Consider the following 72,089-nt stretch of genomic DNA (forward strand, 5'->3'; position numbering starts at 1 on the left):
TTTTATCTTTGACTGTGAATAACACCATGCAAAAATAATGTCCACAGCCGCTCCAGTGTAAAACAAAGATATCCAAATGGTTTATTTCTCTTCCACAGCGAAGTCTTTCTTTACAGAAGTGGTCCTAAATCTATTTACCTAAATATTCACTACTCACTACTACAAGGTAAGAAAACTGTGTTTCCCAGTCTCCAAAATCACTGCCGACTCGACACATGAAAATTCCTCCACACTGGAAAGCCGAAAATCTTGTTTAGTCTATCTGTTGAGTACCGCTCAGCACGGTTTCAAGATGCATACTGACCTGGCTACACAAATGTTCTAGAAGGTTCGGTCATGACATCACCACAAATGTTCTAGAATATTCGATGTTCTAGAATGTTCGGCTATGACATCACCACAAATGTTCTAGAATGTTCAATGTTCTAGAATGTTCGTCTATGACATCATCACAAATGTTCTAGAATGTTTGACCATGACATCATACTGTGACATCACAAATGTTCTAGAATGTTCCATTATGACAATTATATAATACAATAACCTAAATATATAGCTTTGGCTCCTACAAGTACTGAATTCTGCCATCCGGACACATGCACTTTGAAATATGAATATAGAATATCAGACATAAAATGGTTATGCGATTAAAATGCGATTAATTAGATTAATTAATTACAAATCCTGTAATTAATTAGATACATTTTTTTTATCGCCTGACAGCACTACTTATTTTTCTTTATTTCTATACATTTTACTTAAATATTTTATTATAATATGAATCATTGTTTTATGTAGCTTTTTTAATCATTTTATTCGTTCTTTTTTAATGTCAACATATTATTTATATTATTCAACTCAAACATGTTCCGTTGTGATGTCACAGTATGATGTCGTAATATAACATTCTAGAACATTTGTGATGTCACAGTATGATGTCATAATCAAACATTCTAGAACATTTGTGATGTCACAGTATGATGTCATAATCAAACATTCTAGAACATTTGTGATGTCAGTATGATGTCATATAGACCATTCTAGAACATTTGTGTACAGTATATATTCAACAATTCTTGGAGGGTTCCCCCTCTTGGGGGGGCCCTCCAAGAGAGGAGATGATGTTTGTATTGTGATTGTATGACAAGAGGAGCAGAGAAGAAGGAGACAGAGACGATAGAAATGTGTTTTGAAGATGAGAAGAAGAAGAAGAAGAAGAGTGTAAACTTTCTCAAGTGTGGGCGAAGCAAGAATTTTGGAGGGCAGTAATACGCCACGATGCGTCTACACTGCCGGAAATAAGAAGAAGAAGAAGAAGAAGAGAGGAGATGATGTTTGTATTGTGATTGTATGACAAGAGGAGAAGAAGGAGACAGAGACGATAGAAATGTGTTTTGAAGATGAGAAGAAGAAGAGGAGTGTAAACTTTCTCAAGTGTGGGCGAAGCAAGAATTGTGGAGGGCAGTAATACGCCACGATGCGTCTACACTGCCGGAAATTCAAATAAGAAGAAGAAGAAGATCTCGGAGAGAGGATGGAGGGAGAGTATAGGCCTAGGGAGAGGACGAGGTCTCCCCTGGGAAAGTACGTTTGCTGTGGAACGGTGGCCAAGCCTTGCCCACCGTCTTGCTGTGTCAAAGGGGATGAGAGGAGAGAAGAACAAAAGAAGAAGAAGAAGAAGGAAGAGGAAGAACGGCAAATGTAGCTACGAATTTCCAGAACGACCGATATTCGCGATCAGTGGAAGGGCGAGGGGTCGGAGTACAGTGGGGAGGAGAGTGAGAAAGAAGAGAGGGAGGAGGAGGGGTGGGAAACGGTGGGGAAGAAGAGGAAGAAGCGGATGGAGAGGAACGACAGCGATGGGGATAGCCAGGGCAAGGGTGAGAGTAGGGGGGAGGAGAGAAGGGGATAAGGGGGGAAGAGGAAGAAAGTGGGGGACGATAGCTCAAGTGGGCCGGGAGACAAGGGTGCTGGAAAAGATGTGGCAAAAGAGGAAGTGATCCATATAGTGGTCAGGCTTGAGGGGGAGAGGGGTGAGGGGAAGGTAGGTAGGCTCGAGTGGCCCAAACTCATTGCCGCGCGACTAGGAGAGGTAAAGTACGTGAACGTTTTGTGGGATGGGAATCTGGCCGTAGGGTGTGGTAGTGAGGGGCAGGTGGAGGTGGCTAGGACGATGCGGGGCATTGGGGGGGTGGGTATAAGTAAGGTGGCGAGAGTAGGGGAGAAGAGGGGGGGGGGGATGTAAGGGGGTGATAGCTGGGGTACCGGTCGAGGTTACAGTAGAGCAGCTGGTGGAAGAGCTAATGGAGGACGGGCGTAATGGCATAGTTAAGAGTGCAGAAAGGATGAAGAGGGGAGCGGAGAGGGCAGTGACGGGGACGGTAGTGATTACGTTTGAGGGTGGGGTTGTTCCTAGGGAGGTGTTTGTGGGGCATAGGATGTATAGGGTTAGGGAATTTGTTCATGATCCTCTTAGGTGCTATAGGTGCCAGGAGTTTGGCCATATAGCTACCAGGTGTAGGAAGGGGCTGAGGTGCGCTAGGTGTGGCGGGGAACATGAATATGGGGAGTGTGGAGAGGGAGTGAAGCCGAAGTGCTGTAGTTGTGGTGGGGAGCATAGTGTAGCGTTTAGGGGGTGTGAGGTGATGATGAAGGAGGTCGCGGATCGGAGAGAGAGAAGGGAGGGTAAGTTGACGTATGCTGGGGCGGTTAGCAGGGCAGGACAGGGTAGCCAAGAAAGGGTGCAGGGGGTTGAAGGAGGGCATTTGGCAGTGAGGGTAGAGCAGGTGGAAAGAGAGAGGGGAAGGGAGGAGAAATTAGGTATTGTGGCCTTCGTGGCAGGGGTAGTTACTGGTATGGCAGAGGCTAAGGGTAAAACAGAGATGGTGAAGATGATTGTTAGGATAGCGGTTCAACATCTGGGATTGGAAGGTCTGAACTGGGAGCAGGTGGTTAGGGAATTGGCTGAGGGGGCTGCGAGGGACAAGGCTGCGAGGGACAAAGCAGCCCAGGATAAGATAGCAGGGGGCAAGGTGGGTCCCGCGGAGGGGGGCTCAGACAGGAAGTAGCAGCAGTAGCTGCACTCCAATGGTCAATGTAGTTGATGACGGGGTCCAGTAGAAGAAGAAAAAGAAGGTGAAGAAGGAGAAGAAGGAGAAGAAGAAGAGCCCATAAAAAGATTTGCGGAGGGCAGTAATACGCCACGATGCGTCTACTCTGCCGGAAATTCAAATAAGAAGAAGAAGAAGAAGAAGATCTCAGATATCAGAAGACCAAGTGAAGATATCACTTGTTTCCGGCTACTTGTCTGTAAGCTTGAATATATTCTGTAGATACAATTTAAAATCCCCACATGGAAAAGGAAACAATGTCCTGTACAATCCTTAATGAGCTGCGTCTGGAGGGAAGGCTCTGTGATGTGGTTATTAAAGTCAACAGCACTGAGTTTAATGCCCACAAGGCCCTCCTGTGTGACTGCAGTGACTATTTCAGGTAAGTTTAGCTTGGTTCAGGTTAGCTTGGTTCATGTTAGCTTGGTTCAGGTTAGCTTGGTTAGTAAACAGATACCATACTGTACTTGTACTGTAAACAGATATTATACTGTACTTCTACTGTAAACAGATAATATACTTCTACTGTAAACAGATACTATACTGTACTTTTACTGTAAACAGATACTATACTGTATGTCTACTGTAAAAATATACTATACTGTACTTATACTGTAAAACAATACTATACTGTACTTCTACTGTAAACAGATACTATACTTCTACTGTAAACAGATACTATACTGTATGCCTACTGTAAACAGATACTATACTGTACGTATACTGTAAACATATAATGTATGTCTACTGTAAACATATAATTTACTGTACTTTTTACTGTAAACAGATACTATACTGTATGTCTACTGTAAAAATATACTATACTGTACTTCTACTGTAAAAAATATACTATACTGTACTTCTACTGTGAACATATAATATACTGTGGTGACACTTATCACGCACAATTGGTGCAGACATTCACTGGACTTGAGGAGCGGAGGAATGCTCCTTTAAGCCTGGGGATTCTGGGAACGGTGTGGGTATTTGGTGACGTATATTAGGTCACCTGTCAGCTGTCAGCTGGCTGCTGTCACTTTGAAGTAGTAACGTTAAAACGCCTCTGCACTCTGTTTGATGTATGTAATTTATGTTGGGAAGTAAAGGAAAGACTCGACTACCGTCTCCCGTTTCATCCTTTCTTGCGATCCCACATTGGTGACCCTGACGTGAATATTACATCATGACGGACGGAGAAGTGAACATTGTCTACGCCGCTGCAATTAAGTTACCCGACTTCTGGCATCACAGCCCTCGACCCTGGTTTCAACACATTGAAGCTCAGTTCGAGTTGAGAGGAATAACACAGGATGTTACGAAATATTATCATGTGGTAACAGCATTGGATGCCCAGACGACGGCCCGTGCTATGGGGCTGCTGGAAGCCCCGCCAGCTGCCGGCAAATATGACGCTATCAAGGCATTCCCTTTGCAATTATTTGAACTGTCGGAAATTGAAAAGGCGGATCGTCTATTGTCACTTAACGGCCTCGGCGACGGCAAGCCGTCCGAACTGATGGACAGGATGCTGTCCGTTTTGGGCTCGGCAGATCCCTCTTTTTTGTTTAAGCATGTTTTCATGCGTCAGCTCCCAGCGCCTGTGCGCACCGCCCTGGCCAGCTCTCCCGTCTCCTTCACCAAGGACTACCGCGCGCTGGCTGCCGAAGCGGACATGATTTATCTCGCCAACCGGCAGCAGTTTGTGCATGCGCTGCTTCCAGCCTACCACCCACCTACCCACCTAGTGGACGCTGCGGACGCCGCTGCAGCAGTGACTCCCCGTCGCCAGGGTAACAGTGGATGGTGTTATTTCCATAACCGGTTTGGCGCCAGGGCCAAACAGTGTCGCCCACCGTGCAATTACAGTGACCAGGGAAACGCCAGGGCCAATGCTCATTAACAGCCATTAGCGTTGGCGGAGGCAGCAGGCTGCTATTTATTAAGGACACCTTATTTGGCCGGCGACTACTAGTCGACTCGGGCGCGCAACGCAGCATCCTGCCTGCTACAGCTGTGGACACTATGGCTGGGGGCCACGGTCCCCCCATGGACGCTGCTAATGGCACGCCTATACGTACCTACGGAACCCGGTATGTAGAGGTGTGTTTTGGCGGGCGCCGTTTCGTGTGGGAGTTTGTCATGGCCGCTGTGTCAGTTCCTCTCCTCGGCGCGGACTTCCTGTGTGCGTTCAGGCTGCTAGTGGACATTACAAACTGTCGCTTGATCGATGCTGTCTCCTTCGCTACCTACCCGTGCACGCTGGGAGGGCCAGGGACACTAGGTCTGTCCAACATGCTTGCTGCTGGGGATGTATATCAGCGCCTCCTAGCGGAGTTCCCTATCATCACCACGCCTACATTTTCCTCAGCAGTCGCTAAGCATGGCGTTGAGCACTATATAGCCACTGTCGGTCCCCCGGTCTATGCACGTGCTCGGCGCCTTGACCCAGCTAAGCTCTCCATTGCCAGGGAGGAATTTGCAACCATGGAACGCCTTGGAATTGTGCACCGTTCTGACAGTCCGTGGGCCTCCCCCCTGCATATGGTCACTAAGGCTGATGGTGGGTGGCGTCCCTGTGGCGATTTCCGAGGCCTAAACAACGCCACGACCCCAGACCGGTACCCCGTCCCGCATATACAGGACTTCTCCGCCCACCTGGCGGGGACCACCATCTTTTCCAAGGTGGACTTGGTGCGGGGATACCACCAGGTACCAGTTCACCCACGGGACGTTCCCAAGACGGCGGTCATCACTCCTTTTGGCCTGTTCGAGTTTCTGCGGATGCCCTTTGGCCTCAAGGGGGCAGCACAGACTTTCCAGCGACTGATGGACTCGGTGCTGCGGGATATGGCATTCATGTTCGTATACTTGGACGACATTCTCGTAGCCAGCACGTCTGCAGAGGAGCACCTGACACATCTCAGGCAGTTGTTTGAGCGGCTCAGTGCACATGGGCTCATTGTTAACCCCGCCAAGTGCCAGTTCGGCCGGTCGTCTATTGATTTCCTCGGGCACAGGGTCTCAGCAGAGGGAGCCGTTCCGCTCCCTGCCAGGGTGGACGCCGTTGCCAGCTTTCCACGCCCCCGCACCGTGAAGTCCCTGCAGGAGTTCCTAGGCATGGTGAACTTCTACAACAGGTTAATTCCCCGTGCTGCTCACCTCATGCGCCCCTTGTATGAGGCCCTGCGTGGTAAGGACCCCAAGGCCGAGGTGGACTGGTCCCTGTGTACCGACACCGCTTTTTTGGGCGCTAAAACTGCACTGGCCAATGCCGCATTACTGGCACACCCATTTCCTACCGCCCCTATCGCCCTCACAACTGACGCCTCAGACTACGCAGTGGGGGCAGTGTACGAACAGTGGGTGGGGGGGGCTGGCAACCGCTTGCTTTCTTCAGTCGCCAGCTGCGGGACAATGAAATAAAGTACAGCACCTTTGACCGGGAGCTCCTAGGCCTCTTCCTGGCCATCAGGCACTTCAGATTCCTGCTGGAGGGCCGACGGTTTACTGCCTTTGTGGATCACAAGCCACTCACCTTCGCCATGGCCAAGGCCACCGAGCCGTGGTCAGGGCGCCAGCAGCGCCAACTCTCCGCCATCTCCGAGTTTACCACGGACTTACGGCATGTCGCAGGTAAGGACAACTACGTCGCTGACTGCCTCTCCCGGACGGTGGTGGGGGCCGTCCACTTGGGACTGGACTACGCTGCCATGGCTGCCGACCAGGCCACTGACAAGGACATGCAGGCCTACCGAACAGCCGACACTGGGCTAAGGTTAGAGGATGTGCAGGTTGGTATTGCCAACACCACGCTCCTCTGCGACGTCTCCACCAGTCAGCCCCGTCCGATGGTTCCCGCTGGCTGGCGGCGGCAGGTATTCGAAGCCATCCATGGCCTGTCGCACCCGGGGGTGAAGGCGTCAACTAAGCTGGTCAGTGCTAAATTCGTCTGGCATGGCCTCAGGAAGGACATCGCAGCCTGGGCCGGCTCCTGCGTGGCGTGCCAGCGTGCAAAGATACACGTCACACCAAAGCCCCCTTGGCACCGTTTCTCGTGCCGGAGAGGCGCTTTGACCATGTCAATGTGGACCTGGTGGGTCCCCTGCCCCCCTCCCACGGGTTCACTCACCTCCTCACCATGGTGGACAGAACCACTAGGTGGCCGGAGGTGGTCCCGCTGGCATCGACCACATCCGCCGAGGTGGCCCGGGCGTTCATTGGGTCCTGGGTAGCCCGTTTTTGGCACACCATCTGATCTCACATCTGACCGGGGCCCACAGTTTACGTCCGGGCTCTGGACTGCAGTCGCCGAGGGCCTGGGAGTGAAGCTCCACCGCACCACAGCCTACAACCCACAGGGCAACGGTTTGTGTGAACGGTTTCACCGCTCTATGAAGGCTGCTCTGCGGGCCAGCCTTACGGACTGCAACTGGGTCGACCGGCTTCCCTGGGTCATGCTTGGCCTGCGCTCCGCCCCCAAAGAAGACCTGCAGGCCTCGGCTGCTGAGCTGGTGTACGGACAGCCGCTGCGAGTCCCGGGGGAGTTCCTCCCGGATGCCGAGGCTCCCTGGTCGGTCACCTCATCTCGGACTGTGCTCAGGGATGGCGCCGGTGCTTTCACCCCAGTCCCAACTTCCCAGCACTGCCTCCCGCAGTCCTACATGCCTAGGGATCTGCAGTCAGCCAGGTATGTTTTCATTCGCCATTACAGCCACCGTACTCCTCTGCAGCCCCCTTACGACGGCCCTTTTCGCGTCCTGGAGGCGGGGCCTAAGAACTTCATGGTGGACATTGGAGGAAGGTCAGAGCGGGTATCGGTCGACCGGCTCAAGCCTGCCCATTTGGACCTAGACAGGCCAGTTGAACTGGCCCGGCCCCCACGGCGTGGACGACTCCCTGCCCGGCCCCTGCCAACTGCTTTTCCCTCTAGTCACCTCATATCTCCTGAATCCCCCCCACACGCCCCACACGCCCCAATCCCCACCTCTACCCCTGCACGGGTGATACAGACTCGTTTTGTGCGCCTGATCCGCCCCCCGCCTCGTTGACTGTGGATGATCTTTTGGGGGGTTATTGTGAATTCTGGGGGGGCCTGTGTGGTGACACTTATCACTCACAATTGGTGCAGACATTCACTGGACTTGAGGAGCGGAGGAATGCTCCTTTAAGCCTGGGGATTCTGGGAACGGTGTGGGTATTTGGTGACGTATATTAGGTCACCTGTCAGCTGTCAGCTGGCTGCTGTCACTTTGAAGTAGTAACGTTAAAACGCCTCTGCACTCTGTTTGATGTATGTAATTTATGTTGGGAAGTAAAGGAAAGACTCGACTACCGTCTCCCGTTTCATCCTTTCTTGCGATCCCACAATACTGTACTTATAATGATAAAATATACTATACTGTACTTCTACTGTAAACATATACTATACTGTACATCTACTGTAAAAAAATACCATACTGCACTTCTACTGTAAACAGATACTATACTGTACTTCTACTGTAAACAGATACTATACTGTACTTCTACTATAAAAAGATACTATACTTATACTGTGCTAAGACCCTATACTTCTAGGGCTGTCCCCGACTAAGGATTTGGATAGTCGACTATGATTGGTCAAAATTTGCCGTTAGTAGACTATTAGTCGACTAAAGAAAAAAAAAGTATAATATATATATATATTTTTTTATCATTCCATTTGGGCTATGGGGGGTGCTTAATGTCTGAAGGAGTCGACTGAAGGCTTCTTGTCCTCTGCAAAAGCATGCAATTGGTCCACTGATGGATACATCTTGATATTTGTCTAGTCTAGTGTGTTCATTAGATGGGTGCAATGTTAATTTTGTTGACTAAATTGATGACGAAAGATGTTCGTCAACGAAGGTTTTTTTCATGGCGACAACGAGACGTGATGTCACGTTATTGAAGACCATGTCACGCTAAGGAGACTAAATTGTTTATTAAATATCGTTGACCACAACTGAGGACATGAAAATGTAATTTACAAAAACCAGGACGAAATGTATCTTTATGTATGTTGATATTGTTGACTAAAACAAGACGAGACAAAATAATTATAACTTTTCTTAATGCCATCGTCCCGACTAGAACAGTGTGACGGGGAGCTCCGTTATTAGCATTAGCTGGAGCTATTTGAAAAGCTAGTTTTAGCTGAACGTTACCTTGGCTAAAGTTTGGACTATTCATAATCCAGCTGCAGACCTGCAAGCAAAGTACAGCTAGTTGGCAAAAGAGTATTCCAAGGTAAATCACGTATTCACCAGTAACGTTACAATGTTTGTATCTAGCTCGCGTTAGCTAGTGGCTAACCTAGCTCACGCTAACGTGGTCACTGATTGACCTCTCGCACACAATTAATGACATAATGCAGACAGCCATACCGGTGACAATATTTAACTTTTAGTGCCAAATGATAAGAGTCTGAGGCGGAGTCTCAAAAGAGAATGTTGAATATTTATTTTGCATTAAAAATCACAACAGTGCCTCTGCTACTACCTGACCTAAACGGAGCAGCCTGGATAGGAAGTGCGCAACAACGTATAATGTCCGTGCGGAACCAATGTACCAACAACCATTCCGTGGGTGAACTCATTGAGCTTAGTTGTCAATTAATGATACTAATACTAATCTATACAATCACCTGTTGTTGAATAAATACCATTACTTTCTAGTTATTACTAAAAAACAGTATATATAAAACAGTATCTGTAAAAAAGAAAAGAGAAAAAAGTTTTATAATTTATATAATATAACTATATATATGTTTTTAATGTATGCACTGGTATCGGATCAGTATAACCAGACATAGACCACCTCTAACTCTAACCCCTAACCAGACCTAGACCACCTCTAACTTTAACCCCTAAGTTAGGGTTGTGACTTAGAGGTGGTCTATGTCCGGATAGGGGTTAAGAGTTGGTCTAGCCCTTTACATCCATCTATCTAAATAATAATAATAAATTATAATGAATGCTTAACTACCCCTAAGTTACCCTAACCAGACATAGACCACCTCTAACTCTAACAACTAACCAGACCTCTTCCATGTGGCACTTTAACACTGACCTCAGAATGTGATTTTAATATAATTGTCGGGCGGCGTGGCTCAGGGGTAGAGCGGGTCGTCCAATGATCGAAGGGTTGGTGGTTCAAATCCCGCTCAAGCCCATGTCCATCCCACTGCTGTTGTGTCCTTGGGCAAGACACTTAACCTACTTGCCTCGTATTAATGTGTATGCATGTGAATGAATGTTGGTGGTGGTCTGAGGGGCCGTAGGCGATTATTATTCGCCACGCTTCCGTGAGTCTGCCTCAGGGCAGCTCTGGCTGCAATTGTAGCTTACCACCACCGGTATGACTGTGTATGAACGAATAATGGACACTGTAAGCACTCTGGGGTCTCTGGGGTGTCACGAAGAGCGCTATATAAATCCAATCTATTATTATTATTATAATGTTTTTATGCAAGCAGATTGCAATCAGTGTGTACTACTACTAGTACTACTGTGTGTTCTGTTTACTTAGTTTACAGTATCCTGTCATAGAATAAACCGCTGCCAGACACAGCAGAGAGAGAGAGGATAGACATGACAGAGAGAACAGACACAGCAGAGAGAGGACAGACATGGCAGAGAGAAAGGAAAGACACAGCAAACAGAAGACAGACAGAGTTCAGCGTTGTCTCTCTGGTCAGAAACAACGTCACCACATCCGTAATGCTCTCTTTGATGCATACATTGGACCATGTCTACACCAACATATACTGTAGGAGCAACAATACATTGGACCATGACCAACATATACTGTAGGAGCAACAATACATTGGACCATGTCTACACCAACATATATACTTCCTGTGTATCACTTGTGCCACCGACTCAGATTCCCCTAGAATAAAAAATAAATACACAATTTAAATCAGAAAATGTTCCATGTTGACTATTTCTGACATGTTTTTTTCCGTTAACTAAAAATAGACAAAAATGTCATCCGTTTTCGTCAACTAAATCTAGAAAAAAAAAAAAAGACAACATTTTGACAAAAACTGACTAAGACTAAAATGCTCAGACATTTAGTTGACTAAAACTGACTAAACGAAAAATTAATTAAGATGACTAAATATGATGAAAACAAAAAAGGAGCACTTGACACATGACTAAGACTAAAACAAAATGAAAATAGCTGCCAAAATTAACACTGGATGGGTGAAATCCTCTTTTAGTGCCTCTGTGCCTGTTTTATTAGGCAGTTGGCCTCTGGTATGCGTGCCATTAGCGTTAGCCACACTTCTAAGAGGTTGGCAGTCGACTACGGCTCCTTTCGACCGATTAGTCGACTATTCGACTAATAGGGGTCAGCCCTAATTACTACACAGGACAGAATGTTGCTTACTGTTTACTCATCAGATATCTCTATACTATGCGTCCCATAGAGCCCTCTTCACTCGCTGGAGTGACTCAGAGAAAGCAGTCTACACTATCCCTGGGGTGTCCCCGGGTATGATGCAGCTCATCATAGAGTACTCCTACACACACTTTGTGCTGGTGACAGCAGAGAACGTGGAAGAGCTTCTGGTGGCTGCAGACCAGCTTCTCGTCACTGGCATAGTAGGAGCGTGCTCTGACTTCCTAGAAGGCCAGCTGTCTCTGGAAAACTGTGTTGGCATCTGGAGGTTCGTGGACATCTACTGCTGCCCTGACCTGAGGCGCAAGGCCCATCTCTTCATCGTGTGCCACTTTGAGGAGATGTTGCACGTCTCACAGGAGTTTGTGGAGCTGTCCCCGCAGCAACTGGTGGACATCATTGAGAGGGATGACCTGAACGTGAAGAGCGAGGAGATGGTGTTCGAGGCCGTCCTCCGTTGGATCGACCACTCCCGTGAGGAGCGTAAAACACACATCCCTTTGCTGCTGCCCAAGGTAACTAATTGTATTACGGATACACAAACATGGTTGCTAGTGCCTGAGCCACATTTATTTTTAATTTTATTTTTATTATTTTACTTTTTCTTGTTTATCTGTCTCTTGTCAAGGTCAAGGTCATGTTACTATTATTATTGTTGTCGTCGCTGTTGTCATTGTTATTTTTATTATCATTATTATTATTATTATTATTATTATTATTATTATTATTATTATTATTATTATTATTATTATTATTATTATTATTATTATTATTATTATTATTATTATTATTATTATTATTATTATTATTATTATTATTATTATTATTATTATTATTATTATTATTATTATTATTGTACTGTTATGTTCTGTTTTATGTATGAAAAGAAAAGAAAAAAAAACATTTATAATTTTTTTTTAATAAACTAATTGTATTACTGTGCATTACATTAAAACAACACTAGGTTCCCTAGTACAGTGGTTCTCAAACATTTGGGTCCAAACTGTTCCCTAGCAACAGAAACCGTCTACAACCGCTGTCTGCTTGTTTCTTCCCAGGTTCGCATGGGCTTGATGAGGCCTGACTACTTCAGGAGCAACGTCCAGAACAACCCTGTGGTGAGGGACAGCCACGACTGCAGGCCCCTCATCCTCAGCGTCCTGAAACCCCCTGGCTCCGACAGGCTCCCAAACCCCCTGACCCGCCCACGCCGGCCCCAGGAGGTCCTATTGGCCATCGGAGGCCGGGGTTGCATGGAGGCTTACAACATCCGAGCCGGTGGATGGATGGACGTGAGCGTTGAGGGGGAGAATCTCCTGGCCTACCATGGCACCGCTTATCTCCACGGTCTGGTCTACTGTGTCGGCGGCTGTGATGGCAGAGATTATTTGAACAGTGTGCGCAGGTTCAACCCTGTCGATTGCAGCTGTCTGCAGGCGGCTCCCATGCACTCACGCCGCAGTCACCTCAGCGTGGTCGCGTTGGATGGCTGTATCTACGCCATGGGAGGGATAGGCGGACACAGGGATCTGAACACCGCCGAGCGCTACAAGCCTGAAACCAACCAGTGGACAGTGATCTCACCCATGCTGGAGCACAGGAGCCGTGGCGGGGCAGCAGCCCTCCAGGGCAAGGTGGGTGGAACTGAGGGACACAGGGTGCTAGATGAACACAAGGAACGTTAGATCAGAAATCATAAATGTCTTTATTGCCAAGTAAGCTTGCACATACAAAAGATGTGTCTGGGTCATTTGGTGCATCAACATTAACAGACAATTAAAGTAGAATGAAATCAAATGGAATATATAAACTAAAATATTCTTTCTTATTACAGGTTTACATCTGTGGTGGCTTCAGGTGGGCAGAGGGTAGCCTGCTCACAGCTGAGTGCTACAGCCCAGACACCGACCAGTGGACTCTGATCGCCCCCATGAGCAGCAGGCGTGGCGGAGTGGGAGTGGCTGCGTATGGAGGACAAGTCTATGCGGTAGGTGCACACAGAGACAAATGCTTTATACTAGATATTTCTATAGATGTATCATTTGACTTGCAATGCTTCTGTGATGCCCTCATTTCCCTAAGTGGATTAATACAGTGTCTGCCTGCCTGCCTGCCTGAGCCACATACTAAAATATTCCTCTCATGTGTCCTGTCCTCAGGTGGGAGGGTTTGGCGGTGGAAACATGCGTAGCGCGGAGGCCTACATCCCCTTGTCTGACTCCTTGCACGCCCTGCCCGACATGCTCACCCCCCGCAGCCACTTTGGCATTGCGGTGCTGGACGACCTGCTCTTCGTGGTCGGAGGCAAAAATTACTTCGGCATCACCCTCTCCAACGTGGAGCGCTACGACCAGAGCAGCGACATGTGGACTGTAGCCGAGGACATGAAGATCCTGCGCTGGGGCCTAAGCTGCTGCATAATGCATGGCCTGCCATTTAACATGAGCCAGTACGCTGCTCCACGTGGAGGAGGAGGAGGAGGAGGAGGAGGAGGAGGATCAGGAGGAGGAGGAGGAGGAGGAAGAGGAGGAGAAGGAGGAGGAAGAGGAGGAGCAGGAGGAGCAGGAGGAGCAGGAGGAGGAGGAGGACGAAGATGAGGAAGAGTATGAGCAGGAGGAGGAGGAGGAGGAAGATGAGGAAGAGTAGGAGGAGGAGGAGGCGGAGGAGGAAGAGGAGGAGGAGGAGGAAGATGAGGAAGAGGAGGAGGAGGAGGAAGAGGAGGAGGAGGTAGATGAGGAAGAGGAGGAGGATGAGGAGGAGGAGGAGGAGGAGGAGGAGGAGGAGGAGGAGGAGGAGGAGGAGGAAGAGGAGGCAGAGGCAGCAGGGGATCCATCTAAGAACCTTAAACATTTATTAGACCAAAATAAATCCTTTTTTTTTAACAAATGTTTTTTTTATTATTATTTTTTTTTGACATGACATACAAACATTTACAGTAGAAATCCACTATAAAACACATAAATGCTCTTACTCGTTCTCCCCCCCCCCCCACTGGACCCCCCTTGAATACATCCATTTTTCCGTTTGATACCAAGGATTAATAGTTCATATAATGCTTTATCCTCTCCACCACTTCTGACCAGATGGCTATGCTGGCTTCATTAACACCTAGAATTCGTGCAGTAGATATCTCTAGGTAAATCACATCAAGATAGGTAAGAATCCATACCCTCCGGCACATTTTATCAGATTTATCTAAATAAATCCTAAGAAATTTATAAATTACATTCTTTCTTCTAGTAATTCAGACAATATCGGTTTTTAGTTTGTGTAATGTAATGTAATATCTGTTTTTAGTTTGTGTAATGTAATGTAATATCTGTTTTTAGTTTGTGTAATGTAATGTAATATCTGTTTTTAGTTTGTGTAATGTAATGTAATATCTATTTTTAGTTTGTGTAATGTAATGTAATACAGGCATGTTGGAACTTTAAATCAGCAGGGGGTGCGGCCTATCTGAGATTTCTCTTTTTCAGAACGCAGTGAGAGGAACGTTCGTTGTTTAGAATGGCTTTGAAAATGACGTGAGACGTGAGGCAAACAAGAAGAACATAATAATTGTTTTATTTTGACTTTTCAAGCCTGAAGAAATAAAAAACAACCTCACTTGAACTTCTGAATACCTCACTTGGCTCCATCTCCAAGTCTGTATGACACATTTCTATATATGGGTTAGCTTCAATGTTAGATTGAATGCATCTCCTACAACGACACTGTCGTGCCTAAATTAAGACGTTACACAGCTGATATCAATTGTATTATCAATGCACGGCTAATTAAGTGTTTTATATTACATCGGTCCGCGACCCGATGGTTGGGGACCTCTGCTGCGTTTTGCACAAGTTTATAGACTTTCGGAGTGTGTATATTATTCAATGAGACTGCCAGCCAGCTTTTGCTCGACGGAGAAATACAATTTAAATTGTGACGAGAGAAGATCATCTTCCTCGTCTTCCAGATACAATTGAACACAAACGGTTCCAAAGATATTAATGTTTTGCGGCAAATTTTCACCCTGCAATGGATTTTGGTGCGTCTATGAACACACTATGAATTGAAAATGGGGGACCCTGATGTAAACAAGACAAACGTCTTTCTCTGGTCTGCATCCCCTTAATTGTGTGTATTAAGCCGTACTGTATTGTACCCATTCTGCAATCTGTTAAATAAAGTTTTCATTAATTCATTCTCATCTCCTCTCTCATCTGTCCGTCTCCTCTCTGACACCCGAGACAGCAGGGAGCACTGTCAGCCAGTGCCCACTCCCCTCGCAACTGTAACTGTATTCCACACAGCGAGGAAAATAATACAGTCGGGCAATCTAACAAGAATTAACGTATTTACAAGTGTGTCAGTGTAATGGTGAAGTCAAGTGCTTTGAGCAGGATCAACTTATAACTTATATTGTTACTGTAACGACCCCAGGCCCAGCCCTTTGTGGGCCTGTTATGATCAGAAAGACATTGGACATTCCCTACCTCCTGTCAGTGGTCTCATGGCGCACCATCAGACTGTGCAGTCGTCCATTTTGTCTGTTCTCACAAATGTGCTTAATGTAATTAATTGTTTGAGTAATGTAATTTCATTGTGTGTGTTGTTGACCTTCCCTTACCTTGTGTGATGTGGTTTCCCTGTTTTGGTTTTGTGTTTTGTGAGATTGCTTTAGTGTTTAGTTGGTGTTAATTGTTTCTTTGTTTTAGACTGGCCTGCCAGGTGTTTTCAATCATGATTAGTCTAGGTATTTAAGTGTGTGTCTTTCTCTCCTCGTCGTGGCGTAATTTCCTCCAGTTCCTCGTGTTCCCCTGCTCGTCGTGTCTCCTGTCTTCTCCCTTGCCTTGCTGTTTTGTATTGAGAGTTTGTAAGTAGATTTAGTATTTTGTTTCGTTGAGTTTTATTTTCCGTGTTCACAGTTCAGTTCTATGTTATTAGCACCAGCTCGACTGAGCCGTTTATGTTTCTTTTTGTAATGTGCCGTCGTCATAAGTAAAGTCTTTATATACACATTATCCTGCCGTCTCTGCCTCCCCATTCCTGTCCGCAAACTGAATTCTCATTGCCTTTCCTCACTACCCCACCAATCGTAACAGAATGACGCCACCAACCAAGAACCTTCTGATGACCTTTCTGATGACAAACAGCAGAGAGGTGTAGGATCATTTAACTGAATAATACTTGTGTACATAATTCTGAAGTCTGTGACAAAAAATTGTGTTGTGGAAATAGTTAATTGTAAATTAGTATCACCCAGCTGACAGAAACTGGAGGCGTGGCCACTGTGCATGGGCCTTTTGCTGCAGGTGTCACTCATCAGTAATTAGTGATAGTGATTTAAAGACTTGCTGGCTTAGCATCAGCGAAGCGTCGAGAAACGAAGAGGGACAAAGAAGAGGAGATTTCCTGGAGTTCTCCGCCGAGGGATCCAACGATCCACCCAGTGCTAAGTACACCATAATCCTATATTTCCCTCCCACTCTGCTATTTCCCTACTATCTCGCTTCCTCCCTACAACCTTCTCCCTGCCACTCTTGACACCACAATGTGCCTCATACCTATATCCACAATCTGCTCCTCCAGAACAGATTCAACCCATCCACGCCAGTTTGCTAGCAACCCGGCTAATCTCTCCTACCCTCCTACAGCCACTACCTGTCACAGTACAGGGAGGCTTATGGAATTGTCAATCAGCAGTCAAGAAAGCTGACTTCATTACTGCCTACGCCCATAGTCAAAATCTGCAGCTCCTAGCTCTAACTGAGACCTGGATAACCCCCAATAACTCATCAACACCTGCAGCATTATCTACAAACTATAACTTCACTCACACACCTCGACCCTCCAGACGGGGTGGAGGCACTGGCCTCATGACATCTCCTTCATGGGCTACAAACTTAACACAACTCCCAGAACTGTCACTCTCCTCTCTCGAATATCATGCAGTATCTGTCTCTAATCCTTTCAATCTCACCATTGTTACACTCTATCGCCCTCCAGGTCCCCTCGATCACTTCACAGATGAGCTGGACATGCTTCTAAGACCCTTACCGGAAGATGGTACCCCTCTCCTTTTATTGGGCGACTTCAACCTGCCTGACTCATCTCAGTCGGTCCCAGTGGTCTCCCTCCTACAACAATTTGACCTGACTCCCACTGCCATGCCTCCCACCCACAAAGCAGGCAACTCCTTGTATCTCATATTTTCCCATAACTCCAGCATCATTAACACCACGGTAACTCCCCTACATGTATCTGACCATTCCTTCATATCCTTCTCACTAACTCTCATGCTTAACCGAAAGGTCTTCACCCCAACTCAAACCGTCTCACTCAGACGCAACCTGCCCTCCCTATCCCCCTCCACCCTCTCCTCTGACATAATATCCGCTCTACCTTTGAGTGACACTTTCTCTGCTCTCCCCACAGAGATGGCAACCTCCACCCTCCTCTCAGCCATTGCAACCTCCTTCGACAAGCTCTGTCCCCTCGTTGAGAAACCTGCCTGCTGTTCCCCACCCAGTCCATGGCTGACGGATGCAGTGAGAGAACAAAGACAGGTCCTGAGAGCGGCTGAGAGGAAGTATAGAAAGTCACGCCTCACTGCTGACATCGACACATATCACAACCTCTTGTTAACATTCTCCAAAACCATTACTAATGCCAAAGCTTCTTTCTTTCACCATAGGATCGAGGCTTCTGCCAAGAATCTTCGCAAACTGCATGCTACCATGTCCTCCCTCCTCACTCCCCCCCACCCCCTCCTCCCTCATCTTTTTCTGCCGAAGACTTTGCGATCTTCTTTGAGGAAAAAGTGGAGAACATCCGCAGCCCCTTCTCCCAACCCCCACCCATTCCAAACACTGAATCGAGAACCTCATCCTTCACTCTGTCATCTTTCTCTCCCATTACAGAAGCCGAGACCCTGACACTGGTAACGTTGAACCGTCCGACTACATGCCAGCTGGACCAGCTACCCTCCCCACTCCTCCAGACCATAGCACCGGACATCCTCCCATTCCTAACTGCAACCATCAACTCCTCACTCAACTCGGGGGTGGTCCCCACCTCCCTAAAACAAGCCAGAGTCACGCCCCTCATAAAAAAAACAACCCTGAACCCCACCGTCATAGGCAACTATCGTCCTGTCTCTCTTCTCTCCTTCCTTTCTAAAACACTTGAACGTGCTGTATCCAACCAACTTACAGCTTATCTCTTACAGAATGACCTCCTAGACCCCAATCAGTCTGGCTTCCGGACTGGCCACTCCACAGAAACAGCGCTCATTGCGGTCACAGAGGCACTTCACTTAGCAAAAGAGAAAGGCCTCTCCTCTGTCCTGATTCTCCTAGATCTATCTGCAGCCTTCGACACAGTCAACCATCAGATCCTCCTTGTGGCCCTCGCAGGAATGGGAGTGGCTGGATCTGCGCTGACATGGCTGACATCATACCTCAACGACCGTTCCTACCAAGTGTCGGGTGTCCACCAGGGCTCGGTCCTAGGACCCCTTCTCTTCTCCCTCTACACTAAATCACTGGGTAACATTATCACGTCTCATGGCTTCTCATATCATTGTTATGCCGATGATACTCAACTCTTCCTCTCCTTCCCTCCCTCAGATATCCACATCTCTGAGTGGATCTCGGCCTGTCTGTCCGACATCTCCGCCTGGATGACGACCAACCACCTCAAACTGAACCTAAGCAAAACAGAATTGCTCCACCTGCCGGCCAAATCCTCCCCCCTGACCGACCTCTCCATCACAGTCGAGAATGCAGCTGTGACCGCGTCCCCGACCGCCAAGAACCTTGGTGTTGTCCTCGACGACCAGTTGAACTTCTCTGCTCACATCGCAGCGACAACCAGAACCTGCAGATTCCTCCTGAGCAACGTCAGAAGGATCCGCCGCTTCCTGACAAAAGAAGCCACCCAACTCCTCGTCCAATCAACAGTCATCTCCCGCCTCGACTACTGCAACGCACTGCTAGCTGGCCTCCCGGCCACTGCCACCAAGCCTCTTCAACTCATTCAAAACGCAGCGGCCCGCCTGATCTCAAACCTACCGAAGTCGGCCCATGTCACCCCACTTCTTAGGGACCTGCACTGGCTCCCCATTGCTGCACGTATCCGCTTCAAGGCCCTCGACCTAGCATACCGTGCGGCAAAGGGAACCGCTCCTGCCTACCTCCGGTCAATGGTCTCTAACTACACACCCTCAAGACCCCTACGCTCTGCATCTTCTGGCCGCATCAGACCTACTCCTCTCCAAGCTCCCGGAGGGTCATCGACTGGCCTATTCTCAGTCCTTGCCCCACAATGGTGGAATGAACTACCCACCCCAGTTATGACAGCCGAATCCTGTCCAATCTTTCGCCGTCGACTAAAGACTCACTTCTTCAACCATTATCTGAAAAAAAAAAAAAAAAACGAACCTTACTGTCATGCATTTGTCCTAATAAACTAACCTACACTGTAACACACAACACTTTGATAAACATTGTTACTCAGCTGATAGAGTTGTACCCTTCTTGCTGTCTTGTCGTACAGAACTTGTAAGTCGCTTTGGATAAAAGCGTCAGCTAAATGACTAAATGTAAATGTAAATGTAAGAACCCAGCGGACAGAGAGACATTGAGCATCATAGTTGGCATGCTGAATGGGGATCTTGCTACCTACGCCCCTGCTAAATGGGTGTTCCTACTGCAGCTGATCCAATCCGTCGCGGATGAGAGTCCGGAACAGGTGCCACAGATGACGGTTTTGGCCGGCCAGGTCGCAGACCTCATGGAGGGGTGGTTTTTTCCTGCTTCACCCTCTACAACTCGTAAGGCTCTTATTGCTAGTACTGTTCCTATGGCTAGCGTAGCATGTACAGCTAGCAAGCCTCAGAAGGCTAGCAAGCCTAAGAAGGCTATCGTGACAGGAGCTACTAGTCTTTCCCCGAGAGCTAGCTTAGCCTCTGCAGCTAACCAGGCATCTACAGCTAACCCAGCCCCTACTGTTAGCTTAGCCTCTGCAGCTAGTCAGGCCCTCCCAGCTAGCATTGTTCCTGCAGCTAGCCAGGCCTCCCCAGCTAGCACAGTTCCCACTGCTAGCTTAGGCTATGCAGCTAGCCAGGCTTCGAAAGCTAACCCAGCCCCTACTGTTAGCTTAGCCTCTGCAGTTAGCCAGGCCCCCCCAGCTAGCATTGTTCCTGCAGTTAGCCAGGCCTCCCCAGCTAGCACAGTCCCCACTGCTAGCTTAGGCTCTGCAGCTAGTCTGGCCTCCCCAGCTAGCACAGTCCCCACTGCTAGCTTAGGCTATGCAGCTAGCCAGGCTTCCAAAGCTAACCCAGCCCCCACTGTTAGCTTAGCCTCTGCAGCTAGCCAGGCCCTCCCAGCTAACATTGTCCCTGCAGCTAGCCAGGCCTCCCCAGCTGGCACAGTTCCCACTGCTTACTTAGGCTCGGCAACTAGCCAGGTTCAACCAACTAGCATTTCCCCCACAGTGAGTCCAGGCCTCACAGTTAGCCTAGCTCCCGAGGCTAGTATTGCTAACAAGGCCTCCACAGCTGGTCCAGCTTCAACGCTCAGCTCAGTCTCTACACCTGGTCCGGCTGCTATGCCGGCTGCCACCGCTCCCCTTCCGGCCTCCACACCCAGCCCAGCCTCTTCGCCTGGTCCGGCTGCAACGCCGGTTGTCGCAGCTCCCCTTCCGGCCTCCACGCCACACCTCGTCGCCTCAACTGGTCCGACCTCCACGCCCAGCCCAGCCTCTACACTTGGTCCGGCTGCTATGCCGGTCCTTGGCTCCTCGACTGGTCCTGGCTTCCCCTCTGGTCCAGCCCTACACCGTGATCGGCGCCCTGGTCCTAGCCGTGGTCCTCGCCGTGGTCCTCGCCGTGGTCCTTGCCGTGGTCTTCGCCGTGGTCTTCGCCGTGGTCTGCGCTGGATCCTATTCCGGGGGTTGTCCCCGTCGCACCTCCGTGCTGACTCCCCCGATCCGGTTCCCAGTCCGGCGACAGGAGGGTACCTCGTCCGGGATCCTGCTCCGGGGTCCTTACCCTTGCCCCTTGGCTCCAGATCCCCTGATCGGCTCCCTGTTTCTCTCCCCGCCTCCGCTCTCCGGTCCTCTGTCCCCCCCCCCCCCCCTCCCCCTCGTCGGGCTTCTGTTCCCAGATCAGCCCCCCTCTCCGGGTCTCTGCACCCATCGCCACCCCCCCTCGTCGGGTCTCTGTTCCCAGCTCCAGCCCCCCTTTCCGTGCCTCTGCACCTGTTTTCAGCCCCCCTGACTGCTATGCCCCTCCTGGGTTTTTTTTTCGGACTCCCGGCCCCTGTTCTCCGGGTCCTCGCCCTCACTTCGGTCCGGGGTCTCGGCCTCCAGCCTCGCCCATTCCCGGACGTTGTTATCGAGCGTCTGGAAGCCGCCCGTTCGGGGGGGGGGGGGGGGGGGGGGGTACTGTAATGACCCCAAGCCCAGCCCTTTGTGGGCCTGTTATGATCAGAAAGACATTGGACATTCCCTACCTCCTGTCAGTGGTCTCATGGCGCACCATCAGACTGTGCAGGCATCCATTTTGTATGTTCTCACAAATGTGCTTAATGTAATTAATTGTTTGAGTAATGTAATTACATTGTGTGTGTTGTTGACCTTCCCTTACCTTGTGTGATGTGGTTTCCCTGTTTTGGTTTTGTGTTTGTGAGATTGCTTTAGTGTTTAGTTGGTGTTAATTGTTTCTTTGTTTTAGACTGGCCTGCCAGGTGTTTTCAATCATGATTAGTCTAGGTATTTAAGTGTGTGTCTTTCTCTCCTTGTCGTGGCGTCATTTCCTCCAGTTCCTCTGTGTTCCCCTGCTCGTCGTGTTTCCTGTCTTCTCCCTTCCCTTGCTGTTTTGTATTAAGAGTTTGTAAGTAGATTTAGTATTTTGTTTCGTTGAGTTTTATTTTCCGTGTTCACAGTTCAGTTCTATGTTATTAGCGCCAGCTCGACTGAGCCGTTTCTGTTTATTTTTTTAACATGCCGTCGTCATCTAGTAAAGTTTGTATATACACGTTATCCTGCCGTCTCTGCCTCCTCCATTCCTGTCCGCAAACTGAGTTATCATCGCCTTCCCTCACTACCCCACCAATCGTAACAGTTACAGTAAATAAAAATACCGTTTTTACTTTTGTGCAGTAACTGAAGCTGCCACTAGGGGGTGCTGTTTTTAGTTTGTGTAATGTAATGTAATATCTGTTTTGAGTTTGTGTAATGTAATATCTGTTTTTAATTTGTGTAATGTAATGTAATATCTGTTTTTAGTTTGTGTAATGCACATAATATGGGAACCTTTATCCATATGGTTGAGCCTGTTAGGAATTGCACCCCCAACCCAAGCAGATTGCAGGTCACTCTCTCTATATGGAGGTAAAAAAGAAAATATGGTCAAAATAATTGGCATAAAAAGGGCACTTTTTTATGAGGCACAAAAGGGCAGGTGCTAGTGCACCCGTTGGGCTCTATGTGTGCACGTGCCTGCTTGCTGTGCCCTTGAGCAAGGCACCTCAGCTTTAACCGCTCCAGTGTTAGCTGCTCAGGGGCCAGTAGTAGAGTGCCTGACCATAGTGTCTTTATACATGTATCACTGGACATATAAATGCATATTAAATCAAATCAAATTGATTTGTAAATCCCGAAATCACAAGTTAATGTCCCCATGGGCCGGACAAGTCTTCTTTAAACTATTCAAGAAGAAACAACCCAATTAATCAAGAACAAAAAACCCACCATGAAATCCAAAATAAATGTAAAGTAATAAATGCAACACTCCCAGACATACCCCAGCGATGGTAAGGAAAAACCTAGCAATAGGAAAAAAGCACCACAGGCGATGTGGAGGAGAGAAACCTTAGGAGGGCTGTTCAAAGGGGGGATCCCCCTTCTTGGATGTCGGTGATAATAGTGTTGCTATGGATGGGTGGAGAATAAAACAGGCGAATAGTTGGTATGTATGTACATATACGCAGACCAGGCTGCAGAAACAAATTAGTGGGGGGGCATAAAATGTTCTTGGGGGGGCACAATGGTTTTTCAACACAGGTTCCCTTTTATACGTTTCAGCTGGGACAGCGGCGCTGTGGCTTGCTTGGCGCTGCCCACGGTGCTGAACTAAACAGCAGAGAGGCAATTGAAAAATCTAATTTCTCTCTATCTTAAGAACTTTCACTTATACAAAAACAGACTGAACGGATATATATAACAGACCTGCTGGGGCAGGGGACTGAGAGCAGGGGACACAGACAGGCTGGATAAGATGGTCAAGAAGGCCAGTAGCGTGGTTGGCGTGGAGCTGGACTCTAGCGAGGGTGGCGGAGAGGAGGAACCTTGCTAAGGTCCAGGCCATCAGGGAAAACCCCTCCCACCCACTATACACAGACTTGGCTGACAGGAGGAGCATGTTATAGGCTCACACTACCTAAATGCAGCACTGAACGGCACAGGAAGTCCTTCATTCCGACAGCCATCAGACTATACAATGCATCACTGTGCCTCACTGCATCACTGAGCACAGAGTGACAATTACCATCTTCCTGGACTCTTACTTTTTAAACAGCACTGTGCAATATTACACCTACTGTAGACTTCAGTATATTTTTACTGTATCTTTTATTCAATTTTTATTCTATTTCATTTTATTCTATTCTTAGGCCATTTGTTTTGTTATTCTTATTTGTGACTTGTTCTGTCTAAATGTTTAATGTTGAGTGATTTGCAGTGTCAAATTTCCCTCAGGATAATACATTTCTATTCTATTCTATATCTTTGAAAAGTCTCCATTTATTCAACACTTCTGAATTCACTGACAAACTGAACTGAACTGACAAAAATAAGGTGCATAAAAAAGCAAACAAAATTCCTCCACAGGCTACTCACCATCATAAGTAGAGAGGCAAGCAGTGTTTGGGGACAGAGTGAAATCTTCTTAAAACACTGCCCCTCCACTCATTCCTGAACTTTTTTGTTAAGTCCTTCTCAAATGCCAACTGAATTAAATTGGCCTTAGTTGCGTCGATGAAGCATACTAAGGCGATGTTCTGTAAAGACGTTCTTGAGGGTAGAAAACAAATTCTCACAGAGTGCCGTGCTAGCTTCAGTAGTGTTGTTGTTGACATCAGTGCCCACTAGGGCTGTCCCCGACTAAGGATTTGGATAGTTGACTTTGATTGAAAAAAAAAAAAAAAAAGTTTACCAGGGTGGGCACAGCTGACTCAGTGGGCGGGCCCGGCACCCGAATGCCCGCCCATGGCGCCGGGACTGCATATACGTGTAATAAAACACAAATATGTGCATGCAATAAAGGGCCGGACTGGGGAAATAATTCATACCGGGAGATATAGCGCGAAATATAGCCCCAATCAGGCCACTTTTTAAGCGGGGGTCCCCCACCAGGAATTTTTTTGTTAAAAGGACTTCATTTCCCGCATTCTGGTGAATTTTAGTGTATGTGAATCACAAACTAATGAGCCAACAATTGCTTAGTACAATGTACTCTTATGAACCTCAAATAAAACTGTTGTTGCACTAGCAATGCTACTCTCTCCACCTTCAAAAAGAAAAAAGCAAGAGCACAACATATTTTTCTATTTACTATTATAATACAGTTAACCACTCTCTCCACCTATTCAAACAGAGCAAGAGCACAATAACATATTCACTTTACTGATGCACTACCCATCAACAGTTAAAATAGCCCTTTCCACAAACATTAAATAACAGACCTTTCATTACAATACTATAATAACAGTAGCCACTGCCAGAATAGTGACACATGTATCGTGTGTGGTGAGCACACGCATACATGCACAACGAAGACAGAAGATTGCGTTGTCTCAATCATTTTAAAATGAGCTCAAAGTATGAGCTCACTGACTGAAATGTCCAACAAAAAGCATCAATTGTCAAATAATATTGATCACATTAACTAGACTAGATGTTTTTGAGGAAATTAGAAACGGAACAACAACTTAACCATTGTGTCTGATCAGATTTTTTTGATAACTTTGCAGTGATTATGTTTGTAGCAACAATATATGTGGCAAAGGTGTGTAATCTTTGAATTATCTTTGATTTCTCTTTCATAAATTGTTTATTCAACTTCAGCCCCAATCATAACCACCACATATTGTTTTTTGTAATGTCTGATTTAACAACTCCTTTCAGAAAAGTGGGAGTATTTCATTTTTTATCTGAAGTTGAATAAAATATTTATGGAAAAGAAAGTGGGAAATTATTTCAACATAGGCCTATAATCTTTTTATGGCGTTTTTCAATTTAGTCCCCTAATATGGTAAGAGTATAACACTTTAGTTTTCAGACACAAGGGTTAAATTATTTATTTGTTTCTTGGCAGATTTAACATTGGGCTTTTGACAGGGGAGATGATTGGTCTCATTTGCATGGTAACGTTAGCTAGCTAACATCCACATGTTTATTTTTTATCACTGACTAACCTACTGGTTCCTTGACCTTGGTGCAAGAAAACATTTGATAAATGTTGCCGGATTTAAAAGCATCTCCTTTAAGGGCCTTTCTTTTTCTTTGTTGTATCCCTCTCTCCTCCACCCTTTCTCTTTCTTCCACTGTCCATCTTGACATCAACGTTAATTGACTTTCGCTCTACTGTATCTCTCCCGAGTCCCTCACTACCTGGCTCATTGCCTGGCTGTTATTCTGCATCTGAGTGCCATCTGCCATTCCATTCGCCGCCTCTGCTGTCAATCAGTTGTATCGCCTGGTCCCGCCTCCACCAATCACAAGCGGCAGCATGGCTCCATTGTGTGTGTGTGATCCACGTGAGGGAGAGAGAGTCAGATAGTTCTCCAACTCTGTCGCAGAAAGTGAAAACCTGGTTGTTCCCCAACCACCTAGGTTATCTAACTATCGCGCCGCGCCGCCGCCACAACTAGAAACAATGGCCTGGCAAAAAAATTATAATTATAATAAAAAGATATATATATATATAATTTATATATACTTTTTTTTTTTTTTTGTGCAGGCCAGGCCACCGGGACAACTCCCGGTGCTCCCGATGGCCAGTCCGGGCCTGATGCAATAGCAACTGGGGTACATAAGAACATTTTTGAAACATTTAAATATATTACAACTCTGTACATACATGTGATTAGCATTATACTCAGTAGAACAAATGTATATATCTTATACCCAGCTTAATCACTATATTAATATTACTATTGCACTTTACTGTTACATTTGCACTCGGGTTGGATGCCCCACTTATTTTCATTGTAATGTACTTATGCTGTATGATGACAATACATTTCAATGTAATGTCATCTAACTGGTACTATGACCTGAATGATGGTCCTAGAGGTCAGTGATTTGATGCTATTTTGGTGTTTTGGCGATGGTGGCGTAAGAGAGTGCTGTCTTAACGTAAGATAGTGCCGTCTTAACAGGTCGTGGGAAATCTCCCATATAGGCATTGTATTGGGTGGAGACCTGGGCCCTCATTCATCAACGTGTCTTACGCACAGATTTGTGCTTACCCTGTGCGTACGATCATTTCTAAGCAAAGAGTGGGATTCATCAATTTCAACTTGAACTTGACTCTGTGCTTATATTTACGCACAGCTCGGACCACACTTAGCTGACGCCCAGTGGTAGAATATATTATTACAACAAGGAAATGAGCTTCTGTGCATAATAACACTGGCATGTTCTGTATGAACCGTAATTCATTATAGTTCATTGTAAAATAGCAACAGTAGTGTAATTATGGTCAAAACCCTATAAATAGCATTTGGAATAATAGATCTTTCTCTCAGAATGAATGCAGCATGGTTTATATAGCGTTATCGGAATATACAGGGTGTAGGCTACTGACTGACTGCGCTCCGCGTAGCTTGATTGATTGATTGATTGAAAAGTTTATTAACAGATTGCAGAATGGGTACAGTACAGTAGAGCTCAGTACATACAATTGTTAAGGGGATGCAGACCAGAGAAAGACTTTCGTCTTGTTTACATCAGGGTCCCCCATTTTCAATTCATCATAAATCATAAAGCTCAACTCGTTATTATTTTGCGCACAGACCGCCGAAACACTGGAACGTTTTGATTATATTTAAAAGGCTTTACGTTAAACTAAACAAGTGGAATTTCGAAGCTGTAAGCAGAATACAAGTCATATGAATATAGTGTTCTTCCCCCTTTTTACTGTATAAGAAAGAATAGAAAACGCATTGCAATGACACCAGATAGTGGACAGACTATGTATATGATGGGATTCAAGTTCGCGTTTATGTTGATCATAGGCATGCTGTCAGAGTATGATATCTTAATCAAACATTCTAGAACATTTGTCGTCACAGATCATGTCCTAATAGAACATAGGCTATGGCATGGTCCATCGTGATATTGTGTGGACTGTTATTAATGTACCGGTACCACCCATTGTGACAACGGCCTTGTGAGTCCCGCACACAAACATGATGGAATTCAAGTTCATGTATTGAAAGGCAGGCTACATCATACATGCAGTGAGATTCATTGTTCTTGTATATGCTCTCGTATTATTGTTTATATAGGCTACCCAATACTGACATCAAAATAGATTGTAGTATGCCTCTAGAAATCATATGCAGCAGGTAGAAAATTGACGGGAGATCCATCGCGATTTGGAATAAGATTGAGGAGAACTTTAATCCCTGGGTATTAATCAAACAACACGGGAAAAGGCAGTCATATTCCAGCGCGGTCTTTATTAGTGTTTGCGCTGCCCAGGCAGCAATGGTTAATAGATATCATATCCGACATCACCGTTCTCATAACACGCTTCCCTCGGCTTAGTCCATTTTTCCACATTTCATGGGGGTATACCATTACCGTATATGGTTAATCGGGGCGGTTCTGGTATGCAAATACTTAAAACAGTGCACAAGCTCAAACGTAGGATCAAAGTCATATTCATCATGACAGGTGTGCGTAGAACCTGCGTACGCACGTGTGGTGAATCCCGATTTTCCTGTGCGTACACTGATTCTACATTCTGTGCTTACGTGTGAAAATAGAACATGTTCTACGTCCACGTTGATGAATGAGGGCCCTGGTGACTGCATGCGAATGCCCTCGTATGCCCTGTGTATGGGGACATGTCACCCATATAGAAACACACCTCTTCAATCAATATCTGAAATGCAAATAAATAAATAACCTTCTTAATAAATATAATATTTATATAGTAGTGGGTTCTATAGAGACATAATTCCCCATGGTATTGTTTTGATGTGTTGATGGGGCACTGTCACTTTAAGGAGGTTGGTTTTGGGGTTGGGCTGAGAGGAGACGCCCTGTGTGGGGTTTCATATTCTATATTCAATATTCTGGTATGGCAAAAATCAAAGATGGCTGCAATTTCTGTATTTATTTCGAATTATGCTTCATAACTTTTATTCTATTGAACCTAGAATGGTGATGTTGGTGCCTGTACCTAGGTTTTCATGAATGAGTAATTGAATACAAATTAAATAAACATGACTTACTGTTGTAAGTCACAGAAGAAAACACAGAAGAAGACAGCAAATAAGCTGAGAATGCAGCACTTCAAACATCATGCAGAGCTCTATGGGAAAGCTTTTATTGTGCTAGACAATACACGTCAAGTAGAGATATTTCAGTTGATGAGGAGTTAGTTGTGCCAGGTGTAACAAGACATTTTCTCATTCCTGTCAAATAACTTGTTAACAGATGGACAGTTCCCAGATGACAAGGATGTCTACATCACTGCAGGTTATCAAGTCCACCATGTTGGAAACAGTCCACCAATGGATCAATGCAACCATGAGGAAGCTGACACTCGTGTCCTATAATACATCTCCTCCACGCCCTCCAAACATCATCACTTGGGAGGGTGCATACTGGAGATACAGATGTTTGTCGTAATCCTTCTGACTAATTTCCATCACATCAAGCCACTAACAGATACACACCCACTCAGGGACGTGCACAGGACTTTAGAGGGGCAGGTGCTCAAAGGCTGAAAAGGGCACTATACCTGTGTGTGTTTTAACCGAGCGAGCGTAGCGCACAAGCCCGATTTTTAAGGGCCCTTTTCGGGCGGGGGGCCCCCTTTTTATGCTTTTTGGGGGGTTTTGGTGATCAAATATTGAATATTGAACAATAATAATCAGTGCAGGAGCTCACTTATCCTTAAAAGACACTTTTATCACTGACTTAAAAGGCCCATACATCTCCATAAATGTTCAGGGGGGAGAGACTAAGTGTTTACCCTACAGACCCCAAGAAGTGCTGTATATTCTGTATTGTTTAATATAAATGCATTTTTTATTCCAGTCCCGATTTGTATTTGAGATTCCCAAATCCCATCGGACTTGACTTCTTCCTGTCCCTCAGTGAATGTAATACCAGCATTCAACTGTATGCGCCACAGCGGTTTCTATCATCATCATTATCATCATCACCACCCACGCTATGCATAAAATATATAGGTCCGCGGAGAGGCACGCTGAGGAGGCCGTGCAAACTGCAATGGAATATGGGGCATCTCTCTCTCTTTACCTAATATTTTGATTCTATCCTGACATTTTCAGTTGGAAGGGCAGTCTATATGCGTAACGATTTTTTATTTTATTTTATTTTCAAAAAGGGCAATTTTTTTATTAGGCTCAAAAAGGCAGGTGCTCAAGCACCCCTTGCGCTCTATGTGTGCACGTGCCTGTGTGGGAGGAGACTGGAGTATCCAGAGGAAACCCACGCGGACACAGGGAGAACATGTAAACTCCACATAGAAAGGCCCCCTGCTGGGGTTCGAACCCAGGACCTGCTTGCTGTGAGGCAGCAGTGCTAACCACTGTGCCACCGTTCATATCTACCGCATATATATATATATATATATATATATATATATATATACATACTTCTGAATATACCTGCATATAACCCCTCTATATACTTACTTGTACACCTGCATATAACCCATAGCTCTGCATGGTAGCGTGTACAATAATGCTGTATATACCATATATATATTTATTCTCACTGCATATATATCTCCTGTCTGTATTTACCTGCACATAGTCCTTTACTAGATCTATATCTGTACATATCCTACTTACTTACTAGTTATGCTGCTGGCCAGTATGACTACTACCATCATTGTACATATTATACTACATTATCTGTACATATCTGATTAGCACTACACTCAGTAGTATTAATTTGTATATTTTGTACCCAGTTTAACCACCTGTAAGTACCTCAGAGCCTACATATCCGAGGACTTGACATGGACCACACACATTGACAGTGTTGTGAAGAAGGCACGACAACGCCTCTACTTCCTCAGGCGCCTAAGGAAGTTCCAAGTCAGTCAGAAGATCCTTAAGAACTTCTACTCATGTACAATAGAGAGCATCCTGACTGGCAACATCACCTCCTGGTTTGGGAATAGCACTGCACAAGACCGAAGCAGACTACAAAGAGTGACGCGTTCAGCCGAACGCACAATTGGAGGGGGGCTCCCCACCCTCCAGAACATTTACAACAAGCGGTGCAGGGGCAAGGCTAAGATAATCATTAAGGACTCCAGTCACCCGAACAACTGCCTCTTTGAACTGCTGCGGTCAGGCAAGCGATACCGGAGTCTCAAGGCGAGCACAGAAAGACTCAGAAGAAGCTTCTATCCCCAGGCCATCAGGCTGCTCAACGAACAATGAACACTACACAACAACCATCAAACGCACATAGCACACACACCCACACGCACACACTCACTTTAAACAAACACACTGTAGCACCCACTCCCCACACTTTATAGCACACACTCACTTTAAACAAACACACTGTAGCACCCACTCCCCACACTTTATATTTATTGATAAAGGATTGCACTACAACTCGTACATCTTACTGTAAATTGTACCTAAATTGTACCTCATCCCATTTCTGCTTTGCACTATATAGTATTGTATATTAGTAGACTGCATAGTATTGTATATTGTATGGTAACTCAGTTACGTCTATTCTGCATCGAACATTGTACATATGTCTATACTGAACACTGTGACCTCATTTTCTACTTCTAATTTACATGCTATACTACGTTATTGATACTTATCTTGTCTAGCACAGTCTCTGGAGCGTAACAGTCAGAAGCATTTTGTATAAAAGTATTCTGTACTTCTGTATGACAACTATTAAAGAAACTTGAAAACTGTACATTGTATATTGCTGTTTTAAATCAAATCAAATCTAATTTATTTGTAAGGCCTGACAACACATGGGCCGGACATGTCTTCTTTAAACAAGTCAAGAAGAAACATCACAATAAGTCAAGAACAAAACAAAAACACCATAAAGTCCAATTCTTGAAAAAAAAAAAATTTAACCCAGACATACCCCACGCGAAGGTAAGGAAAAACTCACTAAAACCTAGCAATAGAAAAAAATGCACCACAGGCAATGTGGAGGAGAGAAACATTAGAAGGGCCATTCAAGGGGGGATCTCCCTTCTTAGATGTTGGTGATAGTAGTGTTGCAGTAAAACAGGCGAACAGTTGGTAAGCATGCACTCATGTGTAGTTAAACACAGATAAGTGCATGCGATAGCAACTGAACATTTTGAAAGATTAAAGATAGAGCTGATAGCGGATCTATTTGAGGCAAAGGGGCGGCGCAGAGAGGGTTTTACATTTGCACTCTGGTTGGATGGCAAACCTATTTTCGTTGTACTGTACTTGTGCTGTATAATGACAATTGGGTCTCATTCAAGAAGATGGCGCCGCTATGCCCGGTCGCCTGTCTGTTCGCTCCGTCGAGATTGTGCTTACTTTTGTTAATATTTATAGTTTTAAGAGTTTTGTCTGTACCAACAGTAGGTGCATTTAATGTGTATGACCGTCAGTCACTTATAGACATCGGATTACGGGAAACTTACAGATTGGATTACTCCCTGAATCAGCTTTCCGAACTGCAGCAATGGCCTGTTGAGATCCTGAGAACACCAGGACCAGGTCTTGACCCCAGGAACAAAGGAATCATCAGGCGGCGAGGGAAGAGAGCTGGGATCCGTAACAGGCTGAGATCCAGACGACACCGAACGCCACTACCCAGTATATTGCTAGCCAATGTACAATCAATTGACAATAAACTGGATGACATCCGAGCAAGGATTCAATACCAAAGAGACGTTACAGACTGTAACGTTCTCTGCTTCACCGAGACGTGGTTGACGGCGGACGTCCCAGACCACGCCATACAACCGGCCGACCACTTCTTCATCCACCGCAAGGACAGATCAGCATTGTCCGGCAAACAACGTGGAGGAGGTATTGCCTTCATGTTTAACAACAATTGGAACGATCCAGCTAACGTGAAGGAATTAGCGAACCACTGCTGCCCAGACCTGGAATATATAACCATCAAGTGTCGTCCTTTCTTCCTCCCGAGGGAGTTAACGGCGATCATCCTTGTAGGAGTGTACATTCCACCGCACGCCAGCAATAATGTCGCGCTCTCCAGACTCCACGACGAGGTAAATAAAATCCAAGTGGCGAACGTTAACGCCGCCATTATAGTGGTGGGTGATTTCAATAGCGCCAATCTGAGAAAGGTATTACCTGACTTCTATCAGCATGTGACTTGTAACACCAGAGGCGGTAACATCCTAGATCACTGTTACACGCAATTCAAGGGTGGATACAAGGCTCATTCTGCTAGTGGCTTTGGTAAGTCAGATCACGCGTCCATTTTCCTTTCACCAAAGTACAAACAGAGAATCAAAAGCACTCCCGTAGTCTCGCGAGAGGTGCAGAAATGGGATTTGACGTCAGAGGAGACGCTCCAGGCTGCGTTTGACTGCACAGACTGGAGCGTGTTCCAGATAACATTCATGTCTACACGGAGACAGTGCTGGACTATGTTCGTACTTTGGTGGAAGAAACAATCCCCACTACCACAATGAGAGTTTACCCAAATCAAAAACCCTGGGTAGACAAATCCGTCCGTGAAGCTCTGAGAGCGCGCACCAAAGCATACAACGACGGCCTAGTGGCAGGCAACATGAATGACCACAAGGTGGCGCGATACAACGTAAGGAGGACAGTGACAGAGGCCAAACGGCGCTACAAGGATAAAATTGAACTCCAGTTTGAACAGGCTGACTCTAGAGCTATGTGGCAGGGCCTCAAAACGATGACAGACTACAAAGGCGCCTCCCTCAAACTGAACAGTGACATCTCCTTAGCAAATGACCTCAATACCTTCTATGCGAGGTTTGATGCTGGTAATAACAACACCAGCCCACAAGCCACGGCAATGGGGGGGGGGTCTGCTGCTGATGGAGACTCAGTGTTCAGGGTAACAGAGCATGAGGTGAGGCGGACCTTTAAAAAAGTGAATATCAGGAAGGCAGCAGGTCCGGACGGCATCCCCGGCCGCGTCCTAAAAGTCTGTGCAGACCAACTGGCCCCGGTATTCACTGACATATTTAACCTTTCCTTAGAACAGGCTGTCATCCCCACCTGCCTGAAGAAGTCCACTATTATCCCTGTACCCAAAAAATCCAAGCCTGCTTGCCTCAACGACTACCGCCCTGTAGCTCTCACCTCCATAGCCATGAAGTGCTTTGAGAAGCTAGTAAAGGGCTACATCTGCTCCTCCCTCCCCATCAACATGGACCCCCTGCAATTTGCATACCGCCCCAACAGGTCCATGGAGGACGCCATAGCCCATGTGCTGAACACAGCAGCATCACACCTGGACAAGAGGCAGGGGAACTATGTGAGAATGCTATTCATCGACTACAGCTCGGCATTCAATACCATAGTCCCCTCCATACTCATAGCCAAGCTCAGGGACCTGGGCTTGAACTATGACCTCTGCCAGTGGGTCTTGGACTTCCTGACGGGCAGACCCCAGGTGGTGAGAGCAGGCAACTGCACCTCCTCATCCATCACCCTCAACATAGGGGCCCCCCAGGGCTGTGTTCTGAGTCCCCTTCTCTACTCCCTGTACACACACGACTGTGTGGCTCAGCGGAGTAGCAATACAATCATCAAATTTGCTGACGACACAGTGGTGGTGGGCCTGATCTCTGCCAACGACGAGAGGGCCTACCTGGAAAAGGTCAAGGTCCTGACGGGATGGTGCCAGGAAAACAGCCTCTCCCTGAACGTCAGCAAAACAAAGGAGATGATTGTGGACTTCAGGAGGTCGGGGGTCAAGGACTACAGCCCCCTCAGCATCGACGGGGCACCGGTTGAGAGAGTCAACAGCTTTAAGTACCTCAGAGCCTACATATCCGAGGACTTGACATGGACCACACACATTGACAGTGTTGTGAAGAAGGCACGACAATGCCTCTACTTCCTCAGGCGACTAAGGAAGTTCCAAGTCAGTCAGAAGATCCTTAAGAACTTCTACTCATGTACAATAGAGAGCATCTTGACTGGCAACATCACCTCCTGGTTTGGGAATAGCACTGCACAAGACCGAAGCAGACTACAAAGAGTGACACGTTCAGCCGAACGCACAATTGGAGGGGGGCTCCCCACCCTCCAGAACATTTACAACAAGCGTTGCAGGGGCAAGGCTAAGAGAATCATTAAAGACTCCAGTCACCCGAACAACTGCCTCTTTGAACTGCTGCGGTCAGGCAAGCGATACTGGAGTCTCAAGGCGAGCACAGAAAGACTCAGAAGAAGCTTCTATCCCCAGGCCATCAGGCTGCTAAACGAACAACAACAACCATCAAACGCACATAGCACACACATCCACACGCACACACTCACTTTAAACAAACACACTGTAGCACCCACTCCACACACTTTATAGCACACACCCACTTTAAACAAACACACTGTAGCACCCACTCCCCACACTTTATATTTATTGATGAAGGATTGCACTACAACTCGTACACCTTACTGTAAATTGTACCTAAATTGTACCTCATCCCATTTCTGCTTTGCACTATATAGTACTGTACATTAGTACACTGCATAGTATTGTATATTATATGGTAACTCAGTTACGTCTATTCTGCATCGAACATTGTACATATGTCTATACTGAACACTGTGACCTCATTTTCTACTTCTAAATTACATGCTATACTAGGTTATTTGATACTATCTTGTCTAGCACAGTCTCTGGAGCGTAACAGTAAGAAGCATTTTGTATGAAAGTATTCTGTACTTCTGTATGACAACTATTAAAGAAACTTGAAACTTGAAACTTGAAACCAATGACTTACGACAAAAATAGGCTTTCTCTTAGAGCCATTTGAGACCTTTTCGGGCAGATTTTGGGATTCACCAACTGTCCCAATAAAACATATATAATTAATATTATATTATAATATATTGTCTATATTCATGTCTTGCCCGAAAATGTCTCAAATGGCCATAAGAGAAAGCCCTTTTTGTCGTAAGTCCGTTTGTGAATGAGACCCAATATACTTGAATATTATCTAATCTAATCTAACAACTGGTCTATCTAGGCTGGAAATCAGAGCATCAAGACACATTTTTGACACTATCAAGTAACACTTTTGGTAGTTGGTCCATGAACACTCTGTGGGCTCATAGAATTTTTGTTTGAGATGTTACGTACAAATTAGTTTTTATTTAAACGTAGGAGTTACAATGTAGGGTGAGACATTAAACTGAGGTCCGGTTAAAGAACCCAGGGTGTCTATCGTAAAGAGTAGGGGGTTCCCCGACGTTCCTGGCCAAATTCCCAATCAGGTATCTGACATCAAGGCCACCTAATAATCCCTCCGCCCTTAATTGGCTGATATCAATCTCTGTCTCCTGAGCCTTTCAGCCATTGTGTGGTGTGATGTGTCCCTGCATGGTGCCAGTGAATGGCAGCCATTGTGCCTGCGTGCCACAGTGGTGAAGGAGGCAATTTCCACCCAAATCGCGTTGAGTCTGTCTATAAAATGTCTATAAATGCAATGACCTTCTGAATTCTGAATCGGAAAATAGCCCATATTCCAATCCCACTGTCCTAGGAGTTGGTCCATTATTTACTGGTCTCTTCACTGTTTATTCCCAGCTCTAGGATTTGTCTTGTCAAATCTTGTCTTGTCACAGTCTTGTCTCTCCGGCGTTCAGCATTAGGATAGGCTTAGTCGTATTCAGAAATGGACACTGAGCCGTACGGTATTAACATAAACACAAATTCCATTTTAGGGTGTATGTTTACTTTAATAGCAGCGTTGAGTGACAAGGACAAACGACACCAGTGTGTCACATAACATTTGTCACGTTACATCATTTCATCTGTCATGTCACATATCATATAGTAAATCGTTCGTCACACAACAAAAGGGCGTCACGGATCAATACGTGAACAAGGACTTAACCGTTGAGTATGAAATGAGATCAAACAGAGACCAAAGCCAAGGCATGTATGATAAAACATTACTTGATTGTAGTTTTCACTCACTCTAGTAATTATTTTGTCTACAGCTAATTATGTTTGTGTTTATGTAGCCAATGTGTAAATATTAGGGATGTTCGATATTGGCTTTTTTACGGATACCAATATACCGACATTGTCCAACTCTTAATTTCCGATACCGATATCAACCGATACCGATATATGCAGGGTTTCCCCCGCCAAAAAGCGGAATAATTTCAGGTAATTAACATTACATATCTCTTGTTGTGTAATTAACACAACATTATGCATACTTTGACAATAAATAAAATAATAATTTGTTCTTACTTGCTTGCCTGGGTAAATAAAGGTTAAATAAATGTAAAAAAAAGAAAATAATAATAATAACAATAAAAAGATTTATTTATTTTTTTAAACCGATACCGATATTTTCCGATATCACATTTTTATGCCAATATCGGCCGATAATATCGGACATCCCTAGTAAATATATATTTTACTATATCATATTAAAATTGTCTAAGATGTACATTTACTCCCCCCAAGTTTCAAGTTTTGTTTTGTTTGTCACATATAATATACATTACATTATAGTGAAATGTTTGGTTCTGTATGACGCTCCTACGGGTGTCTCACAGTAAATACAATACAAGATTAAAAAGTAAGAGTAAGGACAAACAAAATAAAAAAAATACAAAAACTAAAATGTACAAAATGAAAAATACAAAAATAGAGGTAGTGCAAATCTGTAAGAAACAACAGAAAGAAAAAGAGAAACATACATACATACATACATACATACATACATACATACATACATACATACATACATACATACATACATACATACATACATACATACATACATACATACATACATACATACATACATACATACATACATACATACATACATACATACATACATACATACATACATACATACATACATACATACATACATACATACATACATACATACATACATACATACATACATACATACATACATACATACATATGTAGTGGGCACTTATATGGGCACTTACCTGGACGGGACATAATCCACCTACACTGTCACTTTAAGGACACGGGGCATCCGGGGTATCTAGAGCGGCCATATTAACGCTTGACTTGGTTTGTTGTGGTATCCATGGTTATGCTATTAAATGATGCACACTGATGTGTGGTCAAAGAAACTTCACTCTCTTTGGTCGTGATTTCCCGTCTCCTACATTGGTGAACCTGACGTTCTTGGACGCTTTCAAGGACGATTGAACAATGGAACAGGCAGTCGCGCTGAAGTTTGTGGAAGCAGCAGTCGCGCTGAAATTGCCAGAGTTCTGGGAAACGCAAGCTACTGCATGGTTTGTGCAGGCGGAGGCGCAGTTTGCAATAAAGAAAATAACGGAGGATGACACTAAGTACTATCACGTTGTCGCTGTGCTGGGGACTAACACGGCAGCCAGAGTGGTGAGTCTACTCACAAACCCTCCGGCGCACGATAAATATGGCACGCTGAAGGCACACTTGTTGAAGTGTTTTGAACTGTCTGAGGTGGAACGAGCTAACCGGCTGTTTTCATTGCAAGGTTTGGGCGACAGTAAACCGTCCGAGCTTATGGATAGGATGTTGGCGTTGATGGGAGAACATGAGCCCAACCATTTTCTCTTCCGACTGCTGTTCTTGCGCCAGTTACCGGCTCAGGTAAGGGCCGCCTTGGCAAACACAACAATAAATGACTGCCGTATGTTAGCCGCGGAGGCGGATAAGTTCTTTTTGGCCAGCCAGCAGCAACACTGTACGGCCGTGTTCTATCATGACCAACCCTCTACCTCTCACCATGGGGATTATACCGTCGCCGCTGCCGTGGCAGCCCCTCGCCAGCGAGGGAGAGACACTGGCTGGTGTTTCTTTCACACCAAGTATGGAGCCAGGGCTAACCAATGCCGTCCCCCATGTACTTACAAGGGGCCGGGAAACGCCCGGGCCGGCGCTCAACAGTGGCCATGAGCGTTGGTGGGGCCGGCAGGCTACTGTTTATTCGGGACAACATCTCAGGCAGGCGTTTCATGTGCGACACAGGGGCACAGAGAAGCGTGCTGCCTGCGTCAAGGGTGGACACCCTGGCCGATGGGCATGGGCTCCCTATGGAAGCTGCCAATGGTACTACGATCCGCACGTATGGCAGTAGGCTAGTGGAGTTGTGTGTTGGTGAGCGGCGGTTTAGCTGGGACTTCATCACTGCTGATGTGTCTGTGCCCCTGCTTGGTGCTGATTTTCTGTGTGCCTATGGATTGTTGGTGGATGTCAGGAACAATCGATTGATCGACGCCGCCACCTTTTGTTCATTTGAATGTACTGTCGGGGCAGCGCCTCCTGTGGGTTTGTCTAACATGTTGTCTGTTACAGATGAGTTTCACCAGCTGCTAGCCGAGTTCCCTGTCCTTACCCAGCCCACTTTCTCGTCCTCCACCAGTAAGCACGGTGTGGAGCATCACATCGCTACGGCAGGTGCGCCAGTCTACTCCCGGGCTCGGCGCCTAGATCCTGCCAAGCTGGCCGTGGCCAAGGCAGAGTTTTCCAACATGGAGAACCTGGGTATTATCCGTCGTTCTGACAGCCCATGGGCCTCACCCCTTCACATTGTCCCCAAGGCTGCCGGCGGGTGGCGCCCGTGTGGCGATTACCGCCGCCTTAACGAGGTAACCACACCGGACCGATACCCGGTTCCACATATTCAGGATTTTTCCACCCACCTGGCCCGGAAGCTCATATTTTCAAAAATAGATTTAGTTCGAGGTTACCAGCAGGTGCCGGTCCACCCAGCGGACATCCCTAAGACGGAGGTGATTACTCCCTTTGGTTTGTTTGAGTTCTTGCGCATGCCATTTGGGCTTAAAAACGCAGCACAGACATTCCAGGGATTGATGGACTCTGTGTTACGGGACCTGCCTTTTTTGTTTGTCTACCTAGATGACATCTTAGTCGCCAGTACCACCAAGGCAGAGCACTTGTCCCATCTCAGGACCCTTTTCCACCGACTCAGTCAGCATGGGCTCATAATTAACCCAGCTAAATGTCAGTTTGGGCTGTCTAGGATCGATTTCCTTGGGCACCACGTCACCAAAGATGGGGCAGTTCCCCTCCCATCTAAGGTTGACGCCATAGCAAATTTTCCACTGCCACCCACCATCAAGGCTCTGCAAGAGTTCCTTGGCATGGTACATTTTTACAATCGGTTTGTCCCCCGGGCTGCTCAGCTAATGCAACCTCTTTACGAGGCTCTCAGGGGGAAAAACGCCAAACATGTGGTAGACTGGACGGACAAGAGACGCAAGGCGTTTGTCGATACTAAAACCGCCCTGGCCAATGCAACCAGGCTGGCACACCCACTTCCCAACGCCCCTGTTGCCATCACCACTGATGCTTCAGACTATGCTGTTGGAGCGGTATACGAGCAGTGGGTGAGTGGGGCTTGGCAGCCACTGGCGTTTTTTAGCCGACAGCTTCGTCCTAATGAGTGCAAATATAGCACTTTTGATAGGGAGCTCCTCGCCCTCTAAATGGCCGTGCAGCATTTCCGTTCCCTGCTGGAGGCTCGTTCGTTCACAGCATTTGTAGACCACAAGCCACTCACTTTTGCTATGGCTAAAGTAAGTGAGCCATGGTCTGCCCGTCAGCAGAGGCACCTGTCATATATCTCAGAGTTTACCACGGATATTCAGCATGTCGCAGGCAGGGACAATCTAGTGGCAGACTGTCTCTCTCGGGCCTTGATCGGGGCCGTCCATGTTGGTTTGGACTATGCACGCATGGCCTCAGACCAGGTTTCCGACCTGGACGTTCAGGCCTACAGGACGGCCATCACAGCACTCAGGCTAGATGATGTGGCATTTAATGAGGCTAACGGCACACTCCTGTGCGACGTTTCCACGGTGCGGCCGCGACCGGTGGTGCCCAGCAGTTGGAGACGTCATGTTTTTGACATCATACATGGTCTCTCTCACCCCGGTAACAGGGCGTCTCAAAAACAGGTGGCAGCCAAGTTAATTTGGCACGGGCTGAAAAAGGATGTGAGCGGGTGGGTTAAGACCTGTGTGATGTGCCAGCGCGCTAAGGTACACCGCCACATTAAAGCTCCTTTGGCCCAGTTCTCTGTGCCCGAAAGGAGGTTTGACCATGTGAATGTGGACCTGGTGGGTCCATTACCCCCATCGCATGGTTTCACATACCTCCTCACGATGGTGGACAGAACCACTCGGTGGCCAGAGGCCGTTCCGCTGTCATCCACAACGTCCACTGATGTGGCTCTGGCGTTTATATATACGTGGGTGGCCCGGTTCGGTGCTCCATCTGACCTTTCGTCGGACCTCAGTTCCCCTCTGAGCTTTGGTCCGAGATTGCCAGAAACGTAGGCGTGAGACTGCACCGCACTACCGCTTATCACCCGCAGGCTAACGGTTTGTGTGAGCGGTTTCACCGGTCCATGAAGGCTTCTCTCCGAGCTATCCTTAGCGATGGTAGTTGGGTCGACAGGCTCCCGTGGGTCATGTTGGGTCTCAGGACCGCCCCCAAGGATGATCTCCAGTCATCGTCGGCTGAGCTGGTCTATGGCCAACCGCTGCGGGTCCCCGGGGAGTTTTTACCTGACACCACAGACCCCTGGTCTGCGACCCAGCAGCGTGTTTCAAACTTGGAGAACGCTAGGGCATTTGTGCCGGTCCCCACCTCGCAGCATGGTTTGCCACAGACTCGTGTTCCACCCGGCCTCCAGGCGACGGAATACGTGTTCATACGGCACGATGCCCACCGCGGGTCCTTTCAACCCCCCTACGATAGCCCGTTTCGGGTCCTACAGACGGGAAGTAAGACCTTCGTGGTGGACATTGGCGGTAAACCGGAACATGTCTCGGTGGACAGGCTTAAGCCAGCTCACTTGGATGTGGATCACCCCGTGGCACTCGCTCAGCCCCCGCGGCGGGGGCGACCTCCCCGTGTTAAACCTCGTCACCCTAGGTCGCTTTTTGAAAATATGAGTCCCTCACCGCCCATTAGGCACCTTGCCCCTTGCCCTCCCCGCCACCACAAGGCCCCAGGGGGTCCCACGGTAGCTCATATGCCGGCTCCAGTTGTTCGGAGCCGTTATGGTCGGGAGGTCCGTCTACCGACCCGTTTTGTGAGTTAGTAGGGTGAATTCTGGGGGGACATATGTAGTGGGCACTTACATGGGCACTTACCTGGAGGGGACATAATCCACCTACCCTGTCACTTTAAGGACACGGGGCATCCGGGGTATCTAGAGCGGCCATATTAACGCTTGACTTGGTTTGTTGTGGTATCCATGGTTATGCTATTAAATGATGCACACTGATGTGTGGTCAAAGAAACTTCACTCTCTTTGGTCGTGATTTCCCGTCTCCTACACATACATACATACATACACACATACATACATACATACATACATACATACATACATACATACATACATACATACATACATACATACATACATACATACATACATACATACATACATACATACATACATACATACATACATACATACATACATACATACATACATACATACATACATACATACATACATACATACATACATACATACATACATACATACATACATACATACATACATACAGAGCGGGACACCTCTGGCAGCTAAGGGTCAGTGATATTGTCCGTCAAACAGCGTTGAACTTGAGTGCATAGTCATGCCAGTTAGGGTACCTTATGTATACTGCACTTGTGTGTACTGTATACTTTACTTACTCATAGTATATTAGTATATTATTCAGATTCTAAGTGTTTTATTGACCATATTTATTGTAACATATAATATAACTGATAAGGCACACAGACCCTCACCTGCACCTTAGATCACACTGCCTACCTGCTGCTTATATTCAGAGTTAATTATATTTTTTATACTACTTGTTTTAACTTTTTCTTATCTTCTTATAGTAAACATATTAGCATAGTAGGTAGTAATACTGTATAGGAATAGTAGATTACTTAGTAGCAAAGAACATAATAGTAAAAGACAGTAAGAGGGTTAGTGGTTTTTGTAGTTATTTTTTTCAGATATTGATTGAAGAGGTGTGTTTTTAGTTGACGGCGGGAGGTTGGGTGTGTTTGGACTGTGGTGGGAATGATCTTCTGAGGGTTCTGTCGCCGACCCTGCTGGTTGTTGGATTAACTTCAGCCTGCTGCGGCTTCCAGATACAGTACGTCTACTTCCTCAAGTTGCAACGGAGTCCTGTCCGGGGTTCCAAGCAAAACCCTGGACAGGCTCCAGTATGTTCAAAACTCAGCTGCCAGGGTTCTCACCTGCACAAAGCCCTGGCAGCACATCACCCCCACCCTCATCCACGCTCTGGCACCTCAGTACCTCACTGACCTCCTCCACCCCTACACTCAGTCACAGCCGCTGCGATCCTCGGACACTAGTCAGCTCTACATCCCCCGAACCAGACTGCAGACCTTTGGGGACAGAGCTTTCAGCGTGGCAGCTCCCACCCTCTGGAACTCCCTCCCCGCAGAACTCTGCAACACCCCAACTCTGGAGTCCTTCAAAAAACTCTTCAAAACTCACCTAACTCACCTTGACCCCTAACTTCCTACATTGAATGTTGTGTCTGTCAACCATGCATGTTTGTTATTGTTGTTTTTCGCCCTATGTAAAGTGACCTTGGGTTTTATGAAAGGCGCTATATAAAACCAAGTTATTATTATTATTACTTACGTAAATGTTTTGGCTGCGCTAAATACGGAGCGAATAACTAGCAAGGGAGAGAGCTGAGAAGGACCACTGACAATCGAATATTTTCAGCGGCAGCCGCGTGGCGCCCCCTAGTGGCCGGCACATGCTGGCCCCGGGTCTGAGAGTCCCCACTAGCATATAAATAAATCCTTGTGTCCTTCTATAGGAAGACAAGGACGTACGCACACAGACACACTGCCCAGGAAGAACAGCATGGGTTGTGATTGGCAGATGTTCCATGGAGCAACAGAAAGTATTTTTCTCACTCTCTCACACTGGGCTGCCAGTCACAGGGGCACACTAAACTGCAATATGGGCCCCGGAATTAACCTTCCCTCACCTGGGCGCCTTCAGGGGACACACCAGGAGCATCGTGTTTCAAGGCAGAGAACAGAGGCCACGAGCCCCAGCATGGTGGGAAGCGGCCGAAAGCCAAACTGATTTGACGTGATGAATAAAGGGTCGATTATCCTTTTTTCTTTAAGAAAAGTAGATTGAAGAAACTGTAAATGTCGTTTTTGGATACAGATTTCTTCTTCTTCTAATTTCCCCTCATTTATCAACAATTCTTAGAAAGTGTTCTATTTCAGTACTTAAGCACATAATTTAGAATGTGTGTACGCACAGAAATATTGGGATTTATCAACCGTGCGTACACAGGTCCTACGCTCCTCCGTGTTGATAAATACCATTAGGTTCTACGCTCCACGCTCATGCACGATTTTAAGTATTTGCATATAGCACCGCCCGTAATTAACCATATACGGTAATGGAACACCCCCATGAAATGTGGAAAAGTGGACTAAGCCGAAGGAAGCGTGTTATGGAGAAATACGTGAGAGGCTGACAGACATGTACACATACGGTGATGTCGGATATGATATCTATTAACTTAAAGACCATATTAACTAATAAAGACCGTGCTGGAATATGACTGCCTTTTTCCGTTTTGTTCGATTAATACCCAGGGATTAAAGTTCTCCTCAATTTTATTCCAAATCGCGACGGATTTTCCGTCAATTTTCTACCTGCTGCATATGATTTCTAGAGACATACAATCTATTTTGATGTCGGTATTGGGTAGCCTATAAACAATAATACAAGAGCATATACAAGAACAATGAATCTCACTGCCATGTATGATGTAGCCTATACGCCATGTGTAGCCTGCCTATATGTGATCAATACAAACATGACCTTGAATTCCATCATGTCTGTGTGCGGGAGCTCACAAGGCTGTTGTCACAATGTAAATAAGAACACTGAAAAGTTACAGTATGTAGTTGGTTGATTATTTGTATGACAGTCATAAACCCTTGCAAAAAGTATCCGTTTTATTTAATGAATTGAAAACATGCAGCATGCCTTTCCTCCCGGCAGCAACGACAGTGGAATCCCTTTCTATTCACATAACTGCATTTGTGATGGAGCTTTGACAGCTACATGGGTGGTACAGTAATAACAGTCTATTACTCGATCCATCTACAATATCACGATGGACCGTGCCATGTAGCCTATGTATAGCCTGCCTATGTGATCAATAAAAACGCGAACTTGAATCCCATCATCATATTTATATGTTGTGTCTGTCCACTATGTTTATTACTTTGTTATTCCCCCCCCCCTATCTATGTAGAGCGACCTTGTGTCTCTTGAAAGGCGCTATATAAAATTAAGCGTATTATTATTATTGTTATTATTATTATTATTATTATTATTATTATTATTATTATTATTATTATTATTATTATTATTATTATTATTATTATTATTATTATTATTATTATTATTATTATTATTATTATTATTATTATTATTATTATTATTATTATTATTATTATTATTATTATTATTATTATTATTATTATTATTATTATTATTATTATTATTATTATTATTATTATTATTATTATTATTATTGTTATTGTTATTGTTATTGTTATTGTTATTGTTATTGTTATTATTATTATTATTATTATTATTATTATTATTATTATTATTATTATTATTATTATTATTATTATTATTATTATTATTATTATTATTATTATTATTATTATTATTATTATTATTATTATTATTATTATTATTATTATTATTATTATTATTATTATTATTATTATTATTATTATTATTATCACATCTGTGCGCGGAGCTGTCTTTTACTTTTAGTCTCAGTGAAGTTTCAACGGAGCAGGGTAATCTATTCTAACCAACAAATTGAAGTAGAAAGCATTTCGATGTGGCCAATCTTATTTGGAAACATGACACAAAATAATAGTATGTCGCTTTTTATTTGAAACAATATTTAATCGTGTTTGGAGGTGGGTGTTCTGCGTCTGCCCCCGTGCCAAACAAGCAGGCCAACCTCTTGTTCGCGCGTGAGCCCGTTATAATTACACTACTGTCGCTATTTTACAATGAACTATAATGAATTACGGCTCATACAGAAGTTCAACATGCCAGTGTTGGAAGTAATGCACGGAAGCTTATTTCCGCGTTGCAGACTGCAATAATTCTACCACCGGGCGCCCAGGTACGCATGCTCCGAGCTGTGCGTATATATAAGCACAAAGTCAAGCACAAGTTCAATTTGATAATTCCCACACTTTGCTAAGAAAATGATCGTACGCACAGGTTACGCACATATCTGTGCGTACGCAACGTTGATAAATGAGGGCCCTGGAATTTAAGCGTTACACTGTGAATAGCTTTCCCTGTATGTGTAAGCCACAGACAAGTATTGGTAGTATTATCATCCTATAGTCTGAAATAATGAGCGATGAATGTGAAAAGTAGCTTTTTCCTTGTCCTATTCATTGTATTTGATTCTTATTAGGGATGTCCGATATTATCGGCCTACCGATATTGGCATTCAAATGTGATATGGGAAAATATTGGTATCGGTTTTCAAATAATTATTAATATTCTATTTTTTTTACATTTCTATAACCTTTATTTACCCAGGCAAGCAAGTAAGAACAAATTCTGATTGTATTTATTGCCAAAAGTATGCATAATGTTGTGTTAATTCCACAACAAGAGATATGTAATGTTAATTACCTGAAATTATTCCGTTTTTGGGGGGGGGGGGGGGGGGGCCCTGCATATATCGGTATCGAAAATTAAGAGTTGGACAATATCGGTATATCGGTATCGGTAAAAAAGCCAATATCGAGCATCCCTAATTCTTATTCTCAAGCAATTTACTCACACGTACAGTATATCTCTTTTATTCAAAGTGCTTCATGCCTCACATTCACACACACTGATGGCCGAGTTGACGATACAAGGTGCCAACCTGCTCAGCGGAGGCAGCTAGGGTGTAAGTGTCTTGCTCGAGAACACTTTGACACGCTGCCGGGAGGAGTGGGAATCGAACAGGAACCTTCCGCTCTACCACCTGAGCCACTGTCGCCTGTCTGGAAGAGTATGACATTTTAAAATGGGACCGGGTGAAAAGAAAAGGTTTGACGATTCAGGATGGTTAACAAAACTGACAAGGTTTCTAACTCGACTCATCTCAGTGCCTGCAATCCAAAATGATCGTGAATTGTCCATTGTGTGGAGCAGCCTTCAGTCCCCGTGGTGCCTGAGGCCAGTGTGGAGCAGCCTTCAGTCCCCGTGCCTGAGGCCAGTGTGGAGCAGCCTTCAGTCCCTGTGGTGCCTGAGGCCAGTGTGGAGCAGCCTTCAGTCCCCGTGGTGCCTGAGGCCAGTGTGGAGCAGCCCTTCAGTCCCCGTGGTGCCTGAGGCCAGTGTGGAGCAGCCTTCAGTCCCTGTGGTGCCTGAGGCCAGTGTGGAGCAGCCCTTCAGTCCCCGTGGTGCCTGAGGCCAGTGTGGAGCAGCCCTTCAGTCCCCGTGGTGCCTGAGGCCAGTGTGGAGCAGCCCTTCAGTCCCCGTGGTGCCTGAGGCCAGTGTGGAGCAGCCCTTCAGTCCCCGTGCCTGAGGCCAGTGTGGAGCAGCACTTCAGTCCCCGTGCCTGAGGCCAGTGTGGAGCAGCCCTTCAGTCCCCGTGGTGCCTGAGGCCAGTGTGGAGCAGCCCTTCAGTCCCCGTGGTGCCTGAGGCCAGTGTGGAGCAGCCTTCAGTCCCTGTGGTGCCTGAGGCCAGTGTGGAGCAGCCTTCAGTCCCTGTGGTGCCTGAGGCCAGTGTGGAGCAGCCTTCAGTCCCCGTGGTGCCTGAGGCCAGTGTGGAGCAGCCCTTCAGTCCCCGTGGTGCCTGAGGCCAGTGTGGAGCAGCCTTCAGTCCCTGTGGTGCCTGAGGCCAGTGTGGAGCAGCCCTTCAGTCCCCGTGGTGCCTGAGGCCAGTGTGGAGCAGCCTTCAGTCCCTGTGGTGCCTGAGGCCAGTGTGGAGCAGCCTTCAGTCCCTGTGGTGCCTGAGGCCAGTGTGGAGCAGCCTTCAGTGCCCGTGGTGCCTGAGGCCAGTGTGGAGCAGCCCTTCAGTCCCTGTGGTGCCTGAGGCCAGTGTGGAGCAGCCTTCAGTCCCTGTGGTGCCTGAGGCCAGTGTGGAGCAGCCTTCAGTCCCCGTGGTGCCTGAGGCCAGTGTGGAGCAGCCCTTCAGTCCCCGTGGTGCCTGAGGCCAGTGTGGAGCAGCCTTCAGTCCCCGTGGTGCCTGAGGCCAGTGTGGAGCAGCCTTCAGTCCCCGTGCCTGAGGCCAGTGTGGAGCAGCCCTTCAGTCCCCGTGGTGCCTGAGGCCAGTGTGGAGCAGCCTTCAGTCCCCGTGGTGCCTGAGGCCAGTGTGGAGCAGCCTTCAGTCCCTGTGGTGCCTGAGGCCAGTGTGGAGCAGCCTTCAGTCCCTGTGGTGCCTGAGGCCAGTGTGGAGCAGCCTTCAGTCCCCGTGGTGCCTGAGGCCAGTGTGGAGCAGCCTTCAGTCCCCGTGGTGCCTGAGGCCAGTGTGGAGCAGCCTTCAGTCCCCGTGGTGCCTGAGGCCAGTGTGGAGCAGCCTTCAGTCCCCGTGGTGCCTGAGGCCAGTGTGGAGCAGCACTTCAGTCCCCGTGCCTGAGGCCAGTGTGGAGCAGCCTTCAGTCCCCGTGGTGCCTGAGGCCAGTGTGGAGCAGCCTTCAGTCCCTGTGGTGCCTGAGGCCAGTGTGGAGCAGCCTTCAGTCCCCGTGGTGCCTGAGGCCAGTGTGGAGCAGCCTTCAGTCCCCGTGCCTGAGGCCAGTGTGGAGCAGCCTTCAGTCCCCGTGGTGCCTGAGGCCAGTGTGGAGCAGCCCTTCAGTCCCCGTGGTGCCTGAGGCCAGTGTGGAGCAGCCCTTCAGTCCCCGTGGTGCCTGAGGCCAGTGTGGAGCAGCCCTTCAGTCCCGGTGGTGCCTGAGGCCAGTGTGGAGCAGCCTTCAGTCCCTGTGCCTGAGGCCAGTGTGGAGCAGCCCTTCAGTCCCCGTGGTGCCTGAGGCCAGTGTGGAGCAGCCTTCAGTCCCCGTGGTGCCTGAGGCCAGTGTGGAGCAGCCCTTCAGTCCCCGTGGTGCCTGAGGCCAGTGTGGAGCAGCCCTTCAGTCCCTGTGGTGCCTGAGGCCAGTGTGGAGCAGCCCTTCAGTCCCCGTGGTGCCTGAGGCCAGTGTGGAGCAGCCCTTCAGTCCCCGTGGTGCCTGAGGCCAGTGTGGAGCAGCCCTTCAGTCCCTGTGGTGCCTGAGGCCAGTGTGGAGCAGCCCTTCAGTCCCCGTGGTGCCTGAGGCCAGTGTGGAGCAGCCTTCAGTCCCTGTGGTGCCTGAGGCCAGTGTGGAGCAGCCCTTCAGTCCCTGTGGTGCCTGAGGCCAGTGTGGAGCAGCCCTTCAGTCCCTGTGGTGCCTGAGGCCAGTGTGGAGCAGCCCTTCAGTCCCCGTGCCTGAGGCCAGTGTGGAGCAGCCCTTCAGTCCCCGGGGTGCCTGAGGCCAGTGTGGAGCAGCCCTTCAGTCCCCGTGGTGCCTGAGGCCAGTGTGGAGCAGCCCTTCAGTCCCTGTGGTGCCTGAGGCCAGTGTGGAGCAGCCCTTCAGTCCCCGTGGTGCCTGAGGCCAGTGTGGAGCAGCCTTCAGTCCCTGTGGTGCCTGAGGCCAGTGTGGAGCAGCCTTCAGTCCCTGTGTTGCCTGAGGCCAGTGTGGAGCAGCCATTCAGTCCCTGTGGTGCCTGAGGTCAGTGTGGAGCAGCCTTCAGTCCCTGTGGTGCCTGAGGCCAGTGTGGAGCAGCCCTTCAGTCCCCGTGGTGCCTGAGGCCAGTGTGAAGCAGCCCTTCAGTCCCTGTGGTGCCTGAGGCCAGTGTGGAGCAGCCCTTCAGTCCCCGTGCCTGAGGCCAGTGTGGAGCAGCCCTTCAGTCCCCGTGGTGCCTGAGGCCAGTGTGGAGCAGCCCTTCAGTCCCTGTGGTGCCTGAGGCCAGTGTGGAGCAGCCTTCAGTCCCTGTGGTGCCTGAGGCCAGTGTGGAGCAGCCCTTCAGTCCCCGTGGTGCCTGAGGCCAGTGTGAAGCAGCCCTTCAGTCCCTGTGGTGCCTGAGGCCAGTGTGGAGCAGCCCTTCAGTCCCCGTGCCTGAGGCCAGTGTGGAGCAGCCCTTCAGTCCCCGTGGTGCCTGAGGCCAGTGTGGAGCAGCCCTTCAGTCCCTGTGGTGCCTGAGGCCAGTGTGGAGCAGCCTTCAGTCCCTGTGGTGCCTGAGGCCAGTGTGGAGCAGCCCTTCAGTCCCCGTGGTGCCTGAGGCCAGTGTGGAGCAGCCTTCAGTCCCTGTGCCTGAGGCCAGTGTGGAGCAGCCCTTCAGTCCCTGTGGTGCCTGAGGCCAGTGTGGAGCAGCCCTTCAGTCCCCGTGGTGCCTGAGGCCAGTGTGGAGCAGCCCTTCAGTCCCCGTGGTGCCTGAGGCCAGTGTGGAGCAGCCTTCAGTCCCGGTGGTGCCTGAGGCCAGTGTGGAGCAGCCCTTCAGTCCCCGTGGTGCCTGAGGCCAGTGTGGAGCAGCCCTTCAGTCCCCGTGGTGCCTGAGGCCAGTGTGGAGCAGCCCTTCAGTCCCCGTGGTGCCTGAGGCCAGTGTGGAGCAGCCTTCAGTCCCCGTGCCTGAGGCCAGTGTGGAGCAGCCTTCAGTCCCGGTGGTGCCTGAGGCCAGTGTGGAGCAGCCCTTCAGTCCCCGTGGTGCCTGAGGCCAGTGTGGAGCAGCCCTTCAGTCCCCGTGGTGCCTGAGGCCAGTGTGGAGCAGCCCTTCAGTCCCTGTGGTGCCTGAGGCCAGTGTGGAGCAGCCCTTCAGTCCCTGTGGTGCCTGAGGCCAGTGTGGAGCAGCCTTCAGTCCCCGTGGTGCCTGAGGCCAGTGTGGAGCAGCCTTCAGTCCCTGTGCCTGAGGCCAGTGTGGAGCAGCCCTTCAGTCCCCGTGCCTGAGGCCAGTGTGGAGCAGCCCTTCAGTCCCCGTGCCTGAGGCCAGTGTGGAGCAGCCTTCAGTCCCTGTGCCTGAGGCCAGTGTGGAGCAGCCTTCAGTCCCTGTGGTGCCTGAGGCCAGTGTGGAGCAGCCCTTCAGTCCCCGTGGTGCCTGAGGCCAGTGTGGAGCAGCCCTTCAGTCCCTGTGGTGCCTGAGGCCAGTGTGGAGCAGCACTTCAGTCCCCGTGGTGCCTGAGGCCAGTGTGGAGCAGCCCTTCAGTCCCCGTGGTGCCTGAGGCCAGTGTGGAGCAGCCCTTCAGTCCCCGTGGTGCCAGAGGCCAGTGTGGAGCAGCCTTCAGTCCCTGTGGTGCCTGAGGCCAGTGTGGAGCAGCCTTCAGTCCCCGTGGTGCCTGAGGCCAGTGTGGAGCAGCCTTCAGTCCCTGTGGTGCCTGAGGCCAGTGTGGAGCAGCCCTTCAGTCCCCGTGGTGCCTGAGGCCAGTGTGGAGCAGCACTTCAGTCCCTGTGGTGCCTGAGGCCAGTGTGGAGCAGCCCTTCAGTCCCTGTGGTGCCTGAGGCCAGTGTGGAGCAGCCTTCAGTCCCTGTGGTGCCTGAGGCCAGTGTGGAGCAGCCCTTCAGTCCCCGTGGTGCCTGAGGCCAGTGTGGAGCAGCCTTCAGTCCCTGTGGTGCCTGAGGCCAGTGTGGAGCAGCCTTCAGTCCCTGTGGTGCCTGAGGCCAGTGTGGAGCAGCCTTCAGTCCCTGTGGTTCCTGAGGCCAGTGTGGAGCAGCCTTCAGTCCGCGTGGTGCCTGAGGCCAGTGTGGAGCAGCCTTCAGTCCCTGTGGTGCCTGAGGCCAGTGTGGAGCAGCCCTTCAGTCCCTGTGGTGCCTGAGGCCAGTGTGGAGCAGCCCTTCAGTCCCCGTGGTGCCTGAGGCCAGTGTGGAGCAGCCTTCAGTCCCTGTGGTGCCTGAGGCCAGTGTGGAGCAGCCCTTCAGTCCCCGTGGTGCCTGAGGCCAGTGTGGAGCAGCCTTCAGTCCCTGTGGTGCCTGAGGCCAGTGTGGAGCAGCCCTTCAGTCCCCGTGGTGCCTGAGGCCAGTGTGGAGCAGCCCTTCAGTCCCCGTGGTGCCTGAGGCCAGTGTGGAGCAGCCCTTCAGTCCCCGTGGTGCCTGAGGCCAGTGTGGAGCAGCCCTTCAGTCCCCGTGCCTGAGGCCAGTGTGGAGCAGCACTTCAGTCCCCGTGCCTGAGGCCAGTGTGGAGCAGCCCTTCAGTCCCCGTGGTGCCTGAGGCCAGTGTGGAGCAGCCCTTCAGTCCCCGTGGTGCCTGAGGCCAGTGTGGAGCAGCCTTCAGTCCCTGTGGTGCCTGAGGCCAGTGTGGAGCAGCCTTCAGTCCCTGTGGTGCCTGAGGCCAGTGTGGAGCAGCCTTCAGTCCCCGTGGTGCCTGAGGCCAGTGTGGAGCAGCCCTTCAGTCCCCGTGGTGCCTGAGGCCAGTGTGGAGCAGCCTTCAGTCCCTGTGGTGCCTGAGGCCAGTGTGGAGCAGCCCTTCAGTCCCCGTGGTGCCTGAGGCCAGTGTGGAGCAGCCTTCAGTCCCTGTGGTGCCTGAGGCCAGTGTGGAGCAGCCTTCAGTCCCTGTGGTGCCTGAGGCCAGTGTGGAGCAGCCTTCAGTGCCCGTGGTGCCTGAGGCCAGTGTGGAGCAGCCCTTCAGTCCCTGTGGTGCCTGAGGCCAGTGTGGAGCAGCCTTCAGTCCCTGTGGTGCCTGAGGCCAGTGTGGAGCAGCCTTCAGTCCCCGTGGTGCCTGAGGCCAGTGTGGAGCAGCCCTTCAGTCCCCGTGGTGCCTGAGGCCAGTGTGGAGCAGCCTTCAGTCCCCGTGGTGCCTGAGGCCAGTGTGGAGCAGCCTTCAGTCCCCGTGCCTGAGGCCAGTGTGGAGCAGCCCTTCAGTCCCCGTGGTGCCTGAGGCCAGTGTGGAGCAGCCTTCAGTCCCCGTGGTGCCTGAGGCCAGTGTGGAGCAGCCTTCAGTCCCTGTGGTGCCTGAGGCCAGTGTGGAGCAGCCTTCAGTCCCTGTGGTGCCTGAGGCCAGTGTGGAGCAGCCTTCAGTCCCCGTGGTGCCTGAGGCCAGTGTGGAGCAGCCTTCAGTCCCCGTGGTGCCTGAGGCCAGTGTGGAGCAGCCTTCAGTCCCCGTGGTGCCTGAGGCCAGTGTGGAGCAGCCTTCAGTCCCCGTGGTGCCTGAGGCCAGTGTGGAGCAGCACTTCAGTCCCCGTGCCTGAGGCCAGTGTGGAGCAGCCTTCAGTCCCCGTGGTGCCTGAGGCCAGTGTGGAGCAGCCTTCAGTCCCTGTGGTGCCTGAGGCCAGTGTGGAGCAGCCTTCAGTCCCCGTGGTGCCTGAGGCCAGTGTGGAGCAGCCTTCAGTCCCCGTGCCTGAGGCCAGTGTGGAGCAGCCTTCAGTCCCCGTGGTGCCTGAGGCCAGTGTGGAGCAGCCCTTCAGTCCCCGTGGTGCCTGAGGCCAGTGTGGAGCAGCCCTTCAGTCCCCGTGGTGCCTGAGGCCAGTGTGGAGCAGCCCTTCAGTCCCGGTGGTGCCTGAGGCCAGTGTGGAGCAGCCTTCAGTCCCTGTGCCTGAGGCCAGTGTGGAGCAGCCCTTCAGTCCCCGTGGTGCCTGAGGCCAGTGTGGAGCAGCCTTCAGTCCCCGTGGTGCCTGAGGCCAGTGTGGAGCAGCCCTTCAGTCCCCGTGGTGCCTGAGGCCAGTGTGGAGCAGCCCTTCAGTCCCTGTGGTGCCTGAGGCCAGTGTGGAGCAGCCCTTCAGTCCCCGTGGTGCCTGAGGCCAGTGTGGAGCAGCCCTTCAGTCCCCGTGGTGCCTGAGGCCAGTGTGGAGCAGCCCTTCAGTCCCTGTGGTGCCTGAGGCCAGTGTGGAGCAGCCCTTCAGTCCCCGTGGTGCCTGAGGCCAGTGTGGAGCAGCCTTCAGTCCCTGTGGTGCCTGAGGCCAGTGTGGAGCAGCCCTTCAGTCCCTGTGGTGCCTGAGGCCAGTGTGGAGCAGCCCTTCAGTCCCTGTGGTGCCTGAGGCCAGTGTGGAGCAGCCCTTCAGTCCCCGTGCCTGAGGCCAGTGTGGAGCAGCCCTTCAGTCCCCGGGGTGCCTGAGGCCAGTGTGGAGCAGCCCTTCAGTCCCCGTGGTGCCTGAGGCCAGTGTGGAGCAGCCCTTCAGTCCCTGTGGTGCCTGAGGCCAGTGTGGAGCAGCCCTTCAGTCCCCGTGGTGCCTGAGGCCAGTGTGGAGCAGCCTTCAGTCCCTGTGGTGCCTGAGGCCAGTGTGGAGCAGCCTTCAGTCCCTGTGTTGCCTGAGGCCAGTGTGGAGCAGCCATTCAGTCCCTGTGGTGCCTGAGGTCAGTGTGGAGCAGCCTTCAGTCCCTGTGGTGCCTGAGGCCAGTGTGGAGCAGCCCTTCAGTCCCCGTGGTGCCTGAGGCCAGTGTGAAGCAGCCCTTCAGTCCCTGTGGTGCCTGAGGCCAGTGTGGAGCAGCCCTTCAGTCCCCGTGCCTGAGGCCAGTGTGGAGCAGCCCTTCAGTCCCCGTGGTGCCTGAGGCCAGTGTGGAGCAGCCCTTCAGTCCCTGTGGTGCCTGAGGCCAGTGTGGAGCAGCCTTCAGTCCCTGTGGTGCCTGAGGCCAGTGTGGAGCAGCCCTTCAGTCCCCGTGGTGCCTGAGGCCAGTGTGGAGCAGCCTTCAGTCCCTGTGCCTGAGGCCAGTGTGGAGCAGCCCTTCAGTCCCTGTGGTGCCTGAGGCCAGTGTGGAGCAGCCCTTCAGTCCCCGTGGTGCCTGAGGCCAGTGTGGAGCAGCCTTCAGTCCCTGTGGTGCCTGAGGCCAGTGTGGAGCAGCCCTTCAGTCCCCGTGGTGCCTGAGGCCAGTGTGGAGCAGCCTTCAGTCCCTGTGGTGCCTGAGGCCAGTGTGGAGCAGCCTTCAGTCCCTGTGGTGCCTGAGGCCAGTGTGGAGCAGCCTTCAGTGCCCGTGGTGCCTGAGGCCAGTGTGGAGCAGCCCTTCAGTCCCTGTGGTGCCTGAGGCCAGTGTGGAGCAGCCTTCAGTCCCTGTGGTGCCTGAGGCCAGTGTGGAGCAGCCTTCAGTCCCCGTGGTGCCTGAGGCCAGTGTGGAGCAGCCCTTCAGTCCCCGTGGTGCCTGAGGCCAGTGTGGAGCAGCCTTCAGTCCCCGTGGTGCCTGAGGCCAGTGTGGAGCAGCCTTCAGTCCCCGTGCCTGAGGCCAGTGTGGAGCAGCCCTTCAGTCCCCGTGGTGCCTGAGGCCAGTGTGGAGCAGCCTTCAGTCCCCGTGGTGCCTGAGGCCAGTGTGGAGCAGCCTTCAGTCCCTGTGGTGCCTGAGGCCAGTGTGGAGCAGCCTTCAGTCCCCGTGGTGCCTGAGGCCAGTGTGGAGCAGCCTTCAGTCCCCGTGGTGCCTGAGGCCAGTGTGGAGCAGCCTTCAGTCCCCGTGGTGCCTGAGGCCAGTGTGGAGCAGCCTTCAGTCCCCGTGGTGCCTGAGGCCAGTGTGGAGCAGCCTTCAGTCCCCGTGGTGCCTGAGGCCAGTGTGGAGCAGCACTTCAGTCCCCGTGCCTGAGGCCAGTGTGGAGCAGCCTTCAGTCCCCGTGGTGCCTGAGGCCAGTGTGGAGCAGCCTTCAGTCCCTGTGGTGCCTGAGGCCAGTGTGGAGCAGCCTTCAGTCCCCGTGGTGCCTGAGGCCAGTGTGGAGCAGCCTTCAGTCCCCGTGCCTGAGGCCAGTGTGGAGCAGCCTTCAGTCCCCGTGGTGCCTGAGGCCAGTGTGGAGCAGCCCTTCAGTCCCCGTGGTGCCTGAGGCCAGTGTGGAGCAGCCCTTCAGTCCCCGTGGTGCCTGAGGCCAGTGTGGAGCAGCCCTTCAGTCCCGGTGGTGCCTGAGGCCAGTGTGGAGCAGCCTTCAGTCCCTGTGCCTGAGGCCAGTGTGGAGCAGCCCTTCAGTCCCCGTGGTGCCTGAGGCCAGTGTGGAGCAGCCTTCAGTCCCTGTGGTGCCTGAGGCCAGTGTGGAGCAGCCCTTCAGTCCCCGTGGTGCCTGAGGCCAGTGTGGAGCAGCCCTTCAGTCCCTGTGGTGCCTGAGGCCAGTGTGGAGCAGCCCTTCAGTCCCCGTGGTGCCTGAGGCCAGTGTGGAGCAGCCCTTCAGTCCCCGTGGTGCCTGAGGCCAGTGTGGAGCAGCCCTTCAGTCCCTGTGGTGCCTGAGGCCAGTGTGGAGCAGCCCTTCAGTCCCCGTGGTGCCTGAGGCCAGTGTGGAGCAGCCTTCAGTCCCTGTGGTGCCTGAGGCCAGTGTGGAGCAGCCCTTCAGTCCCTGTGGTGCCTGAGGCCAGTGTGGAGCAGCCCTTCAGTCCCTGTGGTGCCTGAGGCCAGTGTGGAGCAGCCCTTCAGTCCCCGTGCCTGAGGCCAGTGTGGAGCAGCCCTTCAGTCCCCGGGGTGCCTGAGGCCAGTGTGGAGCAGCCCTTCAGTCCCCGTGGTGCCTGAGGCCAGTGTGGAGCAGCCCTTCAGTCCCTGTGGTGCCTGAGGCCAGTGTGGAGCAGCCCTTCAGTCCCCGTGGTGCCTGAGGCCAGTGTGGAGCAGCCTTCAGTCCCTGTGGTGCCTGAGGCCAGTGTGGAGCAGCCTTCAGTCCCTGTGTTGCCTGAGGCCAGTGTGGAGCAGCCATTCAGTCCCTGTGGTGCCTGAGGTCAGTGTGGAGCAGCCTTCAGTCCCTGTGGTGCCTGAGGCCAGTGTGGAGCAGCCCTTCAGTCCCCGTGGTGCCTGAGGCCAGTGTGAAGCAGCCCTTCAGTCCCTGTGGTGCCTGAGGCCAGTGTGGAGCAGCCCTTCAGTCCCCGTGCCTGAGGCCAGTGTGGAGCAGCCCTTCAGTCCCCGTGGTGCCTGAGGCCAGTGTGGAGCAGCCCTTCAGTCCCTGTGGTGCCTGAGGCCAGTGTGGAGCAGCCTTCAGTCCCTGTGGTGCCTGAGGCCAGTGTGGAGCAGCCCTTCAGTCCCCGTGGTGCCTGAGGCCAGTGTGGAGCAGCCTTCAGTCCCTGTGCCTGAGGCCAGTGTGGAGCAGCCCTTCAGTCCCTGTGGTGCCTGAGGCCAGTGTGGAGCAGCCCTTCAGTCCCCGTGGTGCCTGAGGCCAGTGTGGAGCAGCCCTTCAGTCCCCGTGGTGCCTGAGGCCAGTGTGGAGCAGCCTTCAGTCCCGGTGGTGCCTGAGGCCAGTGTGGAGCAGCCCTTCAGTCCCCGTGGTGCCTGAGGCCAGTGTGGAGCAGCCCTTCAGTCCCCGTGGTGCCTGAGGCCAGTGTGGAGCAGCCCTTCAGTCCCCGTGGTGCCTGAGGCCAGTGTGGAGCAGCCTTCAGTCCCCGTGCCTGAGGCCAGTGTGGAGCAGCCTTCAGTCCCGGTGGTGCCTGAGGCCAGTGTGGAGCAGCCCTTCAGTCCCCGTGGTGCCTGAGGCCAGTGTGGAGCAGCCCTTCAGTCCCCGTGGTGCCTGAGGCCAGTGTGGAGCAGCCCTTCAGTCCCTGTGGTGCCTGAGGCCAGTGTGGAGCAGCCCTTCAGTCCCTGTGGTGCCTGAGGCCAGTGTGGAGCAGCCTTCAGTCCCCGTGGTGCCTGAGGCCAGTGTGGAGCAGCCTTCAGTCCCTGTGCCTGAGGCCAGTGTGGAGCAGCCCTTCAGTCCCCGTGCCTGAGGCCAGTGTGGAGCAGCCCTTCAGTCCCCGTGCCTGAGGCCAGTGTGGAGCAGCCTTCAGTCCCTGTGCCTGAGGCCAGTGTGGAGCAGCCTTCAGTCCCTGTGGTGCCTGAGGCCAGTGTGGAGCAGCCCTTCAGTCCCCGTGGTGCCTGAGGCCAGTGTGGAGCAGCCCTTCAGTCCCTGTGGTGCCTGAGGCCAGTGTGGAGCAGCACTTCAGTCCCCGTGGTGCCTGAGGCCAGTGTGGAGCAGCCCTTCAGTCCCCGTGGTGCCTGAGGCCAGTGTGGAGCAGCCCTTCAGTCCCCGTGGTGCCAGAGGCCAGTGTGGAGCAGCCTTCAGTCCCTGTGGTGCCTGAGGCCAGTGTGGAGCAGCCTTCAGTCCCCGTGGTGCCTGAGGCCAGTGTGGAGCAGCCTTCAGTCCCTGTGGTGCCTGAGGCCAGTGTGGAGCAGCCCTTCAGTCCCCGTGGTGCCTGAGGCCAGTGTGGAGCAGCACTTCAGTCCCTGTGGTGCCTGAGGCCAGTGTGGAGCAGCCCTTCAGTCCCTGTGGTGCCTGAGGCCAGTGTGGAGCAGCCTTCAGTCCCTGTGGTGCCTGAGGCCAGTGTGGAGCAGCCCTTCAGTCCCCGTGGTGCCTGAGGCCAGTGTGGAGCAGCCTTCAGTCCCTGTGGTGCCTGAGGCCAGTGTGGAGCAGCCTTCAGTCCCTGTGGTGCCTGAGGCCAGTGTGGAGCAGCCTTCAGTCCCTGTGGTTCCTGAGGCCAGTGTGGAGCAGCCTTCAGTCCGCGTGGTGCCTGAGGCCAGTGTGGAGCAGCCTTCAGTCCCTGTGGTGCCTGAGGCCAGTGTGGAGCAGCCCTTCAGTCCCTGTGGTGCCTGAGGCCAGTGTGGAGCAGCCCTTCAGTCCCCGTGGTGCCTGAGGCCAGTGTGGAGCAGCCTTCAGTCCCTGTGGTGCCTGAGGCCAGTGTGGAGCAGCCCTTCAGTCCCCGTGGTGCCTGAGGCCAGTGTGGAGCAGCCCTTCAGTCCCCGTGGTGCCTGAGGCCAGTGTGGAGCAGCCTTCAGTCCCCGTGGTGCCTGAGGCCAGTGTGGAGCAGCCCTTCAGTCCCCGTGGTGCCTGAGGCCAGTGTGGAGCAGCCTTCAGTCCCCGTGGTGCCTGAGGCCAGTGTGGAGCAGCCCTTCAGTCCCCGTGCCTGAGGCCAGTGTGGAGCAGCCTTCAGTCCCCGTGGTGCCTGAGGCCAGTGTGGAGCAGCCTTCAGTCCGCGTGGTGCCTGAGGCCAGTGTGGAGCAGCCTTCAGTCCCCGTGGTGCCTGAGGCCAGTGTGGAGCAGCCTTCAGTCCCCGTGGTGCCTGAGGCCAGTGTGGAGCAGCCCTTCAGTCCCCGTGCCTGAGGCCAGTGTGGAGCAGCCCTTCAGTCCCCGTGGTGCCTGAGGCCAGTGTGGAGCAGCCCTTCAGTCCCCGTGGTGCCTGAGGCCAGTGTGGAGCAGCCCTTCAGTCCCCGTGCCTGAGGCCAGTGTGGAGCAGCCCTTCAGTCCCCGTGGTGCCTGAGGCCAGTGTGGAGCAGCCTTCAGTCCCCGTGCCTGAGGCCAGTGTGGAGCAGCCTTCAGTCCCCGTGGTGCCTGAGGCCAGTGTGGAGCAGCCTTCAGTCCCCGTGGTGCCTGAGGTCAGTGTGGAGCAGCCCTTCAGTCCCCGTGCCTGAGGCCAGTGTGGAGCAGCCCTTCAGTCCCTGTGGTGCCTGAGGCCAGTGTGGAGCAGCCCTTCAGTCCCCGTGGTGCCTGAGGCCAGTGTGGAGCAGCCCTTCAGTCCCCGTGCCTGAGGCCAGTGTGGAGCAGCCCTTCAGTCCTCGTGGTGCCTGAGGCCAGTGTGGAGCAGCCTTCAGTCCCCGTGGTGCCTGAGGCCAGTGTGGAGCAGCCTTCAGTCCTCGTGGTGCCTGAGGCCAGTGTGGAGCAGCCCTTCAGTCCCTGTGGTGCCTGAGGCCAGTGTGGAGCAGCCCTTCAGTCCCCGTGGTGCCTGAGGCCAGTGTGGAGCAGCCCTTCAGTCCCTGTGGTGCCTGAGGCCAGTGTGGAGCAGCCTTCAGTCCCCGTGGTGCCTGAGGCTAGTGTGGAGCAGCCTTCAGTCCCTGTGGTGCCTGAGGCCAGTGTGGAGCAGCCCTTCAGTCCCCGTGGTGCCTGAGGCCAGTGTGGAGCAGCCTTCAGTCCCCGTGGTGCCTGAGGCCAGTGTGGAGCAGCCCTTCAGTCCCCGTGGTGCCTGAGGCCAGTGTGGAGCAGCCTTCAGTCCCCGTGGTGCCTGAGGCCAGTGTGGAGCAGCCCTTCAGTCCCCGTGGTGCCTGAGGCCAGTGTGGAGCAGCCTTCAGTCCCCGTGGTGCCTGAGGCCAGTGTGGAGCAGCCCTTCAGTCCCCGTGGTGCCTGAGGCCAGTGTGGAGCAGCCCTTCAGTCCCTGTGTTGTGCCTGAGGCCAGTGTGGAGCAGCCTTCAGTCCCCGTGGTGCCTGAGGCCAGTGTGGAGCAGCCCCTCAGTCCCCGTGGTGCCTGAGGCCAGTGTGGAGCAGCCTTCAGTCCCCGTGGTGCCTGAGGCCAGTGTGGAGCAGCCTCCAGTCCCCGTGGTGCCTGAGGCCAGTGTGGAGCAGCCCCTCAGTCCCCGTGGTGCCTGAGGCCAGTGTGGAGCAGCCCTTCAGTCCCTGTGGTGCCTGAGGCCAGTGTGGAGCAGCCTTCAGTCCCCGTGCCTGAGGCCAGTGTGGAGCAGCCTTCAGTCCCCGTGGTGCCTGAGGCCAGTGTGGAGCAGCCCTTCAGTCCCCGTGGTGCCTGAGGCCAGTGTGGAGCAGCCTTCAGTCCCCGTGGTGCCTGAGGCCAGTGTGGAGCAGCCCTTCAGTCCCCGTGGTGCCTGAGGCCAGTGTGGAGCAGCCCTTCAGTCCCCGTGGTGCCTGAGGCCAGTGTGGAGCAGCCCTTCAGTCCCCGTGGTGCCTGAGGCCAGTGTGGAGCAGCCCTTCAGTCCCTGTGGTGCCTGAGGCCAGTGTGGAGCAGCCCTTCAGTCCCCGTGGTGCCTGAGGCCAGTGTGGAGCAGCCCTTCAGTCCCCGTGGTGCCTGAGGCCAGTGTGGAGCAGCCCTTCAGTCCCGGTGGTGCCTGAGGCCAGTGTGGAGCAGCCTTCAGTCCCCGTGCCTGAGGCCAGTGTGGAGCAGCCCTTCAGTCCCTGTGGTGCCTGAGGCCAGTGTGGAGCAGCCTTCAGTCCCCGTGCCTGAGGCCAGTGTGGAGCAGCCTTCAGTCCCCGTGGTGCCTGAGGCCAGTGTGGAGCAGCCCTTCAGTCCCTGTGGTGCCTGAGGCCAGTGTGGAGCAGCCTTCAGTCCCCGTGGTGCCTGAGGCCAGTGTGGAGCAGCCCTTCAGTCCCTGTGGTGCCTGAGGCCAGTGTGGAGCAGCCCTTCAGTCCCCGTGGTGCCTGAGGCCAGTGTGGAGCAGCCCTTCAGTCCCCGTGGTGCCTGAGGCCAGTGTGGAGCAGCCCTTCAGTCCCTGTGGTGCCTGAGGCCAGTGTGGAGCAGCCCTTCAGTCCCCGTGGTGCCTGAGGCCAGTGTGGAGAAGCCCTTCAGTCCCCGTGGTGCCTGAGGCCAGTGTGGAGCAGCCCTTCAGTCCCGGTGGTGCCTGAGGCCAGTGTGGAGCAGCCTTCAGTCCCCGTGCCTGAGGCCAGTGTGGAGCAGCCTTCAGTCCCTGTGGTGCCTGAGGCCAGTGTGGAGCAGCCTTCAGTCCCCGTGGTGCCTGAGGCCAGTGTGGAGCAGCCCTTCAGTCCCCGTGGTGCCTGAGGCCAGTGTGGAGCAGCCCTTCAGTCCCCGTGGTGCCTGAGGCCAGTGTGGAGCAGCCCTTCAGTCCCCGTGGTGCCTGAGGCCAGTGTGGAGCAGCCTTCAGTCCCTGTGGTGCCTGAGGCCAGTGTGGAGCAGCCCTTCAGTCCCCGTGGTGCCTGAGGCCAGTGTGGAGCAGCCCTTCAGTCCCTGTGGTGCCTGAGGCCAGTGTGGAGCAGCCTTCAGTCCCCGTGGTGCCTGAGGCCAGTGTGGAGCAGCCCTTCAGTCCCCGTGGTGCCTGAGGCCAGTGTGGAGCAGCCCTTCAGTCCCCGTGGTGCCTGAGGCCAGTGTGGAGCAGCCTTCAGTCCCTGTGGTGCCTGAGGCCAGTGTGGAGCAGCCTTCAGTCCCTGTGGTGCCTGAGGCCAGTGTGGAGCAGCCCTTCAGTCCCCGTGGTGCCTGAGGCCAGTGTGGAGCAGCCTTCAGTCCCTGTGGTGCCTGAGGCCAGTGTGGAGCAGCCCTTCAGTCCCTGTGGTGCCTGAGGTCAGTGTGGAGCAGCCTTCAGTCCCCGTGCCTGATGCCAGTGTGGAGCAGCCTTCAGTCCCCGTGCCTGAGGCCAGTGTGGAGCAGCCCTTCAGTCGCCGTAGTCCAAGGTTGGTGTTGGAGGAGGCCATTTCCGCTCTGCATTGTAAAACATTTTGATTAGAACATTTATACAGCACTAGGAAAGTGCTGTATAAATGCAATGACTCATTCATTCATTCATTCATTCATTCATTAATGTATTAATTTAGTTGATCAATCAACCATTCAATCAACCAACCAATCAACCAATCAAACAACCAATCAACCAATCAACCTACCAATCGATGAATTAATCAGTCAACCAATCAAGTAAACCGACCGACCGACCGATCAATCAATCAATCAATCAATCAATCGTATCTCTCCTCGGCTGAAAGGCATAGATGCAGTAGGTTGTGAGACTGGTTCAAATATGAATGCCCAATCCGTCCCCACCGACATGCCATCGGCATAGCGATCGGTGAGCCATCCAGGGCCTACACAAACAAAACACCTTAGGGAACAATGTTGTTTGTTTTCTTTCACCCGACGCTTCTGGGGGACGGTGGATAACGCCGGCGGGTTTATTGCACCTCGATGGGTCTCTGGAGAGCCGTGTGGCGGATGTACAACAACACTACATCCAACACTACTGTTAATTAACACGTTGGGTGCCGGCCAGAAATCCGGAAAATGACTGTGGATTGCCAGCTATATTTAACATGGATAAGTTCCCCTTCTTTGCAGTGCTATAACTTTTTAAATCATATTGCTAGATTGCCATTATTAGGGCCCATTCAAAGTCCTATATGTATTGTTCAGGGTGAAGCAACGTTAAACTTTTTCATTCACATATTCATACTAAAGTATGGTCTAATGTATAAGTATGTTTTCATCTCTTTCTGCAGCTTTCTCCAGAACGTGATCTATAGCCCCAAATGCATTATATTGATGATGCAATACAGCTTGATGGCAATCGGCGCGATATAAAAAATTCCAACTAGACGTACTTCTAGAAGTTACTACACGTCATCTGATGTTGACCGGATGGGCGAGGGGCCGTTTATAATTCCGTGGGCAGCGTTATACCAATCATCTAATGTGGGTCAAATGTTGATCATAGCAGTTAGAATCGAAGACGGTAATACTACACGCTAAAACTCACCCCAGTCTCCTCGCGCCGTTGGGCGATCAGCGTAGAGTAGAAATTTTACAATTATGGGATGTCGATTTACCCGGTCCATTTCCAGGTTGTATAATGGTATATACGTCCAAATCATGTTGTTTATCGAGTTATTGGCAATGGATCGCTATGTAGTGTGACGAGCCAGAGTGCCGGGAGCCAAACCGAGTGCCCGGAAGTAATATGGCCGAACAGCACAACCTCCACAGCACTTCCTGTTTGGCGATTGCGCCGATCGGCCACCAGATGGCGCTCCTGAACCGCCAGAGAGCTCAGTGGGTCCTCCTGGTGGATCTCAGGCCAGCGGAGGGGAAATATGAATCCGATCACAGATTTTTGAAATATTGATATGCGTCCTTCGGCAACTTGAGCATGGCCGGGAAGGACGCTGTAACACGTCTTCTGGCAGTTAAAGTGTTGTTAAGAAGCCAGCGCCTCAACATAAACAGCAGCGCAGCACACGCTGTACTGTTAAGAAGCCAGCGCCTCAACATAAACAGCAGCGCAGCACACGCTGTACTGTTAAGAAGCCAGCGCCTCAACATAAACAGGGACCAGGCTGTACTGTTAAGAAGCCAGCGCCTCAACATAAACAGCAGGGACCAGACTGTACTGTTAAGAAGCCAGCGCCTCAACATAAACAGCAGGGACCAGACTGTACTGTTAAGAAGCCAGCGCCTCAACATAAACAGCAGGGACCAGGCTGTACTGTTAAGAAGCCAGCGCCTCAACATAAACAGGGACCAGGCTGTACTGTTAAGAAGCCAGCGCCTCAACATAAACAGCAGGGACCAGACTGTACTGTTAAGAAGCCAGCGCCTCAACATAAACAGCAGGGACCAGGCTGTACTGTTAAGAAGCCAGCGCCTCAACATAAACAGCAGGGACCACACTGTACTGTTAAGAAGCCAGCGCCTCAACATAAACAGGGACCAGGCTGTCCTGTTAAGAAGCCAGCGCCTCAACATAAACAGGGACCAGGCTGTACTGTTAAGAAGCCAGCGCCTCAACATAAACAGGGACCAGGCTGTACTGTTAAGAAGCCAGCGCCTCAACATAAACAGCAGGGACCAGACTGTACTGTTAAGAAGCCAGCGCCTCAACATAAACAGGGACCAGGCTGTACTGTTAAGAAGCCAGCGCCTCAACATAAACAGCAGGGACCAGGCTGTACTGTTAAGAAGCCAGCGCCTCAACATAAACAGCAGGGACCAGGCTGTACTGTTAAGAAGCCAGCGCCTCAACATAAACAGCAGGGACCAGGCTGTACTGTTAAGAAGCCAGCGCCTCAACATAAACAGCAGGGACCAGGCTGTACTGTTAAGAAGCCAGCGCCTCAACATAAACAGCAGGGACCAGGCTGTCCTGTTAAGAAGCCAGCGCCTCAACATAAACAGCAGGGACCAGGCTGTACTGTTAAGAAGCCAGCGCCTCAACATAAACAGCAGGGACCAGGCTGTACTGTTAAGAAGCCAGCGCCTCAACATAAACAGCAGGGACCAGACTGTACTGTTAAGAAGCCAGCGCCTCAACATAAACAGCAGGGACCAGGCTGTACTGTTAAGAAGCCAGCGCCTCAACATAAACAGGGACCAGGCTGTACTGTTAAGAAGCCAGCGCCTCAACATAAACAGCAGGGACCAGGCTGTACTGTTAAGAAGCCAGCGCCTCAACATAAACAGCAGGGACCAGGCTGTACTGTTAAGAAGCCAGCGCCTCAACATAAACAGCAGGGACCAGGCTGTACTGTTAAGAAGCCAGCGCCTCAACATAAACAGGGACCAGACTGTACTGTTAAGAAGCCAGCGCCTCAACATAAACAGGGACCAGGCTGTACTGTTAAGAAGCCAGCGCCTCAACATAAACAGCAGGGACCAGGCTGTACTGTTAAGAAGCCAGCGCCTCAACATAAACAGGGACCAGGCTGTACTGTTAAGAAGCCAGCGCCTCAACATAAACAGGGACCAGGCTGTACTGTTAAGAAGCCAGCGCCTCAACATAAACAGCAGGGACCAGGCTGTACTGTTAAGAAGCCAGCGCCTCAACATAAACAGCAGGGACCAGGCTGTACTGTTAAGAAGCCAGCACCTCAACATAAACAGGGACCAGGCTGTACTGTTAAGAAGCCAGCGCCTCAACATAAACAGCAGGGACCAGGCTGTACTGTTAAGAAGCCAGCGCCTCAACATAAACAGCAGGGACCAGGCTGTACTGTTAAGAAGCCAGCGCCTCAACATAAACAGCAGGGACCAGGCTGTACTGTTAAGAAGCCAGCGCCTCAACATAAACAGCAGGGACCAGGCTGTACTGTTAAGAAGCCAGCGCCTCAACATAAACAGGGACCAGGCTGTACTGTTAAGAAGCCAGCGCCTCAACATAAACAGCAGGGACCAGGCTGTCCTGTTAAGAAGCCAGCGCCTCAACATAAACAGCAGGGACCAGGCTGTCCTGTTAAGAAGCCAGCGCCTCAACATAAACAGCAGGGACCAGGCTGTCCTGTTAAGAAGCCAGCGCCTCAACATAAACAGCAGGGACCAGGCTGTACTGTTAAGAAGCCAGCGCCTCAACATAAACAGCAGGGACCACACTGTACTGTTAAGAAGCCAGCGCCTCAACATAAACAGCAGGGACCAGGCTGTACTGTTAAGAAGCCAGCGCCTCAACATAAACAGCAGGGACCAGGCTGTACTGTTAAGAAGCCAGCGCCTCAATATAAACAGGGACCAGGCTGTACTGTTAAGAAGCCAGCGCCTCAACATAAACAGGGACCAGGCTGTACTGTTAAGAAGCCAGCGCCTCAACATAAACAGGGACCAGACTGTACTGTTAAGAAGCCAGCGCCTCAACATAAACAGGGACCAGGCTGTCCTGTTAAGAAGCCAGCACCTCAACATAAACAGGGACCAGGCTGTACTGTTAAGAAGCCAGCGCCTCAACATAAACAGGGACCAGGCTGTCCTGTTAAGAAGCCAGCACCTCAACATAAACAGCAGGGACCAGGCTGTACTGTTAAGAAGCCAGCGCCTCAACATAAACAGGGACCAGGCTGTACTGTTAAGAAGCCAGCGCCTCAACATAAACAGGGACCAGGCTGTACTGTTAAGAAGCCAGCGCCTCAACATAAACAGCAGGGACCAGACTGTACTGTTAAGAAGCCAGCGCCTCAACATAAACAGCAGGGACCAGGCTGTACTGTTAAGAAGCCAGCGCCTCAACATAAACAGCAGGGACCAGGCTGTACTGTTAAGAAGCCAGCGCCTCAACATAAACAGCAGGGACCAGGCTGTACTGTTAAGAAGCCAGCGCCTCAACATAAACAGGGACCAGGCTGTACTGTTAAGAAGCCAGCGCCTCAACATAAACAGCAGGGACCAGACTGTACTGTTAAGAAGCCAGCGCCTCAACATAAACAGGGACCAGGCTGTACTGTTAAGAAGCCAGCGCCTCAACATAAACAGCAGGGACCAGGCTGTACTGTTAAGAAGCCAGCGCCTCAACATAAACAGGGACCAGGCTGTACTGTTAAGAAGCCAGCGCCTCAACATAAACAGGGACCAGGCTGTACTGTTAAGAAGCCAGCGCCTCAACATAAACAGGGACCAGGCTGTACTGTTAAGAAGCCAGCGCCTCAACATAAACAGCAGGGACCAGACTGTACTGTTAAGAAGCCAGCACCTCAACATAAACAGGGACCAGGCTGTACTGTTAAGAAGCCAGCGCCTCAACATAAACAGCAGGGACCAGGCTGTACTGTTAAGAAGCCAGCGCCTCAACATAAACAGGGACCAGGCTGTACTGTTAAGAAGCCAGCACCTCAACATAAACAGCAGGGACCAGGCTGTACTGTTAAGAAGCCAGCGCCTCAACATAAACAGGGACCAGGCTGTACTGTTAAGAAGCCAGCGCCTCAACATAAACAGGGACCAGGCTGTACTGTTAAGAAGCCAGCGCCTCAACATAAACAGCAGGGACCAGGCTGTACTGTTAAGAAGCCAGCACCTCAACATAAACAGCAGGGACCAGGCTGTACTGTTAAGAAGCCAGCGCCTCAACATAAACAGGGACCAGGCTGTACTGTTAAGAAGCCAGAGCCTCAACATAAACAGGGACCAGGCTGTACTGTTAAGAAGCCAGCGCCTCAACATAAACAGGGACCAGGCTGTACTGTTAAGAAGCCAGCGCCTCAACATAAACAGCAGGGACCAGGCTGTACTGTTAAGAAGCCAGCGCCTCAACATAAACAGCAGGGACCAGGCTGTACTGTTAAGAAGCCAGCGCCTCAACATAAACAGCAGGGACCAGGCTGTACTGTTAAGAAGCCAGCGCCTCAACATAAACAGGGACCAGGCTGTACTGTTAAGAAGCCAGCGCCTCAACATAAACAGGGACCAGGCTGTACTGTTAAGAAGCCAGCGCCTCAACATAAACAGCAGGGACCAGGCTGTACTGTTAAGAAGCCAGCGCCTCAACATAAACAGGGACCAGGCTGTACTGTTAAGAAGCCAGCGCCTCAACATAAACAGGGACCAGGCTGTACTGTTAAGAAGCCAGCGCCTCAACATAAACAGGGACCAGGCTGTACTGTTAAGAAGCCAGCGCCTCAACATAAACAGCAGGGACCAGGCTGTACTGTTAAGAAGCCAGCGCCTCAACATAAACAGGGACCAGGCTGTACTGTTAAGAAGCCAGCGCCTCAACATAAACAGGGACCAGGCTGTACTGTTAAGAAGCCAGCGCCTCAACATAAACAGGGACCAGGCTGTACTGTTAAGAAGCCAGCGCCTCAACATAAACAGCAGGGACCAGGCTGTACTGTTAAGAAGCCAGCGCCTCAACATAAACAGGGACCAGGCTGTACTGTTAAGAAGCCAGCGCCTCAACATAAACAGGGACCACGCTGTACTGTTAAGAAGCCAGCGCCTCAACATAAACAGCAGGGACCAGGCTGTACTGTTAAGAAGCCAGCGCCTCAACATAAACAGCAGGGACCAGGCTGTACTGTTAAGAAGCCAGCACCTCAACATAAACAGGGACCAGGCTGTCCTGTTAAGAAGCCAGCGCCTCAACATAAACAGCAGGGACCAGACTGTACTGTTAAGAAGCCAGCGCCTCAACATAAACAGGGACCAGGCTGTCCTGTTAAGAAGCCAGCGCCTCAACATAAACAGCAGGGACCACACTGTACTGTTAAGAAGCCAGCGCCTCAACACAAACAGCAGGGACCAGGCTGTACTGTTAAGAAGCCAGCGCCTCAACATAAACAGCAGGGACCAGGCTGTACTGTTAAGAAGCCAGCGCCTCAACATAAACAGCAGGGACCACACTGTACTGTTAAGAAGCCAGCGCCTCAACATAAACAGCAGGGACCAGGCTGTACTGTTAAGAAGCCAGCGCCTCAACATAAACAGCAGGGACCACACTGTACTGTTAAGAAGCCAGCGCCTCAACACAAACAGCAGGGACCAGGCTGTACTGTTAAGAAGCCAGCGCCTCAACATAAACAGCAGGGACCAGGCTGTACTGTTAAGAAGCCAGCGCCTCAACATAAACAGGGACCAGGCTGTACTGTTAAGAAGCCAGCACCTCAACATAAACAGGGACCAGGCTGTACTGTTAAGAAGCCAGCGCCTCAACACAAACAGCAGGGACCAGGCTGTACTGTTAAGAAGCCAGCGCCTCAACATAAACAGGGACCAGGCTGTACTGTTAAGAAGCCAGCGCCTCAACATAAACAGCAGGGACCAGGCTGTACTGTTAGAAGCCAGCGCCTCAACATAAACAGGGACCAGACTGTACTGTTAAGAAGCCAGCGCCTCAACATAAACAGCAGGGACCAGGCTGTACTGTTAAGAAGCCAGCGCCTCAACATAAACAGCAGGGACCAGGCTGTACTGTTAAGAAGCCAGCGCCTCAACATAAACAGCAGGGACCAGGCTGTACTGTTAAGAAGCCAGCGCCTCAACATAAACAGCAGGGACCAGGCTGTACTGTTAAGAAGCCAGCGCCTCAACATAAACAGGGACCAGGCTGTACTGTTAAGAAGCCAGCGCCTCAACATAAACAGCAGGGACCAGGCTGTACTGTTAAGAAGCCAGCGCCTCAACATAAACAGCAGGGACCAGGCTGTACTGTTAAGAAGCCAGCGCCTCAACACAAACAGCAGGGACCAGGCTGTCCTGTTAGAAGCCAGCGCCTCAACATAAACAGGGACCAGGCTGTACTGTTAAGAAGCCAGCGCCTCAACATAAACAGGGACCAGGCTGTACTGTTAAGAAGCCAGCGCCTCAACATAAACAGCAGGGACCAGGCTGTACTGTTAAGAAGCCAGCGCCTCAACATAAACAGGGACCAGGCTGTACTGTTAAGAAGCCAGCGCCTCAACATAAACAGGGACCAGGCTGTACTGTTAAGAAGCCAGCGCCTCAACACAAACAGCAGCATGTTAAAACACTTGTGTCTCGCTACACAGGAAGCATCGCTGCGCTGTTTGCCAGAAACCTCTGTGTTTACATTCTTAAAAGCTGCCATTATACAGTACCATGCAGATGCTGGCAGTGTTCTCTCTCTCTCTCTCTCTCTCTCTCTCTCTCTCTCTCTCTCTCTCTCTCTCTCTCTCTCTCTCTCTCTCTCTCTCTCTCTCTCTCTCTCTCTCTCTCTCTCTCTCTCTCTCTCTCTCTCTTTCTCTCTCTCTCTCTCTCTGTCTCTCTCTCCCCCTCACTTGCACCTGCATTGATCTTGTGTTTTGTTTACTCCTAGCCTCTGTTAGAGCTTATAATCTGACTGCCACTCAGCATCATCAAAAAATAAACTCACTTGAAGCAACACCAACAACAACAACAACAACAACAACAACAACAACAACAACAACAACAACAACAACAACAACAACAACAACAACAACAAAAACAAAAGGAATCTTTGGCCCTGGTGCTGGCTTTTGAGAGAGAGAGAGAGAGAGAGAGAGAGAGAGAGAGAGAGAGAGAGAGAGAGAGAGAGAGAGAGAGAGAGAGAGAGAGAGAGAGAGAGAGAGAGAGAGAGAGAGAGCACAACAAGTTATTGGAGCTGCCCACACTGTGATGTGGTCGTTTATAAGCCTTTCCTTTGACTGGCTCAGTCCGCTGGCTATCCTTCAGAAAAATAAATAAATAAATAGATGAATAAGAATCAAGGTGCTTATGAGTTCACCGTTTCACCCCCCCGCCCTCTGGAGCGCTGCCTGCAGAACTGAAGGTCTCTCCAACCTCTTCCCCCGTCTCTCTTCTCCGAGACGCGTCTGAAAGGCTTAGCTACCTTTTCATCTCGATCCAAACCTCTCACATCAATCCTCGGATACGAGGCTGGAGAATAAAAGAAAACATTACGGCGTGAAAATATCAAGAGAATAATGCATGAAAACATCGCAGCCTCTGTGAATATGAAGAGCGCGTGGTTTGTGCAGGAACTGAAAGATTTATCACAGGGCGAATTATGCACACATTATGTACATACATATGGCCTCGCTCACAGCAGCACACAAATAATTATGTTAATATTAATACCAGGCCCGGCAATACACATTGAGAATTGCAAGTAATTTGAAACACTTGACACGTTTAAAAATTTTGCAAATGAATAACTTCACCTCTTTTGACCTAAACCTCCTCCCGTAACGCCAGTGGAACATGGTGTGTGTTGAAATCGACAAAAAGCAACGATAAGAGGGGAATCGCAGACCCTGGATTTAAAAAGAGAAAAGCGAGATTCAGACGACTGGGAAGAAGTTCGAGATTCTGAGGAGAGGGTTGCAGAAATACATGTTATGGCATTCTTCTTTTGAATACCATGACAACTTGCACATAAACATAATTATACAAACAGGGAAACAACCATGTGGGCCAAGTGTGTGTGTGTGTGTGTGTGTGTGTGTGTGTGTGTGTGTGTGTGTGTGTGTGTGCGTGCGTGCGTGTGTGTGTGTGTGTGTGTGTGTGTGTGTGTGTGTGTGTGTGTGTGTGTGTGTGTGTGTGTGTGTGTGTGTGTGTGTGTGTCTGTATGTGTGTGTGTGTGTGTGTGTGTGTGTGTGTGTGTGTGTGTGTGTGTGTGTGTGTGTGTGTGTGTGTGTGTGTGTGTGTGTGGATGGATGGATTGTCCATCAGTTAATCCATGTGGGTTTCTAATGAGACAACAACACAGACGAAATGTTGGAACGACCGCATTCCGCATTTTGTTTAAACCTCAGAAACTCACACCGAAGAGATATGGACAATATGGAATAACTTTTGTGCTCCTATCCTCTTGTTTTGTTTCTGCTCTTTTAGGCCTATCTTGATTGTTGTTTAAACCCTTGTGTGGCGTTTTTTGTTACTCATCCGCGGGTCTGGTGGACATAGCAATTCATGTAAAATCTCAATTACAAGCAATCTAGACAGCGTATTTGGTTCATATTTGACATATTGAATTAAATTAAATTCAAACCATTATTTATTCTCGAAAAGGACAATTGAGGTCACCCTCATTTTGTGACGTCAAGACTTACAGACATTTCAATGCATACATTTTTTACAATATAATATTAATAAATTATAATAACTATCTACAGTATGCACCTTTCACACATGGGCCGCAGCTCCAAGTGCCCCACAGCAAATTGAATAAATTAGCATACAGTTGACAGAATAAAAGCAATGCATAAAGTGCAGGCATGAGAATAGGTATAAAAGACAATGGGCCTCATTCACGATGCGATAAGAACAGATTTCCTCTTATTTTGTTCTTAACTAGCATCTTTTCGTATTTTTTGCTTTTCTCTTAGGCAAGAGTGGCCGAGAGCGGCGGTCAGGTGGCGTAGCGGAGATTGCGTTTGTCACCAACGCCGGAGACGCTGGATTCGCCTGTTCAAATCCAGCTCACAGCTCCGGGGTTGTCACCAGCTTGGCTGGCCGTTCACACTAATACAATTGGCAGTATTGGAGGGTG

Source organism: Notolepis coatsorum (genome assembly GCF_963971535.1).
Source record: "Notolepis coatsorum genome assembly, chromosome: 9".
NCBI classification, from domain to species: domain Eukaryota; kingdom Metazoa; phylum Chordata; class Actinopteri; order Aulopiformes; family Paralepididae; genus Notolepis; species Notolepis coatsorum.